This window comes from Lytechinus pictus, chromosome 5 (genome assembly GCF_037042905.1).
Source record: "Lytechinus pictus isolate F3 Inbred chromosome 5, Lp3.0, whole genome shotgun sequence".
NCBI classification, from domain to species: domain Eukaryota; kingdom Metazoa; phylum Echinodermata; class Echinoidea; order Temnopleuroida; family Toxopneustidae; genus Lytechinus; species Lytechinus pictus.
Window position 1 is genome coordinate 46,806,855 of NC_087249.1, and position 58,312 is coordinate 46,865,166.

Here is a 58,312-nt window from a genome sequence, read left to right on the forward strand (position 1 = left end):
GTCAGTTCCCTTTACCAACAAAGGTTAGGTTCACTTTGCACTTTTCAAAAAAGATTGTTAGGTGATACATTGCATATGTTTTATATTTATGGTCAGTGCAACTTAAAAAAGTCACGAAAAGAATTGTTTACACTGCTAACATACAATAGCCAACTTTCTATCTGTCTGCTGCCAATGGCATCCATCATATCTATCTCTTTCTATCTCTCAGTCTCTCTCTCTCCTTTTCTTTCCTCTGTCCATCTCATCTCCCCCCCCCCCCCCCCTCTCTCTCTCTCTCTCTCTCTCTCTCTCTCTCTCTCCCCCAATCGGACCCAATTCCACAAAGGAGGTTTCAAGGCTTTGCTTGATTGATTTAGAGTTTGATAGTCCCACCTGCTTAGCTCCATAATGGGATTTGGCCCACAATTTTGCAGACAACATAAACAAGGTTAACAGCATAAAATTACCAGCGAATCCACATAGTAATTCTGTACATAATGCAATGTAGGAAAAGAAGCAATATCTAGAGAAAAACCATGGCATATCTTGAACACATTTGTCTGCTGAAGTGTAAGAGAGTAGAGAATTAAGTTTGCATTACTCTGCTAACGAATGGTTTCACTTGCCTTATAACTATAAATGTACATTGCCTATAAATCAGTTCAATTTCAATATACATGTACTGATATCATGTGCCATTGATATACCAGTTATTTCTTTTTCAGCCTTTCAAATATATATGTATGTTTTCATTTTATGATTTAGAATTTTCCTTTAGAATGTGGACTTTAACATCATTTCATTATCCTACATGTATTTGTACATTTATTTAATTTGAATTGCAAAAACGCTAATTGACATTGAAAGCACGACCCAAACACACACATGCACACACCCCCAAAGAACAAACACTACAGATTTTTATGCAAAATAATTTCATCTTTATTATCACATTTTTTTTTTTTCACTTAATGTTTGCTTTAATCAATCTCCATAGATTTGTGGGTAGACCATTTTTAGCACAAAATCTTGCCATTTGGAGATCTACATATTAAGGTAACTTGTCAAAAGCCACAGCAGCGTCTTTTGCGCGGGAATCCTGCAAGCGGCCTTTCATTACCGATTCTCATATTCATTGTGCCTTTCACAGGATTTCTATGGAAAGATCCGGCCCAGACTCTTTGACCAAGTACCTAAATGGTGTTAATATCAAGTGCATCAAATGTTTTCTTTAAAGGGGAAGTTCATCCTGAAGAAAAGTGTGTTGTAAAAAAAAAAAGCAGAAAAAATAATATAAAATATTGAAGATTTGAGGAAACTTTGTTAATGGTTAAAGAAATTTATTAGAATTTAAAAGGTTTGGATTTGTGACGTCATAAACAAGCAGCTGCCCCAAATTTTATGTAATATAAAATGCATAAATTTCATTTTTTTAATAGTTTGTGATGACTTATTCTTGTTTTTATTTTTAGGAACAGGTGTGAAATGATTTGATTAATTGAAGGTACAGTGAAAATCATTTTCAATTTTCTGAGAAAATGACATTTCACTGATTTTTTTACCAAACGATATGGAGGAAAGCTTCTCGCAAATGTCATATGATGTCAAAAATCAACAAAATAAAATTCTTTGATGGATTTTTTCAAACCTTCAGCACTATTTTTCATCATTTTTACTGCTTTTTTTCACAGTAAACTTTTTGACAAGGTGAACTTCCCCTTTAAGGATTTTAATAACCTACATAATTATATTAGATATAAAAAGTACTTTTAGAGACCAATTACAAACCCATATCAAGGGCATATCAAAATTACAAGTTTGTTATATATTTATATAATGGTGTCAGTACGAGAGGCTGATAATACAATATTGAAAATTGTAAACATTGATGTGTGTAATAAAACTAACCAGATTATGTATTCAAACGGTATAGATTACTGAAGTATGACATCATAAATTTCCTGCTGGTGCATCTCAGCCTTTTTCTGACAATATTTTGGTAGCAAACCTCTAAACACTAAACTTGACATGACTTTGTTCATGGGGCCCCAAGTATGGTCATATTGATACCTAATAGACCCCCATTGAAATCAATGAAAATTGGCCTGGTTCATAACTGTTTGATCTGAAATTTATCTGAACCAATCAGATGCATGAAATTCAGTAGCTTATAACATATGGTCAGAGAAAAGCCCCAACTCTTTGCTACATGAAATGCTCCCCCCCCCCATGGGTGTGTGGCACAGGCTGTGTGGATGTTTGTTGTGAGAGGACATTAAAGGTCAAGTCCAGCCCAGAAAAATGTCGATTTGAATCAAAAGAGAAAAATCAAGCAAGCATAATGCTGAATATTTCATCAAAATTGGATGTAAGATAAGAAAGTTATCATGTATTAAAGTTTCGCTTATATTTCACAAAAGAGTTACATGTATATCAGTGAAACGCAAATGAGAGAGTTGACGATGCCCCTCATTCACTATTTCTTTTGTTTTTATTATTTGAATCATACAATTTTTTATTTTTACAGATTTGACAAGGACCAACTGGACTGAACCATAAAATGTTATTTTACATCTGATTTTGATTAAATTTTCACTGTTATGCTTCTTGTTTTTTTCTTTTTTATTCAAATCAACTTTTCGTTGGGGTGGACTTTTCCTTTAACTAATTTCATAGAAAAGGCCACCTATAGTAAAAAAAAAAATACTATTCTTTAAAAACTTATTGGAAGGAAGGAGAGGGAAAGAGAGCGAGAGCAGGAGAGAGGAAGGGGCCCCTTGGTCTGGTCCACGTCCATTACAAGGTGGGCACCATGCTCGTCCACAGATTTTCAAAAAAAGGACCCTAAATAAGCAATCTTGCTTTGATCTAATGTCAACGGGGCTTTCACACAGCCAAATCTTGGGACCCCATTGGATAGATTCCCACCAAATGCTCTGCCAAAATATTGTTTAAAAAAACGCTGGAAGGCAAAATGAGATTTTTTGGACGTCATTGCTTCGGTACTCTATTTCTAAATGCAACAAGTGAATATAGTGTCTTAAAAAATTATGAATGATTTTTCATCCTTCTTTTCTTTATATTGGATTAGGGAAGACAAATAAATGCAAGATGTTTTTTTCATCTAAACTGTAGGACTCATTTATTTTTCTATTGTATTATCTTTATGAAGTTATGAACACAAACTTTTTATGCCATTGTAAATAGAGCAGGGAAAAAGTGCAAATATGAATATATATATTAACCTTTATTATTATCAAGTGCAATTTTATACTGCATAAACACATTTTAAATATTCAGAAACAATGAGGCTTGCAAATAATGATGGCAAACACATGTGAATCTATTGATTATTAATATTTGTATTATCATGTACAAATAGATATCAATAAACCACTTATACACTGCAAAATTTATTTTCATTTGCTTGTATTTATTAGTGTTTAATTATTCCATGCTGACAATTAATATTAAAAATACAGCTAATCTGATTGAGACCTTTGAAAGGTACAATGCCCTATACAAGAACTGTTCTGTTGTTGTTGTTATTATTATCATTAATATTACTTTTATTATATCATAAAATAAATTGTTCAATACCCTAATTGCTTTTTATTTTAATAGGATCCTTGGGTTTCAGTGGCATTATTATTTTTTTTTCACGTTTTACCTTAATTGTTTCAAGGTACATATTATAGGACTTTTAAGGCATGGATAATGAAAAAGCAAAAATTTAAGAATTTCCAGGTTTTCATGGACCCATAAGAACCTTGGACTATTGCCACCTTCTACTGAAAACTTGGGGAAAAGAGCAAAGCAAAGAAGATTATTAAAGCTGATCAATGAATTTCTGTATTGCACTTTTCATAGAAAGATTATTATTTTTCTTTACAAAGTACGGAGTCGGATATAGAAATGCAGCCACCCCCCCCCCCCACACACACACAAACAAAATGAGGTCCCACATGGATCAGTTAACTTACATTGCATTAAATGATTGGGACTGAAAGTGATTTCACATTGCAGAAAAATAGACACGTAATAGTACGATCAATATGATCAAATATGATGATTTTTCAATGAGAGTTAACACGTTTTCGTAAGTCTTTTGCAGCATAGTCAAAATTGAGCTAAAATCTTCTTAAGTACAATATTTGATACAAACAATTTTTTTTCAACAGCTGTGTGCAATGCAGTTGATGCCACAACTAAACTGTATAGCATGTAGGATGGGGTGGGGTGTCCACAGTTTCAAATTTAGAAGCTTTCTTTTTTGCCTATGGATTACACAAAAAATATTCAATAGTTGTAATCTTCGTCAGTTTTGTTCTCTGTGATAATGCCTAACATTTTGTACTAAAAATTGATGAGACTTTGCTTGTTAACTTTTCCTAATGGCTGTTTAAAACCGATTGTCTGGACACACATCCTGTCCATACACACACTTTTCATGTGGCTCTCATGGATTTTTTTTTTACTATGACTTTGTGACAAGGTAGCTCCAATGACTTGACATAATCAACTCAAGTTGAAAATGCAAATCTGTTGAAAATCTCAGCAGAATAGGAAAAAAAAATGTTTTTTTTACAGATCTTCTTGTATCTCATGCTTGGTTGAATTTCACAACTAAACATTTTTTTACAGAAAGAAGAGCAAGAACTCTTCTTTCAAATAAACTTATTTAAACTGTTAATTGTGGTGCTCAAATTATCATTTTGGCTTAGTAAAGAGAAACTTGCCTGGCGGCTCATTGTTGATTTGGATTCTGGAGCTTCAGTGGTAGAGCACCCACATTATGAACAGGAGGTCATGGGTTCTATTGCGAGCAGAGTCATACCAAAGACTTGCAAAATGGGACCTTCTGTCTTCTTGTCAGGCGCTTGACTTTTGAGAATGGAGACAATAACACGCAGGGGCCCATATGGAAGCATGAATTGAAAACATCCCCACTTATCAACCAACAGACCAGTCAACCACACAGCATGCCTCGTTTTCAATCTGCAGGAATGCGTCCCGTCGCTCCAAGAACAAAAGTCGCAGAAAAATGACCGTTTAAAAAAAATCAAACTCAGCGGAAATCCATGGATCCACAGAGAAATCTCATGATGCCTGTTTAGAGGTTACATGGACCTATCCACGGAGGATTATTGTATTGTTACTGGGGGTGCTGAGCATTGTCACAGCACCCCCAGTAACAATAGATAATCCTCCGTGGCCAGGTCCATGAGAGGTTACCCGTTAACTCAATTTGGAAGTTCATCTGGAGTGGACGAAAGTATTGCAATTATGGTGGCAAGAATTCCAACTAATGGATCAATCAACATAGCTCGCCTTATTTCAAATCAAAGTACCTTATATTGAATGGCCAAACATTCTACAGACAGAGTCTGACATCTTTTTTGAGATCAGGTCAAGTAGGTTGTGTCATGTTCTTCCCGAGTCTGTTGGTATATCATCTTCTGTCAGGCATTTCTCTTGGTGCTTGAAGTAATCACGAACCAGTCCTTTTGCATGTTTCTTCACTGTGAAACGGAGACATGACAAGTGGTCAACAAAAAATTGTCAAAAAACATTGTTTTTAAGAGCTCCCCAAGACCCACAAAAGAACATTAACAGTCCTTTTCAGAACTATCATGTGGCAATAAACCTAAGGCTTGTAAAACCTTCTTTACAATGAAAATTCATCTTTCATATGCCAAAGTTATATGCATTGATACTTAATTAGACTACAAACACAATTTAATCGCAGAATAATATGGAAGAGACATTTTTTTAAATCAAAGATACTTAAATAAAGAAATCACAAAAGATTTTGCAAGACCATGATTCATGAATGATGGTGGCTTTTGTTCAAGAAAGGGAAAGAAAGACTAGAAGGGCCTAGAAGGAAGAATGTTTTAAAGATCATTCTGAATTCATACGTTTCATAATATATGCATGACACCCTTATTGTGATGTCACTCATCTCGTTTATCCTGGGAAATTGGTTAGACACAGTGTACACAACACCAGGCATTAATCAGAATGTTTCTCTTTTAAAGCGATTTCAACTACATTGAAACATTATTTTTCTTGGGATTTCATTTGTAGTTCTATTGATAAATCCTGATTCTTCCCAATGCTTGGGATTCATGGTTAAATATTTCTTTCAATATCTCAATCATGATTCATGGCCTGTGCTATCTTGTATCTCTTAGGAAAAATGCTGTCAACTCTCAAGCCCCTATGATAATGAATTTTAGCACCACATGTGTTTAATATGAAATGCATGAATTGGATAATGAATGAAGAAATTGGAGTGTTGTGGCCCAAGTGGATTAGTCTCAAGACTTTGAAAGAGAGAGTCGTGGGATTGAATAAAAGTCACAGCGTGATTTCCTTCAGCAAGTAACTGATCCATATTTTGCAACAATCAACCAAGGTGATGTAAATGGGTACATGTACCTGGCACAAATTTATTTTGGGTTAGAAAGGCTATAAATAGTACAAAAAAACTTACCTGTAACTTTGGTGACCAGCTTATTGTCAGTCAGTTGATGTGACAAACATCTTGCCAAGGACTTGAATAGAGGCTACACAATAAAGAAAACGTAATGTAACATTTTGGTATCAATAATAAATTAAAATGTATAATAATAATGACAAGAACAACAATAAGAATAGCAGTATTGATTGCTGGCCTTGCATCTTACAACAAAATACAGTGTCAAATTCAGTGTTGGAAGCTGGCTTTTCCATAACAAAGTACGCTGATGACATTGTTCTTCAGGTCTCCTTAATACAACAATGTCAATGATAATTTCAGTCAAATAGAAAAATATGTCAATTGGTGTGATATTCACAATCTAGTCTTGAATGTTAGCAAAACCAAGGAAATCATTGTTGATTTTCGGCGTTACATACATCGCTAAAGCACATAAGCTTTTGATTATTTTTACATAATTGTTCCATTGATCAGGTTACTGAATATAAATATATTGGGACAGTGATTGACAATAAACTGAATTTTGCTGGAAACTAAAAGCTAACCAAAAGTTGTACTTTTTGAGTAAGCTCAGAAAATTTTGTGTTGATAACTGCATCCTCGTTCTTTTTTACCAATCTTTCATACAGAGCATGATAACGTTTTAACTTGTTATGTATCTACATGTATGGCAACCTTGCAAAGGAAAATACCAAGAAGCTAGAAAAACCAAGGAAGATCGCTCAGCTAACTGCTGATACATGCAGATCTTCCCTCCGTCAGTTCACTCTTTTCACAACAAGCTCTTCTCAAAGTTCACAAACTAAGGAATGACCCGACACTACCGATTCAATCATTCTAGTATGAGGCATTTGTGTTCCAAATTCCCCCTGCAATCGTTTCAGGTTTTATTTTGTTCCAAACTCTATCCATATTTCCAATAGCAACGCTAATAGATTAGCTTACTTTCTCGGCCCCATAACAACCTTCCTTGGCTGACTATTTTGAATTTCCTCTAATGTTACTCTTCAAAATCTTTTATGCAATTACACTTTTACTTGTATACATACATGTACATGTATCTCTAGTTGTTTCGACCCGGTCTCGACTTACTTTTTAAAATGTTTCAAGATCAGGGGCCCGTTTCATAAAGAGTTACAACTGTTGTAACTTTGCCATTATGGCAACTACCATGGTAAACCTTGATTTTTATTGGCTGCTGAGCCTCGTTGCCATGGTAGTTGCCATAATGGCAATGTTAAAGTCCTTTATGAAATGGGGCCCCTGGCCTTATATGCATACAAGTCTTTTAAAAGTTTTATATTCTAAATCTACAGGGTTTCCCCCTTTTCAAGCATATTTTAAGACTAGCTATCTATACACAAAGTCAATGAGAGACCACAGCAGTGTGAGTTTCTTCCCCCTTTAATATAACACACCTTGGAAGCAATTTTGCCTTCTTTGTAGTGGGGAGTGAGGTACTTCACGACAGCATCGGCAACGATCTTATTGAGCCCTTGCGACATCTTGTTCTCCTGGCGTTTGTCTTCCAATGACTCTCCCGTTGCTCTCTCGTTGTCTTCGACCTTGGGGTCAAAGGTCACATGTTTTCTTGGACTTCCTGTGAGGGCGCTGTTGTCCACAGGGTTCAGTCTTCTGATGGAAAGTGACGACTTGATCTGCAAATGTACAAATATTTTGAGGATGCCGAGGGAAAAGGTAAGATAGAAAAGAAAGATGGAAACAGATGAGAAGGGAACTTAAAAAATTTACAGGGGAGCGTTTTCATCAACATCTTTGTCCGACAAACTCTCAGATCTTAATTCTTACCTTAATTTTTATTGGCTGAGAAGCACAGTTCCTATGGTAATTGTTGGATAAATCAGGGCTTGCCAGATAAAACATCCTTTCATGAAACACTCCCCAAATGTTTAGAAAATTAACCTTAAAATCACATAAAGCATGAACGTCCGACTCCCCTAAAGTTGGGACCCTCATAAAATTATGTCTCTGTTTACTTCTTCTTATCATAAGTTGTAATCTGCCATACTTTGGCAAAAGGAGCAAGTTACAAAAGTATCATTTGTTGTAAATGAGCAATGTGTGTTCGTCATTTACGTACATACTGTAGGCATCAATGCAATTTAACAGCATATTCTCTTCAATATCTTTCCCTAGAACAGTCAGACTGCAGGTCCCAAGTATAAAGTGGCTTCTTTCATCCAAGTGATATTCATGACTTGAGATGTTTTGCATATTTAATGAGCTTGATGCGGACCAAAACACCTCTTTTCATTCGGTCATTGCTGCTCTAATTGTGCATCGAATTTCATGAATTTGGTACCATTGTAAAGAAGAAGAATCATCCTTTCAGGTCATGTGTTTGAATTTATTCAAAGATTTTGTAATATAGGTTAAAATTTTGATCTAAAATATGCTACAAAATATTTATTTTCACCTGACAAAAGCTGCTATTTTCACACTTTATTTTTGTTTGAGCCCAAATGATTTTTATATCATGATAAAGCTGAATATGTATGCTTTGCAATGATATAGGTTTCAAAATAAGAATTGGTTTAATCGGGTCAAGATCACACTTTTCATTTGCCAAGTACATAAAGCAGCTTGAAAACAAGAATACTGCACTCTGATTGGTCAAAAAGACCACACAATGGCAAATTCCAATGGTTCCAGTGCCTGGGTTCGTGGGAAGGTCACACTTCCCATGTGGTAATCTCCTCAAATACCCCGCGCCTGTTGTTCTGTGAACCTTATCCAGCCAATCAGAACTATGGATTTCATGCAAGTACAAAATTTCAGAAATCTCGTCTTGTACCTTGGTGGGAAAAGTGTGATCTTGACCCGATTAAAAGGTGCCGCATATCAAGAGTGGCATTGTGAGAAAGTACAGAAGTTCAGCTTTATGGTGATATAGATATCATTGAGGCTCAAAATAAAAAGTTTTGCACAATTTGCAAAAGAAAACAGAGGAAGAAAATTCAGTTTTGAGGCACATTTTCAGGCCAGAAATTTACTTATTTAACAAAATATTGTATACAAAATAAATGACCAATATGAAAGAGTAACTTTTACTCTACCTGATGGTGCAATAATATTTCATTTAACTTGAGGTTAAAACAGGTAAATTCTTAGAGAAAGAAACTCTCACGAATCACAAGATTTTGCAAGGAGGAGGATTCAGCCACGAGATGATTTGGATGAATCTGGCCTTTTTGCTCATTAGCATAGGGACCTGCGGTCTGACTGAGAACCATCATTTCTTCCCCAAATTTTGCCTGAACGTGTAATATAAAAAGGGTGTTTCAAAAACAACAATAACTCAAATTTGACTTATGTGTCACTTGTTTCCTTTTGCCACTGTTGGGCAGTAATACCATCACATATCATGGTATGGGTAATTAGTTAAAGAGAAGTAACAAATGATTTCTTCCATTGTAACTTTGCTCGACACCCGACCTACATTGATGTTTATGTACAAGGAGTTCCAGTGAAAATCGTTATTGTGAATCAGGTGTTGGGAAATCAAGGAATTGGACCAACTACATGTACATGTAGTATCAAACTTAACAGCCATACACCTATAGTTCTTCTAGTAAGTATATTACAAAGGGGCCCGTAACACAAAGTTTAGCAATGACCGTAGAACATTTTTTTACGATTGATTGCATTGACTACAATGTACAATCTATCATGAAAATCAAGTGTACAATTAATTGCTAACCTTTGTGTTACAGGAACCAGGTGTCATAAAAAAAGTTGAAGGTCTATCTTACCTCTGTCTCCCAAGAAGATGAGCCTTCACCTACTCCTGGACTACAGTCAGCAGCATTGGCCGATTGTCTGTTTTTCCTTGTTGCTTCATGTGATCCAACAAACCCATTCTCATAAACAATCGACCCACCAGATTCTGATTTTATTGCTTCCCATTTCACTACTATAGGATTGTTCCTTGGAACAGAAAGACTGTCTTCTTTCTGGCTAACATCCAGATTCTTTGATGTCATTGATGCTGATGTATTGTTTTTTGTATAGTCTTCAGAAAGGATATCCTCTTGGGAGCATAGCGCACCCCTACTTCTTCTGGTCATGTCGCTGTCTGTAGTACTTGTTCTACCCGTAATGCCGGTATCAAACCTATTTTCTTGCGATTGCACTTCTTTTGATTGTCCTCCTGTCCTTGTGGCTTCGGAAGCATGTAGGTATGGATGTTCATCAGGAACAGTAGGTATCTTGCTTCCGCCCATCTGGTCATCATGGTGTGTCAGTTGACCTTGCTTTTTAGTCCTACAGTCTTCCATGTGTGTGGTTGTTTCCATGCATTTCTTTTTCATTGGCAACCTAGTGGAGTCTCTGTCGTCACTCCTCTCCACTTTACTGTCCACCATCCATCATCTTCTATTTCTTCTTCAGCTGCATCGTATTCCTCCACACCGAACTCCTCCCCCTCTAGGAAGCTGCACCCTAGGTTGTCATCGCAGTCCCCATCCTCAAAGCCCTCCACCTCGTCCATTTCAACACCCTCAGGGATTCGTTCTGCTCCCGCATCACCGATCCACAGACCTTCCATCCCCTCCTCCTCGGCTGCTAAGTCGCCATCCATCCCCTCCCGTTTCCTCTTCTTCACCTGTCCATCTGACGTCACTAAAGCCGATGCCTTCACGAATCCCCCTGACGATTTCACCTTGGTCTGAGCCTCCCCTTTCTTTCTAAGACCACCTCCCTTGGCAGGTGGCCCAAAGTTTAGAGTAGTCTGTCTGGAGTTGTCTTCACCTTTCTTGGGTGCGTTGGCAGCCAGTAGAGACGCCGCCGTGCAGAACCCGGGAAGCGCTGGTAATCTTGGGCCATTGGATGCAGTGCTTGATGGAGCCTACAGGGTATAGAACATGAAAAGAACACTTCATACATCACAAATTTGATATCACATGATAGAGCTACTACTGACTGGCACTGCATATGTTCACTTGGTCTTCAAGCGATAGATCTACTTCTCAGGTAGTCAAATACCACATGGCTAAACCAATTTTGCCTACGATCAATTTGGTCTAATTTTTGCTTGGTCCTACGCTAAACTTGGTCCTAATACCTTTAAAGTCTAATTTTCATTTAGTCTAATGCCCAGCTGGTCTTACTTCATTTTGCCTTCTTACTATCTTCTGTTTTGGCAAATGCAAAACTGGCTCATAGGCAGTATATCTGAAATGACTCGCAACAATGAAATGTTTGTGCACATGAATTAAGTAAGTGTTTCGGTGAGGCGTATAGAAACAAGAAAAAAGAAATGAGTACAAAGCAACAGTTTTGGAGTATACATGTAAATCACCTTGCATGACAGAGGTTCCTTCAGTGTATCCTCTTCATCTGTCACAGAAATAAAAAGATCATGCAGACGGCCTTCTTTCGTCTTCTTACCTATTTCTCCAACCTATCAAAAAGACAGGGAATATTAAAATATTCATAATTATGACATACCATATGAAAATAGAACGTGAGGAAAAGAGCTCCGAGTAGTCATGTCGAGTTTTGTAATATTTTGACACCATTTTCAGGAACTGATATATAAACCTAAACAGGTTATTCAAATAAGGAAACTAAATCAATTAGGTATCAAAAGGAGATGATTCTTTATTCAAAATAATGTACCGGTAACTAAACTCAAAGCAACAATAATGCAACAAATAAGGTAACTTCAAAGCCGCACATACGGAAGTAAAAGTTGCTCACAAAACAATGCGGTATCTACTTATTGTGAAAACACACGGAGGGGAAACATCAAGGACAGGCAGATTTCACCAACCCCCCCCCCCCTCGGCCTTTTAGGGCTAATGGTTGTCAGACTTTAGTAGGCGTTCTACACATAATTTGGTATCATATCTCCAAATGGCCAGAACAGGTATTCCTTTCTTCTCTTTGTTAACCCTCAAATTACATCTTGCTAGAGGAGAATGAAACCCTTGGTACAAGGTGCTCGTACACAAACAGGACACTCATTGAATAAGATCAACAAATGTTTGAGAATATCTCTACATACTGTAGATGGTGCTATACATATTTCTGTTATAATTATATTTATTTTTTTATTACCTGACCAAATACTTTTGCCTTGTATAGATTGCATGTCTTGGCTGCTTGCATGGCTGAGTACTCAGCTGATATTGCACATCTTTGGATTTTGTAGTCACTAAAAAAGGATTCAAAATAAAATGTACTACAATCTTTAAAGGGATGCTCCGGGTTGAAAATATTTATATCTAAATAAATAGAGTAAATTTCACAGAGCAAAATGCTGAAAACGTCATCGAAATCGGATAACACATAACAAAGTTATTGAATTTTAACTTTAGCAATATTTTGTAAAAATAGTTATATGCACACCATCATAAATATTCATTAGGTGGGCTGATGATGTCACATCCCCACTTTCTTTTTCTTATGATATTACATGAAATCATATTTGTTTCATTTTTTCATACATGTGTGAAGTATTTGTCTTCTTTGTAATGAAATAGGTTGCAGCAATGGATATCTAATGCTTTAAATCAATTGTCAATCCAATTTTTTTCAGTTCTTGGTAGAAAAAATGTGAATAAACTTTAATGTAATATAACAAAATACAAAAGAACAAGTGGGGATACGACATTATCAATTTGCTCACTGAATATGCATTAAGACATGCCTAGAACTGTTTCATCGGAATAATGCAAATCTTTAAAATGCCATAACTTTTTTATTCCTTGTCCGATTTTAATCAAATTTTCAGTGTTTTGTTTGTCTGATTTTTCTTTATCTGTTTAATTCGTATTATTTTCAGCCTGGAGCATCCCTTTAGAGATAAATGAAAGCAGTCGCAGTACATAATCATTTCATGAGAAAGCCTAGAAAACCAAGGTCAATTTTAACTAAATTATTGAAGATCTAAATCTTGTTCAGTTACATTAACTGAACTTTGTGAAATCATGAAATCTAAACATAAGGAAATCAAACTGGGGACTGACAATGCTTTAAAAGTTAATTTAAAAAAAGTAGAACTTCATAACATTTAAAAAATAAATTAAAAGTATAACTAACTTGGAGGTGAGACCATTTGACTCGTCAGAGAAGGCAGCGTTGATGTTTGCTCTCAAAGCCTTCTCAAGAAGCTGCATACAATGTTCTCTTACCTGACGGGATAAAGAATGCATTTCAAATGTGACCTTTTCTCCAATTATCAACGGACATACTTTTAACTTTTAAGATGTACAATTGCTTCTTAAAGGAGAATGAAACTCTTGGAGCAAGTTAGCTTTTGTGAAAGCAGAAAAATCAAAGAATAAGATCAACAAAAGTTTGAGTAAAATAGGACTAGCAATAGAAGAGTTATGAGCATTTGAATGTCGAGATCACTAATGCTATGGAGATCCTCCTATTGGCAATGCGACCAAGATCTATGATGTCACAGATGAACAACTCTCCCCTTTTGGACACTGAAAATATACCCCAAAACATCTCTTTTTGCTCATTCTAATCATATGACAAACGATTCATCACTGATATAATGTTGTGAAACCTCTGTATACTTGTCCTCTCATAAAAAGAACACCTCACCTTGTGATAGACTCTATAAAAGTGAGAATATAAGTGAAATAAGTACTAAAGTAATGAGGGAGTTGTACGTGTGTGACATCACAGATCTTGGTCGCATTGCCAATGGGAGGATATACATGGCATTAGTGATCTCAATATTCAAATGCTCATAACTTTCTTATTATTCATTCAATCTTCCTCAAACTTTCAACAATATGTTTCTTTGATTTTTCTCTTTGATATGGATTCAGCTGGTTTCAAGGGTTTCATTCTCCTTTAAGGGAAACCAAAATACAAGGAGAGAATCAATCTTATGGTAAAGAATAAAATGAGAGGAGCAATCAAAGACATGTGTCATCAAAATCGGTTATAGAATAAGTGAGTTATGGAAGTTTGAAAAGTCTTGTTGTACTTTCTATGGGGATTCTCAAAAAATTGGCAAATATGCTTCAAAAAGGCTGATTTTGTGGACAACTCTCCATTTGTCTTGTACACTAATTCTCAGATTTTCCCCTTTATTTCACATATTTCACATTGTCTCCTGACCATGACATATGTGGTGTGAATTATATTTTCCCATGACACATGTCATGCTCAGGAGGCAAGATGCAATTTGAATCTGAAAATTTGTTTACAAAACAAATGGAGAGTTGTCCACATTTTGCAGTATGTTTGCCAATTTGAGGATCCCCAAAGAAAGTACAAGAGGACTTTTCAAACGTCCATAACTTGCGTATTTCATAACCAATTTCTATGAAACTTGGTTTAAATTGTTCCTTTCATTTTACTCTTTCGAATAAGAATGCTTCTCTTCTTGGCTTTTGTTTCCTTTAAAGCCTGTCTAAACCTTTGGTAAAGGGTCAATAATCTGAATTGTACTTGAGTATCATCTGAAATTCCAATCTTAAAAACTTGTAGTAGCTGTTTGATCTTTTTCCAAAAGCCTGTTCTCTGTGAAAAATTTAAATAATCATATCAAACATATCTAGTGCCCTCTCTTGGCGATATTTCTGTTTTCCTTTAGAAGAGCCCTTGGAGCATCTATCTTACAAATGAAGGGAAGCTACAGAAAATGGTTATATCCTGAAATTTTCAGCCCAGTCCGTGCTTTGAAATAGGTTTTATATCAAACAGAAAAACCATGCAGATACAGGTGTATGATATTTAAATGGGGCAACTGATTGAAATACATTTTCATGAAAAATCACAAAATTTATCCTTTCATATCCTCCACATAACAATTTCAGGGCATGCATATTCATATAATCTAGTAATAAAGTTTTAAAGTCATAACCATATTTTCAGGATTTACCAAAGCTAAAGACATACTTTAAAAATAAATAACAATTTTGTAAGTAGTTCGTACAGAATCCAATCCACCCAAGTGTCTGTGGTGTTGCATGGACAAAAAAAAAATATGTGCCACAGGATTCTGAATGAAATTGTGTAATAGCTATAGATGAGAAATCAGCAAAACAAGCATGGCATTTCACTTGAATGATGTGTCTTTTTCAAAGTAGAGGTTGTCATAGTTTTCCTTTCCTTTAATTTCACATTATGTGCTTTGTTCTTCATGATGAAATATCATGGCCTAATGTAAAATTACACTGCTGGAACTGTTACCCTTATTTTTTTATTAACAGACAAAACTAGAACTACATGTATCACTGTAGTTGATTAATACCATATGCTGTTACCATGGTAACAGTTTACAACACATGGGGGGGGAAATATGTCTTGCCCATCTTTACCTCCACACCTACGTGTGAGCAAAATATCATGAAAATTGGCTCAACACTGATGAAATAGTTTGAACCACAAGATTTTTGCCTAATTTTTGACATATTATATATTGTTCCCATGGCAACACGATTTCTGACACATGCAAAAATATGTCCTGTACATCTTTACCTCGAGACCAATGTGTGAGCTAAATTTCATGACAATTGGTTGAAAATTGATGAAGTAATTAAAACTGAAAGTTTTATACCCAATTTTTGTCATGTAATATGTTACCATGGCAACACAATTTCCGACACACACAAAATATATGTCTTGCACATATCTACATCAATACCAATGTGTGTACCAAATTTCATGAGAATTGGTTAAAAACTGAGGAAGTAGTTTGAACTGCAAGATTTTTACCTTATTTTGGGTAAAATATACCATTACCATGGCATTTCCGACACATGCAAAAAGTGTGTCTTGCACATCTTCACCCCAACACAAATATGTGTTCCAAGTTTCATGAAAATCAGTTACAAACTGAGGAAGTAGTTCGATGCGCAAGATTTGCAACTGACCGACTGCCCGGCCATACGCAGATAAATACCCCTTCAAACTTCGTTTGGCTGGGGTATAATAAAGATTGCACTGTTCATCAAAGAATAGAGACCAAATGTGAAATTTTAATTGAGAATATTTGCATTTTTCATTACCTTAATAGTAAGTCCTGGAACTTTGGAGCTTTGAGGATTTTTCAATTTACAGTTTGGATCTAAAGAAAAATTTGACCAGAAAGAAACTGAAAATTAATAACAAGTGATCATAATACACTGATTTTAAATGTATCAGTAAAATATATAGGTTATATGTAAATATTGTGATCAGTAATCGGTAATATGTAATAGCACTATAAGATTTGTAAATGTGCAAAATTGAAGAGCCTCTATGTCTATGTATGAAGGTGCTATCAAATGATGAACACACGAAAGAAAAACTTTAAAGATATAGGGGTTTTATTTTGAATTATTTACAATAAAATCATTACATATTTCACAGTAAAATCAACAGGAACATTCCCCTCCCAAAAAAAAAAAAAAACATATTCTGGTGAATGACAGCTTCCGATTGATAATTGACAATACAAATTAATAATTCAACATATTCATCTATAACAAATATTCACTGAGCAGTTCTAGTACTTTAGTTTTTGTTTGTTTAGCATTTTGTAGGTAGTTTGTTTGTAAGTTTATATTTCTTTTTTTGGGGGGACCTGCATAAAAGACATGGTTTCTTAATCTACTTTCCATTATTTTGATGAGTAAATGACTTGAGACACTACATACCTATTTCCTCTGTGTGTTGGGTATCTGCTTTTATTTTCTTCTGCAAATAATGATATATACTTAAATATATAATTAGAGCTACACAAAAAGAATAATAATAATAATATTCAATAAACATAATACCCATCGTCATCATCACCATCATCACTATCATCATCATCATCATCATCATCATCATCACCATCATCACCACCACCACCATCATCATCATCATCACCATCACCACCATCACCATCATCACCAACATCATCACCATCATCATTACCACCATCATCATCACCATCACTATCATCGCAACGGGCATCATTGTCATCATCATCTTAATCACCACCATCACCAATGACACGGCATATGCTCCTGTGTTAATATCTCAGAGGGCATAGGCTTAGAGTTAAGATTGTATTAAGAGTTTTGGTTCAGGACAATGTAAAGATATAGTGTATAGTGGCTGCGCTGCGAGTGCTGATTTTTTAGTTCAAATTTCAACTAGAAAGTCGGCACTCGTGGTGCAGTCGCTGTGCAGGCGCTTTAGGTGCAGCTGGGTTGGCACATCATTTTTTACAGTGTAGACACTGTTGTTGATATAACACCAAATTCCATTGATTTCATGTAGGCCTGTTGTTAATTTAAGATCTTATCCACAATATTTGGTCTAACAATAGTCTTACAACTTTTTTCTTTCTTTATATAAGGCTAGTTTTTTATCAACTACATATTCATTAATATTTTTGGAGTTATATTTTCCTCCTTAATTCACTTAGGTGGTAACTGTGAGTTGCCATTTAAAACCTATGACCAATACTGTTATCTTATTCGGTATTAGTTCTGTAATACATTGTAATGCATCTGAATATTCAATGTTTTACATAAAGTCATTAAGGAAAACCAGATTACTTTTTCTTTCTGAATGGAATTGTTTTTTATTTTTACTGTCAATTCCCCTTGCATTCCTTGTTGCGATCCAGCCTGGTATTTACATACGGTAGTTATTTTCTTTCAGAAATTTACATATGCTCTCTTTTGTACACACATGTTCCAATGATTTGTATTAGCTCCATGGTCCAACCCGTTTCGTACAAGCTATTGATGTTGATTCCACCTATTTCAATCCCAACTCTCAACCAGTTCTTTTCATGACCAATTGCCCCATTGATACAAATGTTGCTTCTTTGGCTAACCACGATCCTGAAATTCTTTCTGCCTCATATCATAGTGCAGTAAGCAGTATTATTCAACTTAACAACGAAATGCCTGAGTTCCAACTTGACTCAGATGAAAATGATGTTTTTGTGAATAACTTGTCTTCTGACTATTATCTTTCAAGCCAATTATCTGACAACACATTTGCCAGGTGCCCAAGTACACTCTCTCTACTACACAACAATGCACGTAGCCTCAACAAAAACTTCGACCCATTCCAATTATTCATCAATGATTTAGATGTAAATCTTTCGATTATCAGACTTTGTGAAACCTGGTTTACTGACTCGCCCACATCAATACATTCAAAAGAAGGGTTCAAGCTTATTTGCAACAATAGGGAAGGCAAATCAATATATCTGATAAGCTAGTTTTTTATACTAGACCTGAATTAACATACATGACTCAAGATATAAAATGTATTTTCGTTGAATTGAATTGTGATAAAAACATTATCATAGGTGAAATTTATAGACCTCCAAATGCTGATTCCTCACAGTTTATATCTATACTTCAGTCTATATTGTCCTCACCTATCATCAGTAACAAACCGTGTTTTATCATGGGAGACTTTAATATCAACTTATTTCAATATCACCAAAGTTCAAATTGCAGAGACTTTGTTGAGATCTTACTCACACATTCATTCGCTCCGGCCATCACGAGGCCCACTAGAGTTACTGATAACTCGTCAACCCTAATAGACAATATCTTTACAAATATACATTCTCCTTCCCTTTCTGGAATTACTGTCTCTGATCTATCTGATCATTTCCCAATATTTTCCTTCATATCAAACATTAAACATTCCTCTCCACCAAAAAAATCTAAATACAACGAATTTCAGATTTTATCTGAGAACAATATTAATACCTGTAGATTTAAAGAAAGTCTTTCAATTATTAGCTGGCAACCGATACTTAATCTCTAAGATTCCGACCTAGCTTTTGATAAATTTATTGATATATTCTTTGAATCACTTGATACCACCATACCCCTTCAATGCTCTGCTCGTCGAAACTATAAGAAGATACCCAGATCACCCTGGATTTCCAAAGGTTTACTTAGGTCTATAAATAAGAAAAACAGATTATTCTGCAAATACTAAGCAAATCCTAGCGAAACTAACAAAATGAGATACAAACTTTACAGAAATAAGTTAACTTTTACTCTACGTATGGCAAAAGAACAATACTTTTCAAATCAATTCTCTTTATTTAGATCTAACATTGGTGGTACGTGGAAAATAATTAATAAGGTTTTAAATAAAACAAATAATGATAGTCATGAATTTAACGACATCCAGTTTGAAGGCGCATGCACTGACGATCAGACTAGCATTGCCAACGCATTCAATTCACTCTTTGTTAACATAGGACCTAATCTTGCAGAAAACATACCTACTCCCAATTCCCCCTTTCATTCTTTCCTACGTAACAAAATTGTTCATAGTTTATTTTTCCTTCCTGTTCAAGAAACTGAGGTTATTGATATTGTAAGCAACCTGAAGCTTAAGAAAAGCCCTGGATATGACGGTGTAACAAATGCCTTATTAAAAAAAGTCATTTGCCAAATAGTCTGTCCGTTAACACATATATTTAATTTATCTTTAACAACTGGCTCGGTTCCAAAGAAAATGAAGATATCCAAGGTCATACCTATCTTTAAGAAAGGCAATAAACATGACATAGGAAATTATCGCCCTATATCTCTTTTAACCAGCTTTTCCAAGATACTAGAAAAAAATTGTCTACTCTCGCCTTTTTGATTTTGTTAAATAACAATAATGTGCTTTCTGGTTCTTAGTTTGGTTTCCACAGACAACATTCAACAACACATGCCCTCTTGTTATTCATCAATAAAATTGCCAGAGCTATTGACAGCAAGTTACATACTGCGGGTATTTTTCTGGACCTCTCCAAGGCCTTCGATACCAATAACCATGATATTTTGCTATACAAGTTGTCTCACTACGGAATTCGAGGAAAGGCCTTGGAGTGGTTCAGGGACTACCTTCATGATAGACAACAATATGTTTATATTTATGGTGTTGAATCAACCCCTCAAACCATTAGATGTGGAGTCCCACAAGGTTCATTATTAGGCCCGCTCCTCTTTATTTTCTATATCAATGATTTACAGAATTCCTCTTCAGTGTTATCTTTTATTCTTTTTGCTGATGACTTTATATATTTTTTGCTCCCATCATAACCCCAATACTCTTTTAAATATCATTAATACTGAACTAATAGCTGTTTTTGATTGGATACAGGCCAATAAATTGTTGCTTAACGTTAATAAAACTAATTTTGTGCTATTCAGCAACTCGGTTTCCACTTTACCCAGTAGTATACTTATAAACAATAAAAGCATATCCCAGGTAGATTCTACCAAATTTTTAGGTATATATATCGACAGTAAGCTAACATGGCGGGTACAGATTGATTCCTTATGTAAAATATTATCTCGTAACACTGGTGTGATAAACAAACTGAAACACTTTGTACCCTTTCATGTGTTGCGTATACTTTATTCTGCTCTAATCTTGCCCTACATCAATTACTGTATTCTAACATGGGGCAATAGCTCCAAAACCCTCTTGGATAAAATTAACATTGTCCAAAAGCGTGTTATAAGAATAATCAATAACGCTGGATTTCGTGCTCATACAAACAACCTTTTTTATAATTGCAAAATCTTGAAAATATCTGATTTATATTTGTACAACCTTGGTATATTTATGTTCGAACTTAAGAATGACAATTTAGCAGATGCCTTTGAGCCATTATTTCAACGCAATTTCATTTTAATACATTCCCATTCAACTAGACAAGCTAATCATTACCACCTCCCACAAACCCGAACCGTTTTTGCAAATAGCACTTTTACTACAACAGGACCCAAATTCTGGAACAGCCTAAATAACGAACTGGTTGATAGCCCCTCTCTCAATTGTTTCAAACGCAAGCTTAAGTTATACCTCTTAGAGAGGTACAATGCTGGATCGTACTGATAACTGCAAAAAATAATAATAATACTAATAATCATAATTATGTTTTTCTATTCTTTCTTTCTTATACTCTTTATTATTTATCCCTGGACTCCCCCCCCCCCCCCCCTCCATCTCTTTGGTCGTTTTCCAATTTCATTTTATCTTACTATTGTTATCCTTTTTCTACTTCATCATTTTCTGGTTACTTGATGCCTTTCGATATATTTTGTGTAAAACATTCAATGTAATAAATATGTATTCCGTTTCCACATTTGTTCACCCAAAGTAACAACTTATATTTTCTCCCAATGGGAGCCTAATTTTCTACAAGCTCTGCTTTTTATTTAGGCTCCTCACTTTTTTTACATTTTGTAGTGTACCTTATGTTTAAATACTTATGTTAGATATTTAATTTGATCTTTGATACACTATGTTTACGAATACATTTGTTATGTATATTATGTTATTTGTTTTAAAAATGGAATCAATAAATGAATGAATGAATGAAAAATAAGGATTAGGGTTTATTTAGTTTTGGGAGGTTAGATTTTATGTTTCGCTTATCATGCAGATTTTCTATCGGAGCAATGGCCCCCTTAGCAATTGTCTCCAGAGCAATTGTCCTGGAACCCAATCATTCCCATCACCACTGTCATCACAATAATCACTATAATCATCACCCTCACCATCATCAACATCACCATTATCTCATCACCATCATCATCACTATCATCATCATCACATCATTATCAATGTCATTTTTCCCCAAACATTGTACATAAAGTGGCGGATCCAGGGGGCTAGATTTGGTTTAATAGACAATAATAACAATAATAAAGAGCTCTTGTAAAAGGCATATTACATTAACCCTATGTGCTTCCAAAGGACTTGAATATTACTACAACATCTAACTTTTACAATGCATTATACAAGTATTTCAAGGAATGTCTCCTGCCAGGTTGGAGAGTGGCAAAGTGTAGAATGACACAATGTCATAGCATACTACATTTCTTGAATGAGGTAAAATTCCTGATCAGAAGATGCCAGGTATTTTCTGTGATGGAATAAGTTTTTAAACACCTATTAATTACCTTTTTTCTCCTCCTGAATTCCGATTGCACAAGATCTCTCATTCCAGAACGATTACCGTCATCGTCATCATCTTCATCTGTATTGTAGTCATCATCGTCAGACCAGTCAGTAGGCTTTCTCTTCATGCCAACGTACGTACTATAAAGGAATAATAGAATACTGGACCTCATATTTTTATATATCCCTTGTTACAAAACAAAACAACATCTCTGGATCTGATTTCACAAATAAATTTTGAAAAGTCCACGAACCAAAATCCAAGTATCAAAGATGAAACTAACTCCTGGTCATGAGAGTAAATTCTGGAAGAAATTGTGTCGAAATTGTGTCAAAATGATGAGAAAATATTGGTCCTTAGAAAAGCTTTTTTTTCATCATTATAAACAGGAAACTGAATTGATTTTTAACCAATAACAGAAGAAAAAAAATAATGGGTTTATAAAATTTGCTGAAGCCAATATCTGCAATGAAATTATGAACAAAAGTACATTCAAACGAATGCATTTCTTCTTCCAGCAAATTTAACGTAAAATAAAAATCATATTTAAACAAACTAAAGTTCTAAAATACAATTATTGCAAGAAGCTGAGGTTCCTTTTACATCATACTCTTGTACCTGTCGACAGGGCCCTTTATTAGAAATGCAATTGTTAATGAAAGGGCTACCCTGTATTAAGAAGACTGAATAGTATGTATATAAACACAATACTTACACATCTCTACCATAGCGGCCACCACCGTACAATTCATCATCATGAACATTGAGGGGGTTCTTCTCTATATATGTCCGTCCCATGTGATTTTTTTTCGCTGGTCCACCCATTATGCCACGTTGCATCTCGTCGATGCGCTTCTTCACGACCTGCGGCGTCTTGCAGACGTCACACATACTGCCACACGAGGGCAGCTTGTCATCAAAGTACTTGGCAATGGATTCATGCCTACATCTAATAAGAAAATATCAGAAATAAATTATATAATAGTAATAGTAATAATAATAATAATGACCTAACTTTTCATGAACTCCATATCAAAGTGCTTTATAATACAATAAAATGTACAGAGAAAAAAATTAGAATTGAATTATACAGCAAGAAATAAAATACAGGTAACTGTAATCAGAGCTATGTTAAATATGCCAATTCCATTTAATAGATATCATTAATTTTCATCTGAACAAGGTTATATAATAATGTTTGATCTATTCCAAATAAAATTTGTAATATGGCTAAACATCTAATTTTCATTATAACTTTAAAATCTCCACAATTGATGATAATAATCATCATAATATGTAATCGTATCTATATGTCCCTATGCACATTTTCCTTTTTCAAGAACAATGTGTAATTTTACTTCAGTATGTAGAGTGAACAAACACAAATCTAGTGCTATATCGAGGCAAAAAACATATTCTCAAATAAAAAAAATAAAAAAAGATCAAAGAATTTTTAAATTATTTGACTAAATTCTAATTCTCATGACAATTATAACCTTTCAGGGCCAAATTCACAAAAGTTTGTCATAAAGGGGTACAGAGCCATGGACTATGCAGATTTTACACATAATTCAGAGCGTACACTGAAAAAGGTTAAATCATAAATGCACGCTAGAAGCAGAGGGCGGTAAATACATTCTAAATCAAGCCGGTCATACATGAAATCTGCATTGTCTATGGTCTTGTACCCCCTCCAATATTAAAGCCTCATTCGAGAATTGAGGCCTGAATGTTTTCATCTTACTTTGCTTCCTCACAAAATTTGACAAGTGCCTCAAAACTCTGCATTGGAGCCTTGCTGGGCTTGACGGGTGATGCCGAATACTTCGCCTTTCTCTGGATATACATAAGGGAAATGAGATATTTCAACTATACATCGGACGACGGCCAGACACCATTTGGATCCCCATGTCTCGGCTTCATCTCCAGTGTGCAAAAGAATATTGATTTTACTATGTTGATCCCGATTCCTGATATATTTTGATGGTTGGACTGAACATTTGTGAATTTACACTACACCATGCTTGGTTGTGCACAAAATCGCTTTTTATGAACAGATCAGAGTTTGCCTTTGTTAAAGTCACATCTGACTGAGGTAAGACTTGTAAATACCTTACACAGGTTCCATGAGAGTTGCTTCAGTGACAATTACTCCCATGGAAAATCTGCACATTGAGATAAACGTAAAATGTGACATTAAATCTAAATAAACCCTATTCCGTATCTTTACATTACTCTGAACCAAAAACTCTAATACAATCCTCACTCTAACCCTATGCCTTCTGAGAAATCAAGATTGGAGCAAATGTCATGTGACCGGCAGACGTACCTATCAATTAATCATTCAAGTTATTAATCAATTAACAATCATTATTTTCATACCTTTTTGCGATTTGCACATGCTATTTCTCGTGTGATCAGGAAAGCTACTTGATTTCTCTCCTGCCTCGAGTAATAGAGACGACATCGAGAAGGTTTACCGTCGCGTCCCGCTCGACCCGACTCCTGGTAGTAGCCAGCCATAGACTTGGGGATGTTGTAATGTGCCACAAATCTGCATGATACAAATATATGGGAGTAAGTCTGTGACTAGTATACTCAAATACTCTGATGTTGTCGGTGTAAATAATAAGCTCTGTATTAAAGGGATCGTTTAACTTTGTGAGCAGCTGATTTAAAAAATTCTCAAACTGGGTTGAAACGTGCGTATGAGTGCCTGTATTTGTCCTCAAAAACTCTGAAACAGACCACAATATAGGATGGAAAACTCTAATTTAGATACAAGTAGCAATTTATTAGCCTGATTTTGAGAACCGTCTAGTAGACGGGTTCAGCTTATGACCAGTTTTCTCCAATTCAAAAAGTCTGTTGGCTATTTTGACTGCCTTCTGTTGTGTGTATTTGTGTATCTCCTATACACACACTATTAGCTGCACTGTACATTCAGTGTATACCTTGTACACACTGTATGTAGGTCATGATGTGTTCATCTAGAATTAATGTGTTGTGGTGCACAGATTCCCTGTATACACATAGTCATTGAGACCAACTCCCAATTATTTCAAACTTTGGTTTACATCTCCAAGGTTTTAAAATTGATCCTGTAAATATAATACTTTGAAACTTTGGGGATGGTATTTTTACACTATAAGCCTAATGTTTAGCCCATTTTCAGGAACCAAAAGGAGAATTTTTTAAATCAGAACAAAGTGAAATGATCACTTTAAGCTCAAATATTCTATCTGTAAACTTCAAGTTGTTATCTCGTAAGTATATTATCTAAAACTGACCAGAGTTCTCACGTGAACCCTGAATGGTTGGTCAAGACTCTACAGCTCAACAAACTTGAGTCCTTGACCATGTCATAAATTTTATTCTTAATTGGGGGGAGGGGGCTATTTAGTGAGAATGAGAGATGTCACTGAAAATTAGAAACCCAAACAACGATCGTGTGTCACAGTGGTTTAGCTGGAAGAAGAATGGGTAACGGTTTGTAAAGAAAGTTGGAGTTGATAAATATATAGTTTTCAGTTAAACTTCCCATAGAAGTATTGATCAAGTATTCAGAGCTGCCAAATAAGTAGGATTTTCTCCTTTTTAGTGGGATATAAAAGGGGAAAGTGACACTAGATATGATTTATTTCCATTATAAATAGGATTTTTGAAATTGTAAGAATGATGATTTTTTATATGTTTTTAAAAATTTCATAGAAAAATAGGATAAAAAGAAATAAAGAATGGGATTGTTTCACAATTACGGTTGGCAGCTCTGAGTATTGATAAAGCATTAAATTTGAGATACAGGTCGGTGTTTCATCAAGCTGTTCGTAATTTTAAACGACTTTACGTGTGACTGGAACATGTTCTTATGTGCGAAGTCAGCAACATAGGTACATATGAGGTTGCACAAAAAGGATCACCAGTAACAAACAGCTTTATGAAACACACATCAGGTCTTATCATCACATAACATTACCTCACTGTCGCCTTGTCTACACCCATTCCAAAGCTGATGGTTGCTACGATGACCTTGACCTTGCCATTCATCCACTGTTCCTGGACCGACGTCCGGTCTGCAGCCTTCATTCCTCCGTGGTACGCCCGCGCCGTCAGTCCCTGTCGGCTCAGGCTCCCTGCAACCGTGACACAGGCGTCCCTGGTCCGGCAGTAGACGATTCCACAGCCTGACGCATCCTGGAGGCATAAACAGAAAATATTTCATTCTGGGCGGGCCTGGTCGTTCAGGAAAATAAATTATTTGAAGCCTTTATTCAGTTTATTCATTCAAGCTGAAGTCTGTCTATGTATTGTTTACCTGGTTCACATCATTTAGAACCAGGCCAATAATACAATGATTTCAGTAGAGTTGATTGCGTATTCATGAGGTCATATCTTGGGCCCCCATCCACCAACTTTTGGTTGTCATAACTATTTAATCATGTTCTACCAAAATACGGTAAGATGCTGAAATACTAAGATGGAAAATAGCAAAAATCACACTTTGGTACTCTACTGTATAGTCCAGACCCAATTCTTAATTCTTTTTATGCCACTTCAACAAAGCAAGAAATGGAACTTAGTAATGTTATGAAGTAAAAGCATTATATTTTCTGATCTACCCCCAATAGCCAGGTCTTTCTGGAGCAGCTTCAGGCCAAAATCTTTGAGACAAACCAGGTGGATTTCTTTATTAATATCCCAATCTCATTCACTTACCCCAAGAGTTTCATCTTTCTGCAGCAGCTTCATCCCGAAGTCTTTGAGGTGACCTAAGGGATCTTCCAGGACATCCTTGTAAATCACATCGTAAAAGAGATTCTCTCGGAAACAGCACGCCCTGAACTCGACAACGGGGGTTCTCAGATGCAACTCATTTATGATATCCTTCTGGACCTTCGCTGTGGCCGTTGCGGTGAGAGCGACGCAGGGAACGGTAGGGTACGCCTTGTGGAGTGCCCCCAGCTTGAGGTAACAAGGTCGGAAGTCATGGCCCCACTGTGACACGCAGTGGGCTTCGTCCACTACGATTCCACTGAACAACCCTTTGTTATCAAGGTTCTTGAGGATGGTCTTGAAGGTGGAGGTCGCTGCTGTTTCTGGGGTGATGTAGAGCATCCTGATCTTTGGTTTTTTGCTGCAAAGGTCTGAGATCACCATCTGTTCAGGAATTTAAAATGAAATTTTCTCAATATTATTGATATGTGTGTAATAATAACACACAGTTCTTAAAAGCACATGTTACATTATGATACCTTGAGACTATGACAGGAAATAGGAACAAATTACTAAGAAATTTCCAGAAACAAGATAATTCTTAAAATCTCCTTTTTAATACTGTACATCATCAAATTTTTCCAAAAAAAGTAGAAAAGCACCTGGTAAAAATGGCAATTTTCCTTTCCCCCAAATATGAATATTCCAATTCAATAAGAACAGTTGGTAGGCACATGTATGCTCTGCGCTACCAACGAACTTGGATATCATTACCCCTTGCTTCAGCCTGCCATCCTTTTATATTACACTAAGCATTTGAGGGATAAATCTTGCCAGGTCCTCATTTACCTCAGATAAAGGGAAAGATTCTCATTTGAGAATGTGACAATTCCCATTTCTCAAATGGAGCGTTGTGGCCCAGTGGACTTGTATCCGGACTTTGAAACAGATGATTGAGGGCTCAAATCCCAGCCATGGCGTAGTTTCCTTCAACAAGGAATTCATCCACAGTGTGCTGCACTTGACCCAGGTGAGGTAAATTCCTTGAAATGTGTGTGCGCTGTAAGTAATTACAGCCGCCAAGCTAAAGCAGGGGTAATAACATCAAAGTCCTTTGGAAGCACATAGAGATGTGATATGCGCTATAGATGAACTGTTTAGACCTATTATTATCATAAATATTATCTCTAAAGTACCATACCTTTCTCTTGGCCGCAGGGATCTTGGAGTTGAGACTTTCGGCTCTGATGTTGATTTCATCTAAATGGGACAACTGATCTTCTATGAGTGCGATGAGAGGAGAGATGACAAGAGTTATGCCTTTCTTGCAGACTGCTGGCAGTTGGTAACAGAGGGACTTTCCAGCTCCTGTTGGCATAGATATGAACACATCTTTCTTCCCTGAAAAAGATGATGATTGAAGAAGATGAATGATTTCAGGGTTCAGATTGATCATAGCCAGGATTAAGGAGGGTATTATTAAATACATTTAAATACTGGTCACCCAATTCTTGATTTTCTGAATACGGTCTATTTCTGTATCTATTTTCTGTACATATGATCTATTTCTCTCTCTATTTCAAGTTTGTCATTGTAATTCTGTATCATGCCTCAACCAATCAAACTTATTTTCTTCATATAAGTTGTTCAACGACTGTAAGAAAAGAAAGAAAAAAAAACCTGTTATATAGGCCTACATGTACCTCCAATTATTCTTTTCATATTTTACAGAATTTTGATCAAGGGAAAAAATACTTTTTGGTTAAATATACGTAGTAACCGAAATAACCAAACATGCAAATTAACGCGTCAGAAAATAATTTCATACTCTATTAGAATTTTGCAAGTTCATCCTTCCAAAGGGAAATTTATTAGAAAGATAATAAAAATGGGCCAAACACATTCTCAAAGCATATATTTTCTCAAAATAACAAAATATGGTAAAAAAAGCAGATCAGTGATTTTGTTCATTTTCCAACTGTCCCTACAAAAGTAAAATCAGTTAACGTGTAAAAGAGGGTGCAATTGGAAGGTGTTCTCGTAAAAAAGGAAAACTGATCTCTGCTAAAATTTTACACCTTTTATGTAAGTATGATGGGGGATAGGGTGTCAAGACACTTTAACATTTTGAAACCATTCTGTCTTTGGATTACACAAAAATATGAATTTAATAGTTACAATCTTCTTCAATTTTGTTCTCTATTCTTTAGTTAGGCCTATTGGCTATTGCCTAACATTTTGTTATTGATGAGACTTTACTTGATAACTTTTCCAAATACGTTTGTACGATAAATATCATAAATTGTATATTATGATGTTTTATCTGCCAATGCAAGTATTGTACGGCCGATGAAATTTATCGGCCGATGCAAGTATTTCTTAAAATCTTTGGAAGTCGGCACTGCTCATGATTTTGCCGCCCTTTATAGACGCATCGCTAAGATGCAATCACAAAGAAGACAAGATGGCGACAATATTCATCTGTAATTAAAACGCTCCTCTACTTTTAATATTTTCACGTATTTTAAGCTTTATTGTAACATAAAAACAAACAAGTGTAGGCTAAAAGTTGCAACCTATTATTGTAGCCCATTTACATAAGTTTGGGCTCAAAACCCTACAGAAAACAAGTATTTTGGACTTTGGAGCAACATTGTTGTCTCCAAAATACTTGGTTTGTGTGGGCCAATGCAATCGTGTCCCAGGCTCCATGGAGAGTAAGCCTAGTACATGTACGTCAGTAAATGACTTTTACTCTCCAGGAGCCTCCAGGCCAGGCTAGGTATACAGTCTTAGCGTATTTATTGTAGAAGTTTGATGAATTTTAAGAAAATATTGTTTAATAGAAATAAAAGATTAAATTCATGAAAAGTGTTTGGAGATATAAGTAGACCACTAGGATCTAAATGCAATTGGTCTAGTGCGATACCGATCACTTTCTTCCAATTCTTCCCATCCTTTATTTGTTTTGTGACAAATTAACCATCATTTGCCAATCTATAACTTATAGTATAAGTTGAGTCTATTAAAGCAAATAACGTTAAATTTCTAAACGTTCAGAAAGATGCAGAGATCTAACATTTTCATCATCATCATCCGTTAAAGTACAGTCCACCAGGTTGGTGTATCATCGTACTTGTAGAATTGTGCAGGAGTATGTACAGTACTACAGTGCTGTGGAAGATCTATTCTACATGCGGTTAAAAAGAATCAGCGCAGTCTTAGTGCAATTGGATTTTCTGCACCACAGGCTTGAAGCTGGCTACTGAATTTTCACAAACAAAGAAGGAAGCTGAGGAAGACTGCCCAATAAAATGTTGAGAATTACAGCTGTATGTAGACAGGAATAACCATCGTTTCTGGGGATTTATTTAACAATTTCTGACATTTAACTATGTATTGGTGAGTGGAGCCTAGTCTTGAGGACTCCATGATGATGTCTTTAAAAAAAATTGACATATACTTCTGATGAAGAAGTATATGTCAAATTTTTTTAAGGACAAGTCCACCCCAACAAAAAGCTAATTTGAATAGAAAGAGAAAAATCAAACAAGCATAACACTGAAAATTTCATCAAAATCGGATGTAAAATAAGAAAGTTATAACATTTAAAAGTTTCGCTTAATTTTTCAAAACAGTTATATGCACATCCTGGTCAGCATGCAAATGAGGGGACCGATGACATCATCCACTCACTATTTATTTTGTATGTTATTATATGAAATATGAAATATTTTTATTTTCTCGTCATTGTCATGTGAAACAAAGTTTCATTCCTCCCTGAACACGTGTAATTCCATTATTTTAACATTTTGTGGTTCAAGCAAGGGGGTCCTAATTGCCGAATTCTTAAAAATTGAAATATTGTATTATTAAAACAATAAAAAACAAAGTAAATAGTGAGTGAGTGACATCATCAACTCTCTCATTTGCATATCACTGAGTTGAGCATAGAACTGTTTTGTGAAAAATAAGCGAAACTTAAAAATGTCATAACTTTCTTATTTTACATCCGATTTTTTGTGGGGTGGACTTGACCTCATCATCATGGAGTCCTCAAGACTAAGTGGAGCCAACGCAGTTCAGCGGAACAACCAAAATACAGAGACTGAAGCTTTTGGTCTAAGCTGTTTGTAGAATAGAGGCACAACCAAATTTGTAAGGTCTTTGCCTATGAAAGTTTGACACCGGTACTGGCGGTAGGGAGTTCAGTGAAAATGCCACTTTCAGAATTTGTATCTGTCTGTGACTGTGCACCCATGACCATGTATAAAACAAATATGAAGCCATTAAAGGAGGAGGAAAAACCCTATAGAAACCTATACCATGAGAAACTTTGAAGTTTTATGAATAAAATGATGTATAATTCAAGGGCATGCCTTGCCCCACATAGCAGCGCATTGCACTTTAAAAAAAAGTATTTCACAGTCCCATTCATTGCATTTTGTGTAAGTTATGAAAATCTACTTTTTGCTGTAAAAAAAATCTGCACATTCTCCCCGAGCGTCCCGCAACGTTGGGGAAGTACAATAAGAAACAAGATGGCGGCGTAAACATCAGGCAAGTCTCTTCCGTCTTTTCACAATATTTTTTCATTGTTTTGATGAATTCTTGTTTTAAAAATAATAACGAGAGCGTAGAAATGTCGGAAATGAAGTTTTATCCCATGTACATGATTTAGACTCTGAATTAGAGCTAGATCTTTTAGAAGGAAAGTAGAAATCTCGGGGGTGAAAGTTTCAGGTTTTGGCTTCCTTTGTGTGGGTCTATGAGATAGAAGGCCTGGCTTCGTATGAGAGTAACCTTACGAGTTACGTTAGTAAATGATTTTTACTCTCTAGAAGCCGCCTGGCTAGTGATACTGTCACTGAGTGATATTTTATTTTGGTTGTGCCTTGTCAATGTCATGAATGTCATGTCACTCAGGCTTGTGGCTTACCTTTAAATACTTCTTCTGTTCCCTTTTTCTGCAGCTCTGATTTGAAGGATGCATAACCAAACACATTTTCTAGAGTTTCTTGTAGTTGAGCAAAAGAGCTGGTCAATTTTGGATCAACTGTGACCTTGTCAATTGGTATCTTTTTCGGACACGATATGCTGGCTCCCGCAGTTGAACATTTCGCTCCCGAATCAACGTCCGTCTTGTTTGTCAGAAAATCTGTGATTTTAGACCCTTGCGAGCGCGAGGTGCTCTTCTTTGAAACCTTCGGCATCTTGGAAGTTTGAATAGCAATGAGTGAGTGGGACTCAATACCTTTCACCCAGAAAAGATAAAACGTGCCTGACACCGAAATGTAATCATGGTCTAGGTCTCTCTCTCGTTGTTGGTTGGGTAAAGGTAAATCAGCATTATGCTCAAGGTAGCGAATTGCGATAGATCATCGACGCCGAGAAGTGCGGGGAGATGAGCTTAGCATGTAGTGCGAGCAGCTGGCTGGATTGCAGCTGAATTCGCTGACGACATGCACGTACTTAACTTGATCCAAAAAGTCGGAACTACGTGGGTTATCGTAGTCTTGTGTCTTGTGTTACTTCTTCTTATGACAGAGAGAAAATTTCCAGAAAATTTAGCCGCCTCACTTTTTGGATCTGAAATCTATTGATCCCTACATATTTTATCAACCTACATAATATTTAAAGTTTTTTTAGTTGATTTTATATATATCTTACTCGGACGAAACGTAAAAATGAGACGTTGTACAACTTTAATAAAGTAAGTATACCTTAAGGGCAGACTAGCAAACAACAACAACTTTTTTTGGGGGGGGTGCCGCAATGGTGCCAGTTTATAGATACTCGGACATTGTGAAAAATTGTCTTTATTGCTCTTTCACAGCACAGATCCGATTAGGAGCCAAACGAATACTCAGACCACCATGAGAGTCCAGCCAAAAGGTCACATCATGGAGGCCGGTAGAAAGAAAATCTTTCTGAGCTCTCCATGCACATGCACCAAAATTTATGGCGCAATTATGAGCAAAAAAATTGAGGGGCGATCCCGGGGCCGATCTGGCGTATCAGGCGAAATTTGGAACAAATTGTGAGCGACATTTTCATTACAAAAATCAAATTTCGTGATAGATTTTGACATGTATTTCAAAAATAATATCATATTTCACCATTAATTAATTTCCTTTTCTATTTTTTTTATTGGTCGTGAAAATTTGGGGGGAAAAGCTTCCCCAAGGCCCCCCTATATCTGTATGCCACTGGCACCGAATAAAGGGAATAAAAAAGAAAGAGTAAGAATTAAGAACTGAAGCCACAAGTTGCTCACTTTTTGTATAAGTATAGACAATTAGGGCGATGCCCCCTATAGGCCTTTAACTTAATCAAGTAACAAAAGACTATTAGTTGAAACAAATAGACGAAAGTGTTAAAGGAGGGGACTCCATCATAATTATTTCTGCAATATAGAAAATGTACTATTGTAACCCCCCCCCCTCCATCCCCAAATCTATTGAATGTCCTGGCGTCGCCCCTTTTTTTATAATTCGTGAAGATACAGGCCTAATTCCCCTAATAAATTTTCTGTTGCAAGTTTACCCTTTACAAAAACTATGAAATTAGAAATATCCAACAAGGATAACACTGAAAATCGGATGTAAAATAAGAAAGTTTTTGACATTTTGAAGTGTCACTTAATTTTACAAGCCATATGCACCTCCTGGTCGGTATGCAAATAAAGCGACTGATGACATTAAGTCACTATTTCTTTCATTTTTCATTATGATATATGAAATATTCTAATTGTCTCCTCATTATTATAAATGTGAAACAAAGTTTTCTTTTTACCTGAACATGTGGAATTACAATTGTTTTAACATTTTATGGTTCAATAAAGTTTTTGTCATTATTGTCAAAACCTGTCAAAATCGAAATATAACAGTAAAACAAAATAAAATAGTGAGTGAGGGACATCATGCATATCACTGAGTTGTGCATATAACTTTTAGCGAAAAAAATAAGCGAAACTTGAAAATGTCATAACATTCTTATTTTATATCTGACTGATTATTATGAAATTTTCAGCATTATATTTGTTGACAGTGGCGTACCGTGGGTTACGACATTGGGGGGGGGGCACCAGTAAAAATTTAAGTCACTTAATGAGCGCGCGAAGCGCACTCATTTGCCAGGTATACTGACATAATAGAGACATTTTAAGGACAGTGCCATTAAACGGATATGCATCTCACTGATCAAATAATGCGAGCGCGAAGCGCGAGCTGAAAATTTTTGATATTCAGACCTAGAAAGGGACATTATAAGCAAATTCTTGTTATCATAAAATTATGTTACGTACCGATCTCGCTAAACAAACAATACGAGCGCGAAGCGCAAGCTGAAATTTTTGTATATATTGACCCCAAACAGGGACATTTTAAGGACTATATTTAGGAATCCATGAAGAGTATACATATCTCACCATAGTCATCTAATGCGAGTGCCAAGCGCTTGCTGATTTGGTTAGAATTACATCTAAACACATGAACCACTTTTTGTATATAGTCACTAATCATGATTATCATACGTATCTCAGGCTAATCAAATATTGCGAGCGCGAAGCGCGAGCTGAAAATATAGGAAATTCAGACCTGAAGAGGGACATACTACAGCTTGTTTGTAGGAATTTACTAAGACCGTATGTATTTTACAAACCAAATGATGCGACCGCGAAGCGCGAGCTGAAAATTTTTGATATTCAGATCAGAAAAAGGGACATTTTAACGACTGATTGTAGGAATTCATGAAGAGCAGACATATCTCACCAATCCTTTAATGCGAACGTAAGCACGGACAGGAAATGTTTTATATTAAGACCTTAAAATGGGGCGATCACTTTAAGTAGTCATGAAAAAGAAGCATATGTCACTATATATAACAATAATAGCTCGAAGTGCGAGGAAATATATTTGGTGAATATTGACTTAATTTGACAACGTCACGTCTCTCAATATACTTGAAACTAGTATTCCGAAAAAATATTTGATCTATTATATCTAGTTAAACAGACAATGCGAGCACCAGGAACAATGATGACATAGGCCCTGAGCAAATTATGTTTCATAAAATTATGAAGAAAAAAAATTCTTTATATAAAATACAGTAACATAACATAATTGTAATATAATATAACATTATAATGAACAATAGTTTCTTCTTTCCCACTACGTTTCTTTTCCTTTCTCCTTTTCCCCGTTTTTTTTTGGCCAGCAGATTTGGGGGGGGGGACACGTGCCCCCCATGCCCCCCCCCCCCCCCCGTAGTAACGCCACTGCTTGTTGATTTTTCTTTATTGATTTAAATCAACATTTTTCCGGCATGGACTTGACCTTTAATAATGATTCGAAATAAACCAACAAATAACCCTCATAAACTCTTCCATTATTCGGTGAAATAAACTGTCATACATAATGCCCCCGGCATATGCCACACAAAGATTATAAACGGGAAGCTGTACATGTATAAATACAGAAGATGATTATTCAAGGGTCGGGATGACCCAAAAAATAACATAACATTGAAAAAATACAAAGTCATGTGGTATAAATTGGATGAATAGCAACATTTTTTCGCTTTATAAAGAAAGTTATCTGCAAATAACTCCTCAAAATTTTTTGGAAATCTGAGTTTGGCCATAAATTTCTCCCAACTCCCAATTTTACACAATGCATATTTGATATCATATGGAAAACTAGCGGACAGAAGGTCCTCGCTGCACGCGCGCACCCTTATAACACGCAGAATTCCCTTGCATCATACCCTTTTTTCACAAACAAATGTGTATCAAGGACAAGCGTTGATTCATATAGAATTTCCGCCCCCCTGAAATGAATGTTAACAACTTCTTCTATCAGATGATTATAATTTTTTTGTAATTCAACTGGTGGGAAATATGGCACTTTATTACATTAAAATCACTCAAAACCATCCATAGTCAGGAATATGTATTGGGATAATGGCAGGGGCGTAGACAACGGGGGGGATGAGGGGGATGCATCCCCCCCACCTCACAAGGTGGGGGGGGATGGCATGTACAATCATCCCCCCCAGGTTTTGGGGAATGATATTTGGTTACTTAATAAGTCATAATGATGATAATAATAGTAATAATAATAATGATAACAATTATAATATTAATAATAATAATAATTATGATGATGATAATAATAATCCTCATCATTATTGTAATTGTGTTTATTGTTATTAGCCGCATTCACACGGTGAAAGCCAATTCAGACGGTAAAAAAAAGAAAATCTTACAAGTATTTACTGGGCAGGAACGAAAAGAGGCGCAAGATATTTGGTTTCTAAGACACAAATTTGCAAGACTACAAAAGTAAAACTGACTAAGAGACCGATATGTTTGTTTGTTGAGCCATGAATGCTCCTTAAGTAAGTTTACCAACTTACCGCATGTCTCTATTATCTGATTAGCAACTGTTAATCAAGCTGTTTTTGGTATGGGAATGAAGCAACAACTTTTTTCTTTTCATCGAGACTACTTTTCAGGCACGAACCGAGTACTAGCAATACCTTCTCATATATGATATGTATTATATTTATTTATTTATTTATTAGTTTATATCAGATTATATTACAGGTATATGATATTTATACATATATATATACATTATATGCATTTATTTATTTATTTATCTATATATTTATATACACGTTATTTTCTCAAGTCGGTTTTTATTGAAATACATGTGTGGTCTGGCCCACTCGTGTTATAGGCATTATACATTGTGTGCAAAATGCATCAGCGCAATCTAAAACAGAATAGAAAATGAATGTGATACAACAGTATACATAATAATTCGTGACAGAGAGTACCATACTACTATCTTTATAACAAGTATTATTCAAACAAACATATATAATTATGTATAATCATGAATTGTTCAACTTCATGACTATTGTTACACTAATACTGATATCAGGACTGACTGGTATACATTAGTTTGTTGTTAAGCTTGCAGCAGCTACATCTTTTCTATATTGTTAACTATTTATTTATTTTTGTTTTATTTAAGATGCACTTTGTTTTGTATTCATTTAAAGTATGTTGATTGATGCATGAAGACATAAGTTTGAAATGTTTAAAGAAGTTTGTTTCATGTAAAGCGCAGTGTGAATTTACCCTGTCTTGAAATGCGAGATAAAAGGAACCTATTAGTATTAGCATTATTATTTGTATTAGTATTATTTTTTATTTGTATTATTATTATTATTATTATTATTATTATTATTATTATTATTATTACTATTATAAGACTGAGATCAAATAGAAGTAAATAATGCCCTAATTTGAAACGATGCAATGCCGTTATGGTTCCGATTTCTTCACAAACTTACAGAGCAGTATTGTTACTCCATGGATCATAGTGATACTGTTTATGTTTTTTGTATATGTATGTTAATGAGCCGCCAGCCAATATCCACCTATGGATACTATGCCTGTTTCTTTGAGGTAAAAAAAAGCATAGTATGTACGTACTCATTATGCTTTATAATGAACAGACATATTGTTATTTGTTTGTTGTTTATGTGTTCTATTCACAAATGGCCACAGAGGCTGTTTTCATTCATAACCACATACCCATATCAAGACAACAAAGACTATACCTGCGTGTACACAGTTGACATTGGTTTTTTTTCTGAAGAGGTGTAACAGCAAAATTCACAGAGATAAATAAATACGTAGTGTGGTTCAATATGCAATACTATGTGTCAGTCCATTCTGTATTCGTATGCCACGGTGTGTAGATCTTGTCGATGTATGTCTGTCCATTCAAGGCGTAGTATGTGTGTGGTGCGCGCACCTGTGTGTGTGTGTGGGGGGGTGAGTGTGTGTGTGTGTGCGTGCGCGCTTGTGTGTGTTATTTTACCTCATTAAGTATGCATCAGATTGCACGATTTCAAGTTCAAAATTGCAAAAGCTCCATACCGTGGGAGGGGGGACACCCCCCCTCCCACACCCTCCCCCCGCTCGGTCGCTTCGCTCCCTCGCTCGGGCGCTTCGCGCCTTCACTAGCGTTGGCAGCCCAGTCATCCCCCCCAGGTGTACGAACCTGTCTACGCCACTGGATAATGGGTTTGGGGGGCATTTTTATAGTACCCGGTTGGAATATATCCGTCGTCACATCGGCGGGTGATGTATCAAGAATTTCCGCCCAGATTATAATAGAGGGCACATTGTAAGGCAAATACTCATGAAAGAACCATGGAGATTGGTTAATAAGGAAATAGTGCACTTTTATCATCAAATCAGAGGAGATTTTCGTTGTGATAGTGATATCCGAAGAGCAAACCTACACTCGTGACGGGTCCATTATGTATACGAGGGGTGCATCCTAGCTTACCACTGCATAGGTTTCAATTCAATTCAATTCAATTCTGGTTTTATTGTGAAAATGGTACATGACAAAAGTCCGAAGACTCATATTATCATATTTACAAAGTAAAAATGTACATGTATATTATTAAAAGATTACAATATATCACAATTCTAGTGCTAGACAAATAATCAACAAATAAAGCCAGAAAAAATAATTTTGGACAATCTCAAAAAAAGATTAAAATTGATTGAAATTAATACATTGTAAAACTATGATCGTCAAAATTAAATCAGCAAAGTTGCGAGTATTAAAAACATATATAAATTAACATTTACACTTTTAAAATATCATCATATTCAAAAGAAGAAAATATGTATATAAAAAAAATTGTAAATAGCAAGACAAATTGAATAATATAATTATAAGACCAAAAAAATATAAACCAGATCAATGTAATTTGTGAATAATTGCAATTTCAAATTAGTTTGAGAATACATGTATGACAGTCATAAAACTAAAGAGAAATAAATACGATGTTACAATAGATTGGTATGAAGGTGAGTCTGAAAATAAAGTTTTGCTTAATCCTTTCACTTCATAATGATGTTTTAAACGTTCAAACAACGATAATTTATGAAATTGACAAAAAATATTGCGAATCAACGCTGAAACATTATTTGTGTATACATTTTATCCCTCTGTAATGCTATCTCCCCATAAAGCCACAATGGAACATTCTACACCACTAGTCATACGATGATCGCGAGGTCTGCAAACGTCGTCTGCTATGTTTTTACATGTCCGGTACACTGTATGCAAGTTTTCGATATGCATTCAAAACTTTCTCTTTAAAATAATACCCTACATGATAATGATTATGGTTCACATGGAGGAACAGTGCATTGAAATGTGGGGCAAGGTCAAAATTCAAAAGTTGTGTTTCTCAGCGGTTTCTTCATCCACATTTACATGCATGGAATCAAACACACCTCTACGCACAAGCAAACATGCATGGTATTTCAAACCACGACTCAAATCATGTTTATCTCACAGATCTCCATGTTAATAATGATGTTAAGGTGCATGAAAACAAAAGAAACCACTGAGAAGCACACTCATCACCATGATCACCACGGAAAAAAAGAAAAGTGACTTTCAATATTGTGTCATCTTGCAACTTTTGAATTTTGACCTTGCCCCACATTTCACGGCACTGCACCTCCATGTGAACCATAAAAATTGTATCATGTAGGGTGATCTATTCATTGGTATCGATCGCACATTAATGATCACCAAAACCGAGGAGGGATTATCGATCAAAGTCAGATTTCCAAACTATTTTGAGGGGTTTAGAAGCCTACATCTGACCAGAGTGCCCGGGGTTATGCTGGATTGAAAAATGAACCATATTTTCATATATTAGGTTATACTTACGATTTGTGCAAGTGGCGGGGAGCAATTAACCCCGGGAGCGACGCCGGCGACGCCCCAAGATGGTTCCGCATGGAAAAGGAGGATTAAATCCCGACCTGCATGCGTAGATCTAGTATAATTTCGTTATCTTAGAAAGTCTTCTCCAGATTCACCTCGAGCCTTAGGAAAAATATTAACTTTGATTGAAGGATCAATTATCAAAACAAGACATTATTCACTACAGCCTGCAGCAGTGTATTACAAACATGAGATCTTTTCGTCGGCACCGCCCACTTCGCAAGCCCCTCCCACCACAACTGCATCCTCCGCCCACCACGCTGTTCATTGCAAGCAAAACGTGTGCAAAATACATACAGCGTTCGTTGTACCGTGTAAGGAGAAACATGGCGATAATTGATGCCAAAATGTCCGGATATTTCCAGCAATATGTCGTCCCTCTGGCTGGGCTGTTCATTGTTTTGAGAATTCTGCATTCTATTTGCTTGAAGCTCCATCCGATTGTCTTTGCTATAATATGTCCGATAATGTCGAAAAGGCACCACGGTATCATCAAGGAACAGAAGGAAAAACTATTTTCTGAACTCTTGAACTCTCGCGACGACAGCAACCAGCGGTTTTGGGCCTTGGAGATCGGGTGCGGCAGCGGGCAGAACTTTGCCTTCTATCCCCCCAACACCAGTCTTGCTGTCGTCGAGCCGAATTCCAGATTCGAGACGAGTGTGACGAAAAATGCTGCTAATTACCCATCGCTGGAAATTACAAAGTTTTTGAGCATGGGGGCTGAGGATCTGAAAGGACATGTTGAGGACTCGAGTTTGGATGCAGTTGTTAGTACTCTCACAATGTGTTCGGTGAAAGACATCGAAGCTGTGCTTCGCGAGGTCTATCGGATTCTGAAACCGGTATTTAAGATATTGTTATATTTTTTATCCATGCTATTGGGATAATCTGATCTCTTTGTAGTTCAAGAGTTGTAGATCCAAAATATAAACATTTAACCTCGAGTTTGACTATTCTTGAGGACTCCATGATGATGTTTTTTTAATATATATTTTGACATATTTTTATATGAAAAAAAACATAATGGAGTCCTCAAGACTAGAGTTTGACAGTGGTCAGTGGACCGTAATGGAAAGACAAGTGAAGATTTGAAATAAACATGTTAAAAATATTTGCAATCCATTCTAGGCCTACAATAAAGTTTAAACGTGTTCTAACAGAAAAAAAAATACAACACTAGAGGTCTACATTATTACATATAAGATATATGCCATGGGAGCTGCCACCCAAAAATATTAAAACCTTACATTATTTTAAATTGGGTCTAAAGAAATTTTCACAAATTCACCAAAAGTCTTTCCATTTCACTCCAGTAGAGAATGCATAGTGCCCCCATTAGAAATAGAAGTTAGGGTGCTTCGGGTTTCTTCAAAAAATTTTATGAATCTTGCCCAACCAGGAAAAAAAATGAATACAGCTACATGTATGCCCAGTTTATACCTGCCACTTTTCAGTATTCTGGGGGAAAAATAGAAGTAATACCAATTCTGTTTGGTTTGTCTTGCTCCTTCAGGGAGGACGCTTCTTCTTCATTGAGCACACGCAGACACACACCAAGAACAGCTGGACCCATCTGTTTCAGAGGATCCTGGCCCCTCTTTTCTACTCCTTGGCTGGATGTCATATCAACAATACCTTCTATGCTTCTCTTGACCGGGCTAGCTTCGGTAAGGTGCAATATACCAAGATGGATATACGCAAGTGTCCACGTCTTTTTCGATCTCATGTGTTCGGATGTGCGACGAAGTAGTTGCCAGATACCCTTCCGATGTCCTGGTAATTATTATTGAGGACTAAGAGATTATGTCGGGCGGGGGGGGGGGGGACACTTTGATTTGTTCTAAGCCCAATTGCAATTGATGGGCTACTTTACAGGAGGGAGGGGGGCTATTAATTTATTGTTTATGGACCGTAGATTGCTGCATTCAATATACTGGTAGTATACAGGTAGGCTTGCAGTGTAGTGGATGGATCCCCCTTTTCATTGTTTTTCTTTGCTTTCAAATTATGAAGTTGGTGTATTAAATAGGAATGGGAACCAGTGTCCTTTTGGCTACCCCTGGCCACCTGTCGATGGGTCTTTCAATTTTGTATGTAACATTCCTTTTGCCAGAAACAAAATAGATAAATACATAATTACATCAGACCAGTGCCTTCTTCAATCTGAGATTTGATTATCAATCATAAGTCTTTGGCAAATCATGACACTTTTAATCTGATTTGAGGCAATGATGAAACCTCTCTGTGTTCGTAAAGGACTTGCCTGTTAAAAACCTTGGTACATGTATGTATATGGACCAAAATAATGATATGTGTTCTGTTTCATAAAGACTTGTTATAAATAACAAATGCACATTTTGTATTTACGACCAGCCAATCAAATCGAAGGATTTCAGTAGCTTTAAACTGTTATCGCAAATTTGTTGTTATAACAATTTTTATGAAACGGGTCCATGATGTCTTAAAAGTATATACTATACACCTACACTTGTATTTGTGTGTCATTTTGTACCAAAAGTGATGGACGGAAAGGGTGCATGTTCAAGGATGTCAAATGGGAGAGTTTGCCCTACATATTTTACTTGTGACGGAGTTCTCATTATTGACTTGTCTGATTTCTTTCAAATTTTCACCATTTTCTCTTTCTTATCTTAATTCCTTTCACTTTATCAACAAGGTTGGACCCCCTTGGAAAGTGAATATTTATCTACTTTAAAAAAGTGGTAGTAAAATGACAAGTATTAAGGTTGCTAGTGGGGTTTTTTTTTTGGTAAAGTCATGTTTTTAACTGCTCTACAAATACAACTGTATACAGAAAATGTGAAATTTGTGTTCTGATGAACTTTTCCAACTTGGTGTGTGGTACATGTCGATAGCTCCTCTGTTGAACACATTCCACTGTATTCTTTGATAATGGTCTTTCAGACTCTGAATATAGATTTTGAATCCTCGTTGATGTGAACTTTATTGTTGTAGTTTATGACATGTTTGAGTATCTTCAAGTAGAAGTAATGTAGAAATCAAAGGTTTATTTTTAAAATCAGAAAGGGCATTGGAAGCCATATTATAAAGCTAGAAAGTTAAAATCTATTTTTTTTTAAGAAATACTAAGAAAATTTTATTTTATAATGGTTCACCTTGATAAAACATTTTTTTTGCTGCTTCGTATCAGATATCTTACAAATATTCTTGATTAAAAAAAAGATAGAAAAAAATTATGAATGCCATTTGTCCTTATTCCATGTTTAAGATGAAACAGAATGCATGATCCTGACATTTCGGATTCAAAAATTACTCTCCATGTGTAATGCACTGTGTGAAATTCATTTTCTAGTAATATGAATATGATATAGTATATGATTTTCTGCAAAAAATACTGTATGCGCATTGATGTGTGCAGACAGTGCAGTAATGGTAGTACAAGTTTTTCAAAACATTTCAAAACATTTTGTTTTCAAAATCCAGTGTACTGTGCAAGTGCAGTAATTTTGAGCAAACTGCACATTTCAAAAGTGAACATTGATGCGAGTAACACAAACAAAATATTACCTCTGATTTTGTAACTTGCATTTATTTTCCAGTTCTGTATTTTAATGCAAATAATGTTAAAATGGAATTGTTAAAAATGTGCATTGTGATGTGACAGACCATGCACTGTTAATCACAAGATATATACAATTGGAGATTGTTTTGGATCATGCATTTCATTTGCTCCATAGATCAAGAGAGTATTTAAAGCATGAACTCCAGAACGCACTGTGTGATTTTCAGATTTTTAGGTACCGTATTAATTGTCCCCGAATATGTGAATGTGATTTTGAATAGGATTTCTCAACAGTGTTGTAGTTTTTTTGTAGTCTGTGCATGCCTGCATGACTGACTGCATATCTAAATTATAAATACTCTAATCCAAAAGTGGCAATGGAATTGTGCAGCGTAATTTTAAAAATGTATTTAAAGCTAAATTAAAGAAAAATAGGTGGTCATAAAGCCAGACAAGCAGCTGCATGTAGGAATACATATAAGGAACAAAAAAGACCCCAAAAAAGCAATTACATGTAGACATTAGGACCTGGGTCCCATTATAAACATCAGTGATTGCAAGCAGAGATCATTCAATTCCATACAACTCTGAATGATGTACACTGTACATGTATGTAAAGTGTTGAATCAGATTAGAAGCACGAGTTGTGAAAAAGATTTTCTTGAATTCTCAAATTGAAATTTGTTTGTTGTTTTTATAATAATTCAGTATACTGTTTTTCATTTCATAAATTCATAGTATTTGAGGCTAAAAGGCACTTCCATATTGTTTAACATACGTGTAAACTTTCTTTTGTAATTTCTTTTTTTTTTGGTAATTTGTTGGTAATTTGTTGTGATTGCAAGTTGTATTTCAAACATTGTGTGTACAAAATCCCAGATATATTATGATTGATTAAGTCTACAATGTACATTTGAAAATGGTAGATTTTAACCAAAGAAGTACACAGGTAGACAAATTTTGTGTATTTTTATTCATTGTTCAGTGAACTTTTTCAAATTTGTTTAGTAACTAATATCAACACCAATGTATTCTATCATTGCAATATGTAAGTTAAAACAAACATTTGAGTACTTTCCCATGATTTTTTCTTTTGTCGTTGATGTTGTTTACTTGGTTGAAGTTGCAGGTATGCTTCAAGTTCAGATAAGTTTGTGGGTTTTTTTTTTTCTTCAATCTCTTGCCCTACGCATTTAAAACAAAGAAAGCATTCTCGTAACTCAACTTTCCTTGGGAAAATATCTTGTAAATGTTATATAATAATATGCAGTACAATACATGAATAATATATGGGGGTGGGGGATGGGGGGTAACATTACCATGTTTTGGCACATATTACATGTACAGTGTCTACATGTACCATACTGAAATGAGTGTACACTACGTACAGTACTACATGTATGTGTACACTGTCTTTAAAGGGGAAGTTCACCCTGACAATAATTTTTTTGTACAAATAGCTGAAAAAATGATATTAAATATTTCGGAAGGTTTGAGACAAATCTATCAAAGGATAAAAAAGTTATTAGGATTTTAATTATTGGATTTGTGATGTCATACTGTATTCGAGCAGGTTTCCTACATACATGTATCGTATGGTAAAAAATCAATGAAATGTCATTTTACCAATAAATTGAAAGTGGTTACTGTACCGTCAGTATATCAATAGATAAATCATTTCACACCCGTTCCTCAAAAGAAAACAGAAATAAGTCATCACAAACCAATAATGAAATTATATTATGCATTTATATTACATAACATACATGTATGGGGCAGCTGCTCGTTTATGACGTCACAAATCCAAAATTTAAAATCTAATAACTCTTATCTTTAACCTTCACATGTTTTTTTTATTATTTTTACTGCTATTTTTACGACAAACTTTTCTTCAGGGTGAACTTCCACTTAAAGCCATTTAAAAAGAGGCTTGGTTGTCGCTGTATAAATGCATACAGTAGAAACAGATTCATAACCCACCAGCATTACTTATGTTCTATTCAATAATTGAAATATCATATTGCCATCTTTTATTTGTTTGTGTAATAGTGGACCTTGTCACCTTGAGTGTTTTCAAGAACAAAGTGCAGGAAAATCAAATTACCATTTGGTATTTTACAGCAAATGATAAGAGTGAAATATAGAGATAAATTGTATTTGATGATTAAGAGTTGCATTCAAGCAAAATATTTTCTTTTCTTTTTCAAGGGCTACTTTTCACAACTTACTGCCTGAATCTGCTAAACTGGATATTAAACTTTAACAATTCAATACGGTAATGCAATGATTGGGAATTTCCAGGGCTCTTATGAGTATTTCAGGAGCTATTTAATCGTACCCAGCCCCTGTGTAATATTTTCCCCTGGTTGCATTCAAACAGAGGTTTTATGTTTTAGTTCTTGACCTACTTTTGGCCCTTTCCTCATTATTTACATAAAGAACAGCAGAATGTGCCTGTATTTGTGAAAAGTGAAGTTGTAGAACATCCAATTAAATTTTTGTAGGGCAATCATTGAGGCGTTCATTTCGTTATCTTCATGCAAAACTTAAAAAAGCAAAACCGAAGCCTTTAGGTATATGTATATCAATCATGTGTATATAACTATTTTTTTAATGTGAAACCAACATGTTAAATGTAGTATGGTTCATTATTCATGTCTTTTTATATGATAAATAAAACTCGATGTATGCTGCATATAATTTTCATGTCATCGTTTGTTGAGTGTTCATCTTGATATTTTTTTCAAATAAAAGAAAATCAAGCTCAGAATGTATGATTCATTTAAGGTACCCAACTTTAAAGAACAAGTCCACCCCAAATAAAAATTGATTTGTATAAAAAGAGAAAAATCCAACAAGCAAAACATTGAAAATTTCATCAAAATCTGATGTAAAATAAGAAAGTTATGACATTTTTAAGTTTTGCTTATTTTTACAGAACAGTTAGATGCACAACTCAGTAACATGCAAATGAGAGAGTCTATGATGTCCATCACTCACTATTTCTTTTGTGCCTCCCCCCCCCCCCCCCTGAGATTTGGTGTGCCCCCCCCTGAAAAAAATTGGTGGAGCAAAAAAAAAAGACGGAGAAAGACCGAAGGAAAAAAAAAGGAGGAAGATGGGTAAATAAAATAATGTGAGGGGAAGACTTGCAAAAAACCCAAATCTTTCATGTTACTATATAAAATTTGCGCTTCGCGCCTGAATTTCCTGTTCGATGAGATTCATATCTTGCTCAATAGGCTGATATGGAGCTTAAAATATCAAGTTTTGAAGTCAATATACAAAACATATTTTGGCTAGGACATCAAGCTTTCATTATTTATTTTCATTTACAAATTTAAGTGCTCTGTAAAATGTCCGTTTTATGGTCTACATATCAACACTTTAAGCTCACACTGCATGGTCGCATTATTTGATTTGCCAAGTTCCTATTGTCTTCCTGTATTCCATAAAATTCTCAAAATATCCATTTTCAGATGTGATTGTCAAACGTAGGCCCATAAGTTAGCGCGTCATGCTTGCATTATTAATGATACCCAATTAACCGTATCCTATTCATGATATAAAAAATATAGTGTCCCGTTTTTGTCTCGCCTGCATAGCAGAGCGAGACTACAGGCGCCGCTTTTCCGACGGCGGCGGCGGCGGCGCCAACATCAAATCTTAACCTAAGGTTAAGTTTTTGAAATGACATCATAACTTAGAAAGTATATGGACCTAGTTAATGAAACTTGGGCATAAGGTTAATCAAGTATTAGTGAACATCCTGCTCGAGTTTCAGGTCACATGACCAAGGTCAAAGGTCATTTAGGGTCAATGAACTTTGGTCAAGTTGGGGGTATTTATTGAATTACTATCATAACTTTAAATATTTATGGATCTAGTTCATGAAACTTGGACATAAGGTTAATCAAGTATTAGTGAACATCCTGCCTGAGTTTCAGGTCACATGACCAAGGTCAAAGGTCATTTAGGGTCAATGAACTTTGGCCAAGTTAGGGGTATTTGTTGAATTACCTTCATAACTTTGAAAATGTATGGATCTAGTTCATAAAACTTGGACATTAGGTTGATCAAGTACCTCTGAATATCCTGTGCGAGTTTCAGGTCACAAAACCAAGGTCAAAGGTCATTTAAGGTCAATAAACTTAGGCCAGGTTGGGGTAATTGTTGAATTGCCATCCTAACTCTGAAAGTTTATGGATCTATTTCATAAAACTTGGGATATAAGAAAAATCAAGTATCACTGAACATCCTGTACGAGTTTCAGGTCACAAAACCAAGGTCAAAGGTCATTTAAGGTCAATAAACTTAGGCCATGTTGGGGTAATTGTTGAATTGCCATCATAACTTTGAAAGTTTATGGATAGAGTGAATAAAATGTGGGCATGGGTGTAGTTGACAAGTCTTAAGTCACCGTTCAAATGTCATCTATGGTCAATGAACGTGGTATTATGTCATTATATGAATGGTGTTTTTGTGAATGATTATTTTATAGTAGTTTTCAAAGTTAGCACTGCTGCTATATTAAATAGCGTAATGCAGGCGAGACTACCAGAGGCGTTCCACTTGTTAGGTCTAAAATCTCTTTTTTCTTCCTCTCTCGCATCAATTGTTTAGTTACGTACCTATCCCATCTATGATTACAAAAAGTTTTTATAGAATGACAATTTTTAGGTCGGAATGTCAACAATTTTTAGCTCGCGCTTCGCGCTCCCATTATTGAAATATGTACCGTCTTCATGGGTAACTGTAAACAGGCCCCTTTTCAATCATGCTAGAACGTTTATTAAAAAATTCTGCTCGTGCTTGGCAGTCGCAGTAATGATCTAGTTACATACGTATCTTGTTCAGGATCACAAACATTGCCCAGAATCAGCGGCGTAACAGGGGTCGGTGGCCAGGGGGGCAAGAGTAAAAAATTTCCCGGTCATATCTTGGTATGAACAGGCGTAATGGTGTAATGAGGCGACGATTTTGAGAGGGCCGGACATTGCGTATCAGGCAGAATTTATCTTTAAAAAAAAAGTTGCGAGCGAGCAAAAATTTTGCCATTTTTAATTCAAAAATCCAATTTCGTGATAGATTTGAACATGATATCCAGAGAATGATATATTTCACTCTTCTCCCTTTCCATTCATTTTTTGTGGTCTGTATGCCACTGTGAACATGATTCTTTGCGGCAGTAGCGTGGAAGAGTATTAAAAAAAACGAGAGGCGCAGTATGGCGCATGTGCTAAAAAGCTGCTTAGTATAAGTCCCATGCAAGCGAGCGAGAAAAAAAAATCACCTTCTCATGAGAATTTAACTTTGATATTTTTTGACATTATATTCAGTAAATAAAATCATATCCTACACTTTTCCTTTGCTTTTCTTTCCTCCCTTTTTTTCTTGGTTGTAGTACTTTTGGGGACCATGGCCCAACCCTTCCATACTCATATACGGCAGTGCTATGCGGTTGGAGTCTGGCTGGAGCCCCGGAACTTCTTGATATCAAAGCCATTTAAACCTCGCAGATTGCCGCTATTTTTAATCAAATCGCGGGTATATACAGAATATAGCTTTTACACAACACATTTATTCAACCCAGTTGAACCAAATATTTTGAGGGGGCAAAACCTAGCAATGCGGGAAAATTTGTAAAAAGTCGCCAGCGATCAAAGCGAGCTGGAAAAAAAAATGCCTATAGAAATTTAATTCTAATTATGTGATAGATCTTTCCATTATATTCAGCAAATAACACATTTCATTGTTTCCATTCATTTCATTATACGTTGTCTCCTATAATTTCTTTTATTTCTTCTTGGGTGTGGAACCAAGACACCCCCGCGCGCCTGTACGCCAGTGATTGAACGTAAAGCTTAATGTAGGAAGGGTCCCTATACAGGGGAGCGTTTTAGAGAAATTTGAAGGTTATAGATGAAGAGCCCCTACTGCGTGGGGTCTGGGGCAATGCCCCGATAGCTTATGAAATTTAGCAAGCTTAAAGCGCAATGTTGTATGCAGTCCATCTTTCTTCCCTCTCTTTATTTTATATCCTCGGCAGCCCGTTCATGTTATTAAGTTTTTTTTGTCCCTTTTCTTTGTTTTCCGATTTAGCTTTTGACTAATTCCATTCTACCTTCATTTCCCGCTATTGTTTGCCATTTTGTCATCTTTTAATTTATTTCCCATCATGCTATTGCATTACATAGGCCTATTTCGGAATGATTTGTTCTTTCTCAAATGTTCTTTCGTTCTTTTTCTCGATTTCCTTCCTTTTCTATTAAAACAAATATTTTTCTTCGTTTTCTTTTCACTTTTCCCTTTCATTTTCCCGTTTTCTTTCCCTTTCTTTCTTTCTCCCTCCGTTTTCTTTTATTTTCCCCGTTTTTTTATTTTCCCGGTGAAATCCGTCGGGGGGCAGCTTGCCCCCCTGCCCCCCCCCCCCCCCCTGCTTCGCGCTCGCACTTTTTATATAGGGCTTATGAGATTATTTCATATTTATGTTGTTTTATAAGAATAAAGCTAAGAAGTGACTGATCGGGGAAAATATAGGTGAAGATAATTTCGGGCCCCGTCCCCTATTGGCAAAAGTCGGATCCGCACTTGTGACACATACACACACACAGAAACAAATGTTGCCCCCCCCCCCCTCCCCTGAAAAAGCAAGGACCCCCCCCCCCCCCCCCCCCCAGGAAAAAAAATCCTAGCTACGCCACTGAATTACATACATGTAACATTTAGGTATGAGATAAATGTATTTATATTATATACAACAAAAAAAGTAACTCCCCCCTTAAACAAACATCCATAATTTCCGAACCAAAGCTAGTTTTTAATATATTTTACATGAGCGTGTAGGTAATTTTATAAGCTACCCTCTGAGTAAATGTTATGGACGTATTTTATGTCGTGCTTCAGTGAGCACCGCCATAAGGCAAAATTGTCACTTTTCAAAAGTCACAAGCCAAATATCATGATTTTGATTCCACTTTATTGGAACGAATTCCACATTCTCATCATGAAAAATAGTCAGAAGGCTTGTAAAAGGTACTTTCTAAAAGACGATACAAGTTTTTTGGCTAAATTTCACGGTTGAATAAACACAAGTTAAAATTCGCTATAATTTGATTGTCTACACATTTCTATCGATAAAAATTATCGAATATGATGACAGTTATTTTTGGTAAGATCAATAAACATTTAATGAAAGCAAAAAATACGAATTTCAAATATCATAGGCAAGTATATTGTTTCATTTTGGTAACTGAAATGATCTTTTCTCAACTTTTTCGTTATGTTCATGACCAATTAACATGCTTCAATGATTCAAATGCGTTTAATTAAACATTCACGCTTGAATGAACATGTGGAATGTGATTAGCTCTTTTTTACGTTATTGGAAAAAATGCAATTGGTAACTATGGATATCTGTCACAAATCTCCCATAGTTCATTTGATTTGATTTTTGTAAAAATCCCGATGTCTAATGCTTCAGTGAGCACACCATATTCGAAAATTATGCAAATGAGATGAAAGTTCAAGGCCTTGGCCCCACTCTGTGTCGTATGGAATGGTTATTTTGGTGTACGCACCTTTTGGATAGTATTAATCTGAAGCCATGTGCGAAGTTTCATGAAAAAATTGTTGGCAGAAGTAACAAAAACCGTCCATGAAACAAACCCTCATTTCATTTTTATAAAAATTTTGACTTCCTCTCTCATAGACATTGTGTACACTATGGGTGCATATGTTTAAGAATAGGTGACCCCTTATTCATTATGGGGGAACTTTTTTCAAGGCTATCTTTAGCGATGTCATTTGGCAGTTATGTTTATCAACCTACGGGCAGAATTCTGTACAAAAATGAAATCGATATCTTTATTGGATGAATGAGCATGCATCAAAGTGAGAAAAGGGGCACTTACAATGTCACGGACTCATTTTGAGGGGTAATAAAGTGAACAATGGGGGCAAATTCTGTTTCAAATGTGACTTAATTGCTGTTTTTGTTATCATCCATCAGTTTTATCACCACTCTTTTTACAGTTTCATGGTTGAGCGAGCACATTCAAAATCTTGAGAATGAATACTCTTTATACTGCATAAATGTATTCTTTTCCTAACAATTTCTCAGGATCAGTTGAATTTATGGACAAATCAGTGGTGAGTCTAGAATTTTAAAATGGGGGAGGGGCCGAGTAATTGGGGGGAGTCACCAACATTTTCCAATTTTAACATGTTTTAACAAGGGGATATGCCATAAACCCCTATGATGATACGTCACAAAACATTGTGCTCACTCAACCATAAACATGCGATATCAAAATTTTGTGTGAGGTGGCTAAATGATGGATAGTAAAACAGCATTAACACAATAAATTCACCTAAAAACAATCTTTACCCAAATTTGTATTTACACAGTCTAAAAAACGACTCTCATGACTTTAAAAAAATTGTCATTTTTAATTCAATCTTTGATTACTCATGCATGACTCTACCGATCAATCTCATTTTTCCCCAGGAGTTGTTTAATGAGTGTAGAAAACCACCTACGAAATATCATATTTCAAAATTATTCCGTTCAAAAGTTACAGCAATTTGATTTAGGGGGACTTACTTTTTTTGTTGTGTATATATTGAATGGCTCAGAATGAAATACCACTGATATTCCAAGAGTTTGGGCAAATATTCCAGATTCGTGGAATATTGGCCCTTGGCGAGTGGAATATTTCTGGTATTTCATGAAATAAAACCATCAAACATAATTATTATTATCTATCCCACCCCCCCCCCCCTCCTCCATTGAAAAAAAGGGGGAAATTTTAATTGAGTAAATCATGGCCCTCACTTCACAAGGTCGACTTTATTTGTAGAAGGGCGGCTGACATTCACTATGATGCAGACCAAAATATGAAAGGAAAACAAAATCGTGTACCATATTAAGTATTGTAAACTGTAATTCCATGTCCACCAACTTTACATTAAAAAATTGTCTTTATCTTGCCCATAGAATTATAGATGCTATACATATTTGATTTATTTATCTTTTTCATTTCTGAATTGCCAGGCAAATAGAAATTGGAGGGCAAAGTCTGCCTTGTATTCACAAATGTTTCTGTAATGATACACAGAGTTATACAGTGTATGTTATGAAAGAAAGATCATGTGCCAGTCTTTGTTTTCCTTTGTCTGTCCTTATAGGGTTACTCCACAGTGCACACTATAAGAGCTGATTTATAAGGATAAAAATTAGAATTGAATACGAGTAGACTAATAAAAAATAAAGATCAGAATAAAAATAACAGTTATGTCGTTATAAAGTTGAGATGTTTTTGGGAAATGGATAAGTGTGAGCTGATGGCATTGTAGACGCCAGTGTTTCTTTTACATAAAAAAACTGAAATTATTTAGTTTTATTTTATCTTTATAGATGTGCATAAAAGACCTCTCCTTGTGTATATCTGATGTTAAATTTGCATTTTCAAGGAGGGGCCAAATTAGGGTGTTTTAACAACATTCTTGATCTAATTGCAATTTAATTTGATAAAATAGAAAACAAAAGTGATATTCTGACCTAACTTCAAGGATGGTGGGGAGGGGAGACATACATGTAGGGCCAATGTTATTACAGAATAGAAAGCATGTTTGCTCATGGACATAAAAATAGACCCTAAACTAGTATTCTGTGTTTTTTTTAGTCAACTCTCAATAATGCCTCCAATTTTCTAAATTTATGTTCATGCTTGAAATACATACTCTGAGAGAAATATCAAGCCTTTACAATCATATTTTTCATAATCACCATCATCACCACCATCATCATGAGGATCACCATCTTCATTATCATCATCATCATCCACCACCATTACCATTATAATCATCATCACTATCACCACAATCATGATGATCATCATCACCACCATCATCACTACCACCATTACAATAATTTTCATCATCACCATCGTCTCCACCACCACCACCATTACCACTACCACCACCACCATCATCATCGTCGTCGTCATCACCACCACCATCATCTCCACCACCACCACCACCACCATCATCATCGTCATCATCATCACCACCACCACCTCTATCATCATGACCACTACCAATCACTTGATGTACAAGTAATAAATAATGGGATCCAACACATAGAATGGCTGAGGATACATACTTTATTTCTTTAAATTCAAAGGATGGCCGAGTACAGTTTCACTCTCACCTATCAAAGTGATACGTTGCTTTACTTCTATTTGAAAAAAAAAAAAAGAAAGTTCATCCATTAAGTAGCTTCGTTTACAAATAACAAGTGCATTGTACAATTGCAATACCAATTTTCCTTTTTTTTAATGTTACTATAAAATACTTCATAGTTAAGTGTAGAGCTACAATACAATATCTGGTATAAAACATATGTGGGTGGGTGTGTGTTTGTATTGACACTGGCTTTACAACTAACAAACTACTGAAAAAATTGCAACTACAAAAAGTAGCTTTTAAAAGCTTGAGATATTGAACAAAAAGCATTCTGACAGAAGTCATAATATCACAACAATAAGTCATACTTAAAAAGAAAAGGTAATACTTCATTCTGTCTCTGCAATAATTAATTCAAGAACAATTTCATTGTTGCCAAAAAGCATCAAAAGTTCCTATGGCAGTTGATACTCTCTGAATATTTCTGCCTGAATGAATAAAATAAACTCACCCTCAGATAATCTACAAAACTGTCCCTCTAAATAGAGAAGCTATTATAAATTTTTAAAAAAATCTGCCTACAATACGATCCTCATTCTGTTAGCAATATATTCAGCCTGCTCATATGTATTGTTCATATATATACAGAATTGCAAAAAAAAAAATTCAATTTGAAATTTAAATGTTACCAAGGAAATGCAACACAAATAATGTCTTTCTGAAGAAAAAAACATTCGTTATTAATTATACGCATAATCGTTCTTGCAATGGCATATGCAATAACAAAAAGTGCACATAAAAACAAATCATGATATACACCCAGTATATATCTTTTAAAGAATTATGCAGTCATCATCTCTTTAATACACATTGTCAAGAAATGCAGTCATGACTTGATTGACATTTTCAAAAGAGTGAAAATATGTACATTACACAAGATAATACAAGTCACAGGTACCACGATTGACTACATTCTCTTTCTTTGGGCAACAGAGGGAGCACTCTAAGAAACATCAAATACCTCATAAAGTATTGCCAAAATCCATACAGTGGTTAACAAGTGCCACTCATCGCTGCCATAAAAAATACTGTTTATCAATATTCTGAGCTTCATACACTTTAAAACTTCACCAACAAACTTCAATACTTCTTTAGAAAAGTGGAAATGTGTACAAGTTCTGTACTTAGGTGGGGTTATAATAAATATTAGACAAGTCCTTCACATAGCACGAATGGAAAGTATGACCATTCCATTTTTAACCATAAATACGCACAGCACCACACTAATTCTAAAAAGGAATGTCTATAATGAACCAGAATCTTGACGTAGACAAGTTGTGATTAGTATTGGTACCGTGCATACCAAACTGTAAACAGCACCCCCCACCACTCTTTTTTCCCCAAAAAAAACAGTGTACAAAAATGTCTGATTGTGGGTTTTTTTTTTGCATGGTCAGCCCTCCCACCACCCCCCCCCCTAACTTCCGGCTTTGGATTGTCCTGTACCATATTCAGTTAAATAAATATACATTGTCTGAAGACATGAACGCTAATTCCATCAAAATATATATTGTCTACTTAGTCTAATTAACATAACTGAAAAAAATTTTACCCAAACAATATTCCCATCTACCCTTAAGACCTTGTGATTTATCCCCCCCCCCCTTTTTTTTCCTACACGAGTTGTAGCACTATCGAACGATTCAAATTCCATCAAAGTGGCAATATAAGTTCAAATTAAAGTAAAAACGGCCTTATAAGACATGATAAATTGAAGCCACGATATACCACAACTATCAAGGTACATTGCAGAGCATCGCCTACTCAGTCCCCATTTCTGACTAATTAAGTATTCATGTTGAGAAAATAAATTAAATGGAAGATTCACACATATCACGAAGATACTTAATAGGTAGTCAAATAAGTACTCTTACATCCTTCTTTCAATTACAAGTAATAATATATATAACACTTAACGGAAGCATAATCGTTCAATTGTTCAGGACTTTCCATATTAAAGGCCAGGTGGCTTTTCATAACAGTTAAATCACACAATCCATAATGATTGGTAAAATGGCTATTTCAGAACAGTCTGAAGTTTAAAAAATATATAGAAAACAAAAAAAGCAAATATGAAAAGAATTTCCACATTTGACAAAAAAATTGAGTGTATGTGACCCACATGACAGTCATATTAAGTACAATAGCAGATAAATTCAAAGAGAACTTATTACCTGGGGGACTTTCATAGAGCTGATTGAAAATTATGCATGATCATTGATACTTTCTTGTGCTTAATACTATATCCTAATGTAGCTGCCCTCGCACGGTCATTCATTTGTTAATTCATTCATAACTTACAAACAGCTGTATGATACACCACTCGAGTTTATATATTAAAGTATAAAGAGTATAACAAAGAATTTGTGTATTAGATATTATTTCAGTCACAAAAAAAGCACACAATTGTTGAAGCAATGCTGTAAACCCATCTCATTAAAATAGTGATTTGGAACCCTTTTCCCAATTTCACTTCATGATTCAAACATTTCCTTTATTCTAAAATTTACATATTATCAACTCTCTCGATAGTCCATCTGTCTTAAGATCTTCTCATGGTGGATAACGGCTCATTACAAATGTCCATATTATTGTCATAGAATCAAAAGAAAAAACAAATACAATGGCCATGAAGTGCAGTAATTCATCACTAAATCAACATCTACTAAAATAATGAAATACATCAATACCTAAATCTGCAGTGCATCACATCATAGTCTAGTCTTACGAACACACTCACACACACACTTACTTTATGAGAATAATAGACTTTGTGACAAAGTAAATCACAAATTAAGCCTAGAAATTTCCTTTTCTTAATGTCCTCTATCAGAAGCAGCGCTGGGGAGGGGGGGGGGGTGGGGGATTTGCCCGGATGGGGGATATGCCCTGGGAGGGGTGGCCCATGGCCATGGATAATATCTTTTGCATTTAATGGAGAAATAAGATTGTTGAACAAACATATTTTATGGAGCAAGTAACAGGATAACCCCCCCTCCTCCACCAAAAAAAAGCAATCATCTTTCTCTATACTTTGCCTCATACTTCTTACCCTTTCTTTCCTTCTTATTCCTTACACAGGGGTGTGAGTGGTCACAAATAAAAATATCTGAAAAAAGCTGAAACTTGTAGAAAAAGTCTGGAATAGAAAGAGCTCCCATACTTTTTGTACAGAGGAAAGCCAAAAATAAGCTGAAAATCAAAACGAAAAAAATCTAAAATCAGATAAAAATCTGAACTCTCACACCCCTGCTTACACTTGAAAAATCTGGGAGGGTGATTGACCTCCACCCCCACTTCCCAAAGCGCCACTCTGATCTTTTTCGGTGCAAAATGATGGTACCTAATTTTGCTATAGTGAAGACTCATATCAAAATGAGTAATACTGATATAAATTTTTTCAAAAAAAAGCTTGAAACCTGTGCACATAATGCTCAATTGTGTCCAATTAAAAGGGCAACACTTGGAAATAGCCTACGAACATATACATACATACCAAGACTCAATGATGCATAATACAAGAATTGAAATACTGATTATTATGGATATAACTTAGCATGCAGGGGTAAGGTATCATAAATAGAAGGTATTAAACGAGTACAGTTCTAATAACGCAATAAATAGATATAGCGGAATGTAGTAAAAAAAAGTCGCTACATATATTAAGTTAGTACATTTTCCATTACACACATGCCTACTCTAGGTGATTAGATAGGGTTGTGATTATATGAATGAGGAAAGTGCAAAGAGACAAGAAATCATAAAAACAAAAATTGAAGAAAAAAAAAGATATGGGCCATAAACAGATGCAATCGGTGAGAACTTGCAGAACCTATCTGGACTTTTACAGAGCAATCACCTCCAGAACACCTGACCAAAAGACATGGTCCGATCACAACTCATACAACTAGCACCCAGTCATTAGTCTGAAAGCAGACTCATATTTGACACTTTAACCAATAACGGGTCTAGAGTAAAGACCAGACGCCAAAGGCTCTGCCTGTGTCAAATAAAGTGGTAGAGTCAACCACAGTACATAGTGAATCTAGTCTCACTACTTCAGACTCTGCATTATGCTCTACGCGAATTGCGAAAACCAGGGGTCTGAGATTGCAGACTATCCATTCATGTGCATTGCTACACAAAGGTTTGCATTCACATTTTAGGTTCAAGTCCAGCAAAGCAAATAATCAAGATGAACGATCCATGTATCTGTCAAGGTACACAGATGAATGCTTACAAATCAGTTCGCAAAAGTGCAACAGCGCCCCCTCCTGTTGATTGATACCTAATGTTGCAAAGAGGTATGATTATAATATACAATGCCAAGTTACATACTGATTCATGTGCTGAAGATGACATTTATAGATATGCAAAATAAACATTATTTCTCAAGAGCTGCCCGAGGCAAGAACATGTTACCATGGCAATGCTGTTAATTCAACCGAGGACAATGCTCCGTCTGTTCGACGGAAATAGATTTCTTGATAACGCTCCAGACTATAATATTCAACGAGCTGTAATGGCTTCCTCGGTCTAAAACAGTTGCTAATATTTATCCTTTCATTTTGATGCTCATCTACATG

General features: G+C 35.6%; 2 protein-coding genes across 2 annotated transcripts; one reads left to right on the top strand and one right to left on the bottom strand.

Annotated features, from left to right (window-relative positions):
- Nucleotides 1-3,607: 3,607 nt before the first annotated feature.
- LOC129261177 (ATP-dependent DNA helicase Q5-like) lies at nucleotides 3,608-32,829 on the bottom strand. Its single transcript, XM_054899239.2, is given in 18 exon segments — nucleotides 3,608-5,504; nucleotides 6,482-6,554; nucleotides 7,885-8,124; nucleotides 10,240-10,853; nucleotides 10,856-11,333; nucleotides 11,787-11,888; nucleotides 12,548-12,644; nucleotides 13,532-13,623; nucleotides 16,468-16,526; nucleotides 17,098-17,137; nucleotides 22,381-22,519; nucleotides 23,095-23,328; nucleotides 24,124-24,215; nucleotides 24,762-24,933; nucleotides 26,356-26,573; nucleotides 27,096-27,536; nucleotides 28,294-28,493; nucleotides 32,032-32,829. Coding segments are annotated over 18 exon segments (3,663 nt in total). The 5' UTR covers nucleotides 32,306-32,829; the 3' UTR covers nucleotides 3,608-5,406.
- Nucleotides 32,830-40,148: 7,319 nt separating this feature from the next.
- Nucleotides 40,149-43,029, top strand: LOC129261176 (thiol S-methyltransferase TMT1A-like). Its single transcript, XM_054899238.2, has 2 exons — nucleotides 40,149-40,776; nucleotides 41,448-43,029. Exons 1-2 carry the CDS (start codon nucleotides 40,258-40,260, stop codon nucleotides 41,682-41,684), a joined length of 756 nt encoding a protein of 251 aa, XP_054755213.2. The 5' UTR covers nucleotides 40,149-40,257; the 3' UTR covers nucleotides 41,685-43,029.
- The last annotated feature ends 15,283 nt before the right edge of the window (nucleotides 43,030-58,312 follow it).

What these genes read in the sequence shown, in the direction of transcription:
- LOC129261176 (XM_054899238.2), top strand. Translation starts at nt 40,258, where the DNA reads ATGGCGATAATTGATGCCAAAATGTCCGGATATTTCCAGCAATATGTC. An exon ending in TCTATCGGATTCTGAAACCG is followed by an intron (nt 40,777 to 41,447) that starts GTATTTAAGATA and finishes TTGCTCCTTCAG; the next exon opens with GGAGGACGCTTCTTCTTCAT.